The 72,089-nt window shown below is 40.4% G+C and overlaps 1 long non-coding RNA gene and 5 other non-coding genes across 6 annotated transcripts; 5 read left to right on the top strand and 1 right to left on the bottom strand.

Moving 5' to 3' along the window:
• Nucleotides 1-38,735: 38,735 nt before the first annotated feature.
• trnaa-agc (transfer RNA alanine (anticodon AGC)) lies at nt 38,736-38,807 on the top strand. Its single transcript has one exon. It is a non-coding gene; the product is annotated as a tRNA-Ala (tRNA).
• Nucleotides 38,808-40,491: 1,684 nt separating this feature from the next.
• On the top strand, nt 40,492-40,563 carry trnaa-ugc (transfer RNA alanine (anticodon UGC)). The gene has a single exon. It is a non-coding gene; the product is annotated as a tRNA-Ala (tRNA).
• A 737-nt stretch (nt 40,564-41,300) lies between these two features.
• trnaa-ugc (transfer RNA alanine (anticodon UGC)) lies at nt 41,301-41,372 on the top strand. Its single transcript has one exon. It is a non-coding gene; the product is annotated as a tRNA-Ala (tRNA).
• Nucleotides 41,373-41,705: 333 nt separating this feature from the next.
• trnaa-ugc (transfer RNA alanine (anticodon UGC)) lies at nt 41,706-41,777 on the top strand. The gene has a single exon. It is a non-coding gene; the product is annotated as a tRNA-Ala (tRNA).
• A 1,244-nt stretch (nt 41,778-43,021) lies between these two features.
• trnaa-ugc (transfer RNA alanine (anticodon UGC)) lies at nt 43,022-43,093 on the top strand. The gene has a single exon. It is a non-coding gene; the product is annotated as a tRNA-Ala (tRNA).
• Nucleotides 43,094-62,875: 19,782 nt separating this feature from the next.
• Nucleotides 62,876-70,690, bottom strand: LOC147147785 (uncharacterized). The gene is made up of 4 exons (XR_015086988.1): nt 70,544-70,690; nt 64,496-64,593; nt 64,272-64,371; nt 62,876-63,243 (listed from the first exon to the last, which is right to left on the bottom strand). It is a non-coding gene; the product is annotated as an uncharacterized LOC147147785 (long non-coding RNA).
• Between the last annotated feature and the right edge of the window lie 1,399 nt (nt 70,691-72,089).

The following is a 72,089-nucleotide window of genomic DNA, read 5'->3' as shown; positions in this document are numbered from 1 at the left end:
TGTCTGTCCTGATGCAGCAATCACAGAGACACTTATAGGATGAGTGGTGCTGTTAAAGATGAGAGAAAAATCGAGTTGTAGAATGACAGACTCACCATCTTATTAACTGATCGTAATCACTCCAGCCAGATTTGATTGCGGCAGCTTCTCATTGTCTGTGACTCAATCAGTGTGCTTGCTCCCCCCTTGCGCACATTACCCACTCATGTCATGGAATCAATTCGGCTGTCGTTGAAACATGTTGAGTCAGCGTGGACCAGCATCTCTTTGATAGTTCTGAGTGGAATTTAGCTGCTTGAGTGGGAAAATCACATCTGAAATCTCACACTGTCATTATCTGAGTGTTTCTGTCATGTTTCATTAAGTCACCCCAAGGAAATGAGCCCATGAAATATTTGAAACAGATTTACATTAAAGCCCATCTTCTCCTTTTTCTGAGTACAAAGATTCATAAGCCAATGTTGACCTTAATATTACCACCATATCTTCATGTTCTGTATGGACCGTTTGAATGCTCCAAAATGTTACTATTTTTTTGTCACATACACCTTCAATTAGTGGGCGTGGGTGAGGCGTGGGGGGCCTTGACACATATTTTTGTTTACCAATCGCAATATTGTGCAAAAATACAGTGATTTACATTACATGGAAATTTATTGATTTACAATACATCAGGAAAGTCCCCCCGCCTCGTTTGGAGTAAAGAGGCCGTGGAATGAAATGAAATGTGATTAAGATGCATTTAAGCATTTATCATCCTGGCAGTGACTTTAATTGCCTGAACTAATAATGACCTTCTCCTTCAGTGTGACCTTCAGTTCACCTTTTTTTTAGCTACTACCAGCCAATTAACATTTTTATGAGACACTGGTCTCAGTAGCCCCTCAGCCTCTGCCCACAACGCATCAAGCTAACCCATTCAAGCATAGGACGGTTGGGGTCGACTGCCAGTCCAATAAATCTGACCAGAGACGGCGACCTGCTCACCTCTGTTTACTTAAAAGAGCTCTCTCTGACTTCCAATCTCTTTTTCCTCCTTCAATTGATTCATAGCCAGGGGCGTGTAGGCAGATAGCGGTCTGCCTGCACAATGAGCACCTGTGTGTGAGTGTGTGCGCGTGCATGTGGCTAGCCAAGCAGGAAGAATGACCTTGCCAACCCCAACATCTCCAGTGACTGTTGAGAAAATACACTGACACTGGTTTTGAAGCTCAAAACATTTCTACGCATTTGTTTGGCTCCAGAGAGAAACCAAGCACGTAGCACATTTAAATTGATTTCTACCCAGAGTTTACATCAAAAACGAAGTAAAGAAGATCAATTCTTTAGCAGCAATTTTAAATGTATGAAGCACACGATGATTGGTTATTCAACTTGTGCACTATGCCTGCGGATGTATTATTGATGCATTTATGTTTAATTTAAAATGTGTCACAAAGCCAAAAAGTTGTGGTTTGGGTTCTTCAAATGCGGTCATTGCTGATTGGTTGAAGACTTTGGGAAACAGTTTTCAGTAAACACAATTTGCTGCTGCACGCATAAATGCCATGTGTTACACCACATAGCTGGGCGTTGCATCTATATGACCGACCGGTCCGTTTATCCGTCACTGATGGACGCCCGTTTTGCTGACGGTTAACAAACGACGGGAAACAATTAAAAATAGGTGGATTAAGCATAGACGGAAATCCCTTTGTTTCATTCGCCATCCGTCTGCATTCCGTCATTAGTGTATTTTTCGCGGCTAGGCTTTGACGGCCGCGGTGAGGAAAACAGTGAGTTGTTGTTCAAAGCGCAGTGAGTCACTATTCCTCTAATCAGAGGCGGACCCCACCAGAAAAAAGGCGAATGATGGACGACGGAAGCGTACCCATGCTGCAGATGATGCTTCTTACCTAAATTTACTTCATCTGAGTGGCAGAATAATGGATGCAACCCAAACTACTCACTTCAACTACATTTAATACCTGATGGTGTCAATCATAACTCAGTGTCATTGTTAAAGAGAATTGTGATACTTCTTGTATCTTGGTCTCTTGGATCTTGGTTTCATCTAAAACGGTACACACTATTTGGGTATTTCACCGTCTTTTTGGTCAAAGTTAAGAGAGGACTTGGTGTGGATTATTGTATGTATTGTATATGTATGTATGTATGTATGGATGTACAGAATAATATATGTTTGTTCCAATCAGAATTTGGCCTCCTTGAACTGCCATGTAAATCTAATCTGCCCAGGGCTTTCAGAATCAATCGTGGTGGCTCATGTAGCTTGAACTATATTAGCAATAGAAGACTTTCCATGATTAGTCAGATTTTTAAATTCACCTCATGGCTAACCAGCTGACCCACAAAAATGTCAACATTTTCCATTCTCTGATTGGTTGGTGAGAGCAAGCCAGGTTAGACAAGCAAAATACATCCGTATCAATCTGCACATACAGTAAGCAGCATCTCAGCGGTGAGTAATATATATTTTGTTTAAATTTGTATGTTTTGTCATGTTATTAAATACATACGGTATTTAATCTGACGTCCTCCAGATGATGCACACGACGCTACATGTCACATTTGTATGCTGTTATATTGATTCATTGTTTCTATAATTGTGATGTGATAATGGTGATATTAAAGCAGAAGTCAACCCAAAGATTTTTTTTCAAGAATATGTTCCCAGCAGGCCCACTAGTTGAAAGATGGCATTCTGATTAATTGTGCCTTTGTGGAATATAAATTAAGCAGCAAAATGCACTAGTTTATAGCCATTTCCGGCCATTTTGTCTTCTGTCGACTGAAAATGACATCACAACTGCTCACAATGACCAATCATGGCTGACCTCTTTTCTGAATCTGAGCCATGATTGGTCATTACCTAAGCCCTGAGTAGTTGTGATGTCATTTTCAGTCGACAGAAGACAAAATGGCCGTCCCCAGAGATGGCTAAAAACGAATGGATTAACATTTATTCCACAAACACAATATTTATCAGAATGCCCTGTTTTAACTAGTGGGCTTGCATAGAAAATATTCTTTAAAAAAATATGTTTGCGTTGACTTCCCTTTTAAGAGGTGGATTAGGTCAGGTATGTCCTCACTGAAGCCAAATCATTAGTCTATTCTTCAGCTCCTCATTTTTCTTCTTTGTATTTTCTGGCGGACTGGGTGACCTGTGGAAACACATTCACTCTCACAGGTAAGTCTTGACACGATGGTAGACCTACTAAGAAGAACAACTAACAGTTGTCAGTGCAAATACTGTAAATTATGGTTGTTACCTGCAGTCATTCATCTTTGCCTTTTATTTTCTGGCGTGTGTTCAGAGGTCTTGATGACCTTTCTAACTTTTACTGTCACCACCCTCTTTAATTTCAGAGCTTTGGTTGTGCTAAACAAGACCACTTTTCATCACAAGGGGGGCACCCACAGCACAGACACTAAGGCCCAACGCTTTCAACTTGGACACACCTGTGTGTCCCACAACATCACAGCCCATTTCCTCTGTTCTCTAGCAAACAAGACCACACACACCTAAGCACATGCAAACACACATTCACACACTTTCTCCTAGATAAATGGTGACTTTGATTTGACACTGATTGACTGACCTACCACAGATACTATTCCGACAGATTCCGTGTGCTCAAGGAAATTAGTCCATCGCGTTCATTTATTTTAATTGTAATAAACTCATATCCACCATCACAATGCAGTGACCCAGTCTGACGTTACACTCGTGCTACCTGGCTCTGCGAAAAAAAAAAAAAGTTGGACCACAAGAGGGCCCATGGATTTACAAAACCTACCAACCCTACGTCATCTATGTCAGTGTTTTTCAAACTCTGTGAGATAATGTCAGGTGTGCCGTGGGAATAATCTAATTTGTGTGCCTGTGCGGTCTAGCGCCTGGCAGCGTAATCATGTCTTTGCTACATTATAGTAGTCTTCCATACCAGTTGGTAGCAGCAGCAGCAGGTTGGTAATTGTCTTTGTTTTGAGACAAGCGAATTAGTGACGCATGTGTATCCAAACAGGCCCATGTTTCACACTGAGTACGTGTCAATATTAAACATTATAAAATACTTTTTTTGGGTGTTTATTTAATTCCTATTCAAGACGTTATAATATCACGTCATTCCTCAATGTTAAAAAATGCTCATATAAACAATATAACACTTATATTGTTAAAATAAGCTTTTTTTCACAATTTCAGCTGGTGATCTACGCCACTGCATTCGCTTATCACACTTATCTTTGGGCAGTTTTGCCACATTCCTCTTTGCATCACTTCTCAAGCTTCATCAAAATGGTGCAAGGCCATTTACAGATCCCTCCCAAGATGTTCAATCAGATGCAAGTCTGGGCTCTGGCTGGGCCACTCAAGGCCATTCACAGAGTTGCCCTGAAGTCACACCTGCGTTGTCTTGGCTGTGCTTTGGGGTCGTTGTCCCGTTGGAAGGTAAACCTTTGCCCCAGTCTGAGGTCCTCGCCCCTCCCTCCTTATTCATAAAAATAATCATCCTCTGACCCTGTCCGTCTTCGTCCTTTTAAAGCACTTCTGTCCTTACATTACGTCGGTCTTTTTCAGTTTCAGTATTACATATTAAGCAGTGTTAATTTTGACAAGATGTTTTAATTTAGTTTTAGTTATAGTCTTTTGACTACAATTTATTAAAGTTTTTGTGATAAATTAGTCATCTGGTTGTATTTTAGTTTTAGTCCAATTTTAGTTGACGAAAATAAAAGAGCAGCGCCCAGTTGATCAGACCAGGGCTATAAGTCTTTGTTCAAACAGCTGCTTTCTGTTTGCTTGATCGAGACGCTTGGTGCCCATAGCTGTTTACACATTTTCTGCAAAGAGCACTGCTAAAGCTCCAAGGCTGTTTGGGGATGTTAGTATCCCCCCTGGCTTAGCAGGGGCCTTGATCAGATATAACACGCACACGGACACAATAATGTAGACTACAGAAAGTCCATTATAATTAGATGTGTGGGCAAGCAAAACATTGCGTCCACCCCAAAGATAGTGACAATTATACACTAATGCACTAGTTATGACATTTGTGCATTGTCAACATAACATACAGTATACATTCAAAGTATACAAATCCAGACGAGGACCACCATAATCATTAGGCCTGTAAAGCAGGCCTAGTTTATGCAATGATTCATTAGGCCTCACGCTCCATCAGCTTTTAGATTAATCTGTCCATCCATTTACTGGTCAGTGGTAATGCTGAGATGCAGTCTACCAGAAGGCTGCCCAGAAGAAGAAATATCTTATTGTTTTGGAGCAACAAATTATGCTTGCAAATAATGTAAGGTTTTCAAAGCAACAATTTGAAAATGTTGTGAAAATCAGGCCAATAAATGAATAGGATTCATTTAAGTATTTACAAGTATGATGTATTTGTGGTCTCTTCCATGAATGCAATGAAATATCATATATTTTGCATCCTGTTGTTACCATCCCCGGCCAGGTGGTGGTGTAATAATACTATGTGTCATTTACTTATACCTCTGACCTGTCCTTCATATTGTGGAGTTTATGACTTGCTGTCTGCAGATTTGATACACATTCACCCAAGACTACATCATTATATGTATATATGGTTCCTTAAAAGTGTTCTTGGTATTTGACTGACACCAGCAGCCTCTCCTTCTTTTTGGGATATTATTCGACAGCTGTTAATTCAACTTCAAATTACTGCCTTACTCATCATTGGAGCCAACAGACAGATATGTGCTAATGAACCCACATGTTGCAGGGATATAAGCTGTCTCTGGGATTGGAAAGCGCCAAAGTTCCTTCTTATCCTGATGACTTGTGAAGTGGTGGGATGGGCATGGGGTGTACAGGGCAAAGGTCAAGGGCGGGGTTTCACGGTTTTAACCTTCTAAGGTCCAACAGACAGAGGTTATCTGAACCTAATGGACTGGTTAAAAGCAAATACATCTAACAAAGCCAAAAATCTGTCTTGCATTCAGCCATTCTTGAAGAGCCTATAGATAGCTGAGCTAATACTCCTTTTTGTTTATGTATTTATTCATTCTTTTACCTTAGGTAAAACTGACTCTTGTAATAATATCTCATTTAGTATGAATACATCTATTTTGGGGTGTGCCTTATTTCTTACTTCGATGCAATAGATTGATGCACCCCTGAAATAAGAGCCAGCGATAGCTCAAATACAACTACATTTCATTTTCAATGCATACAACACATATTCTTTAAGAAAATCTGTTTGTGTATGAGCAGTGTTTACCATTGCCAGGATAAATGAAAGTGCTGATAGATTTTGGAGCATGCAATTATACAACCCATCACAAACAAACTTCACCATGTAACGTGATCCTCAAAGTGAGTTCCTTGAATTCCACATTTGAACTGAAGCAACATGCTGGCTAATAGTAAGGTGTAATGTGCTGCATCCATTTCAGATGGAAATATTAGGTTAGTGTTGTAGGGGTTGACAACTATTACATTGCATAAACTGGTTATTAAAATAATGGACCATATATGCACGGCAACACATTAAAACACTTCCGGAGGAAAGGCAGTTACATGTTTCTGATATTTGCTTGTTTGAAGTTACACCGACATCTGGTGAAAAAATAACCTTAGGAGCAATGTGGTTTTCGTCCTGGCGTCGTCTCGATTTACCCGTCGATCTACGTTCCTACCCTCACTTATGGTCAGGAGCTGTGTGTCATGACTGAAAGAACTAGATCCCGGATACAAGAGGCTGAAATGGGTTTCCTCCGCAGGGTTTCCGGGCTCTCCCTTAGAGATAGGGTGAGAAGCTCGGTCATCCGGGAGGGACTCAGAGTCGAGCTACTGCTCCTTCACGTTGAGAGGAGCCAGATGAGGTGGCTTGGGCATCTGATTAGGATGCCTCCTGGACGTCTCCCCGGTGAGGTGTTTCGGGTATGTCCCACCGGTAGGAGGCCCCGAGGACAACCCAGCACACGCTGGAAGACTGTCTCTCGGCTGGCCTGGGAGCAGCTTGGGATCCCTCCCGGAAGAGCTGGAAGACGTGGCTGGGGAGAGGGAAGTCTGGCTTCCCTGCTGAAGCTGCTGCCTCCGCGACCCGACCTTGGATAAGCGGCAGATAATGAATGGATAGATGGACCGAACTTTTCATATATTAATTCATTTAAATCCTCTGAGTCAATATGATGCAATCACATGGAAAACTGACAAATATCTGATGAGCTTATTGAATGGCAGATGTTATGTATTTATTGTTGTTGTTAGAGGCCAAAATTAGATAGCTACTGCATGCCCATGGACAATTTTTTTGCACTGTGGCCTTTGTTGGCCGAACTGAGTGGCCTGGAGAGGCTGCTGTGAGAGAAATGGCCAGTTTGGCTTTGATTCTGAGGGAAAATGAGCCGCCTCTCTCTGAGGAGCCAGAATCATTCAACCAGGTGGATGCTGACAGGACTAGATAAGTATCTCACCCTGGGCCAAAATAACACAGTGTCCCATTGAGACCCAATAATTACATGGTCCTACTGCCACACTGGCCCTGATGTATGGCCCCAGATAGCCATCTCACACCCACTAAGCTAGTGCGTACACACACTCATGCGCGCACGCACACACACTTACACTTAACACATGCCTTGAATGTGCACATGCATAAAATCAGTGAGATGGCAAATGACTTCTGTCACGAATATGGAAATATATGTGAGGTTATCTTTGTGGGATACAGACTATTGTGCCTGAAGTAAGACACTTAATTTCCTCTCAGTATTCATTTTAGTCCCGCATAACAAACTGTTTTCTTACTCTTCTGAGATAACATGACACCTCTTTCTGTCACAAAACACACTTCTCACCTACAACCCTTAGCAAGAATTATGGGAGTGTTTTTCAAAATGTGTGTCGCGGCACACTGGTATTGTCAGGTGTGCCGTGGGAAATCATCTAATTCGTGTGCCTGTGCAGCAGCGTAATCATGGCTTTGCTACATTGTTGTACTCTCCATACCAGCAGGTGGCAGCAGCAGGTAGCCAATAGTCTTTGTTTGGAGACAAGCGAATTAGTGACGCATGTTTATCCAAACAGTTTCATACTGAGTAAGTATCAATATGAAACATTATAAAATACTTTTTTCTTTGTGTTTATTTGATTCCTATTCAAGACATTATAATATAACGTCATTCTTCAATGTTAAAGACATTTTTATACAAACAATATAACACTTATATTTTTAAAATAAGCTTCTTCTTTTTTTCACAATTTCAGCTGCTGGTGTGCCGCGGGATTTTTTCAATGAAATAAATGTGCCTTGACTCAAAAACGTTTGAAAAACACTGAATTATGGAATCACCGCTCCTGGAGCATGATCATTTAAATGTTTCATTTGGGAGAAAAAAAGCAACTCACTGATGTTTCACATAACAATTTTCAAGCACCAACCTTCTGCCTGTAAGAAACACAATAAAAAGCAAGAAAGAAAATTGTTGTTGGTAACAATTTCTTGTAGAGGAAATAAATATGGAATCATTCAATTCTGAAGAATAAAAACTTTTATGGAATCACCAAAAAAACAGATCAATTATTTTATATAACTTTACAAGACAATAAAAGGAAAACGATACTGCAACACAAACTTAAAACATCAGTAAAAACAAGTAAAAGGATAGCTGACAGCTACACGAATTTTTTTTTTATTTGTATTACTTCACCAAAATTCTATAGGGATACTGATTCATTTTTTTTTTATCACTTTAGAACAATTGAACGAATAACATCGAACTTTTTTCGTAAACTACTGATATGTTTATTTAATACGCATGACCTTGTAAAAGTATTTGGGCACCGTCATATTTGTTGTTTATTTTTTAGCTCTATAAATTATCATAGAATATTTAACGTTTGACATCCCAACCGCTAGAATGAAAGATGGAAGTATTGATTGTAATTAAGTAAAAAAGCTATGTGATTTCACCCCATAATTCTTCTTGATATGCACTTGATGCAACAGTTGTCTAAGGTGTGAGCACTTTTATGTATTATTCAACTGCTGACTAACTAGCAGATTGAGTCTGTTGCAGGTATTTGTTTTAGAACTGAAAATTACAAGCTAATTCCATATTCCCTCAGAACTAAGTGATTCCATACCCCCATAAACGCAATACTAATCAGAATGCTCTGTTTCAACTAGCGGGCCTGGATAAAACACATGCTTGAAAAAATATGTTTGGGTTGACTTACCTTTTAAATCTAGAAGGGTGGCATTTTGAATAAAAATTGTTTTGTGAAATATCTGGGTTTGGCTCCCCAAACATTTAAATGATCATTTTCTAGGAGCAGTGATTCCACTATTTTTTGTCAGGAGTTGTATGCTCTCAATTCAACAACTGGCTCCAAAATATCCTGCAAATCGCTCCATAGTGGCAGTCACATGTCATTTATAATGAATTTATTGATACTCCTCTTTGGGCTGAACCAAAGAAAGCAGTCCTGAATTAGAAAATATCTAACATGAAAATCAAAAATTTAAATAAAAAACTTTTATGGTAGTTTGCCCCCATGAATCAATCTCTGATAGGTGAGCTGAATGGGAAATCAACTGAATACTGACCAAAAACTTGCATTTATTCAATATTTGAATGGAAAGATGCTATGTATATATATATTTATATATATACATGGTACATGTGTATCTATTGTTATTATTAAAATCTATATCAGCCATCTGCTTTTACAAGATCTGGCTTGTGATTAACTCATTCAGTGCCAGATATTTTCAGACCATATTTTAATTATTAATTATTGAAATAAAATGAAAAAAAACTATGAATAAATTTCTGGGATTGAATGGCTGGACTGTGAAAAGACAAGTAAATTTGTCAATGGCAGTGAATGAGTTAAAATCGAAACTAAAACCAGGATGCTGATTTGTCTGACCGTCAGCTGCCAGCCTGCCACACATGGTTAATTGGCAATCCAAGCAGAAACAAAAAAGTGTTAGTGAGAGATCCATTAGAGGAAAGTGACTGGTGACCTTCTCAGGATTATAGTAATTCCAGTGCGTGTATAGGGTTGCCAGCTCCCTGAAAAATAAATAAGGGACACCTCATCGGCGGGGACGGCCGACCTGACTGCCTTCAACTAGGGATGGGCGCATCGATACCAAAATATCGATATTCCAATCCAAAGTGCTCAATTTTAAGTATCGCTCCTCAAGATAAAGTAGTGATATTTGCTATTAATTCATATATATATATAGATTTATTAACCTATAATTTAGAAGGCTGTATTGTCATCCAATCAGAATTTTCACTGTGTGTCGCCAAGGGCATAGAGCTTTCTGCCTTGACAGAAACATCTTTGTAAGAATAAAACACTGAGCAAGACCTGTCATAGTTGAGGCTCAAAATGAGCTCACCATTAATCAGTTCAGCACAACATTTTCACGTATTTGTCCACTTACTCATCTTAAAAGAGAAAAATAATTTTACATTTTTTTTACTAGTGTAGTATAGTGACTGTACAGTAAAAATTATGCATATATGTTTGAACTTAATAATAAATAAATGTAAGGCTGGATGTGTAGTCTTTATCGATTATTCATCAATTTATTGCGTTTATGTATTATCTATCTATTTAACGTACTTGTCAATCAATTGCACTTGTTTATTCAACCCCAAAATTATTATATGTTGTTTTTCCATACAATGCTGACATTCATTGCACATTCCCGTATTAACCTAAATCTGAGGGTTAAAAAAAACAAATCATTCTTTACATACCATATCTATCTCTGGCGTTGCCTGGTGGACAACAAATTTGTCATGCTGCTTTGTTAACTTCCGCTATCTACTTTGGCAAGCGACATTACCTCGACCAATAAGATAAGCGTATTCTGTATCCTGATATGCACGAATGTGCTGTCACCTCATTGGTCACAGAGCTGGCGAGGGCCTAGGACCGTTCCCGTAAATTGTCATATAAAGGGAACTGTTGCTCATTAATTCCATCAACATTTTACAGATTATTTTTTACTCTAACGAAATTACGGGACAAAGTGTGTCCCTTTACAACTCAATACAGGACGCGTACTGACGTACCGGTACCTAAATACGGGAGGATTCCGTTTTTCAAGGGACGGTTGGCAACCCTATGCGTGTATATGAAGGGCTTCCTCCCCTGCAGCATTTTACATAATCCCCAGAGTGAGTACAAGGCCAAGCTATTGTGTGAACTTGCAGGTGATATGTTCTTTTCTTAAGTTGCCACCCTTCATCTGATGAGCCGATATGCTGACAGCCGCACATAGGGCCAACAACATCTGATACGGCCGCCTCGGGGCAAGTTCACAGCAGGCTCGAGAGTTCACGACATGTCTAGCATTGTGCAATCGTCCCCTGGGTACAACACCTATGATTTATGTTGAGATACAATGATCCGATCATGTGTCAGGTCACTTCCACATCTACAGCCGGGGCAGTGACTTAAAAGTAAGAGTGATAAAACCCAACATGTGCGGGGAAAATAAATTACTGCAGCTCCATGTCACATTAGAAGAATCCACTTTGCAGTATGCATCACATCGTATGATGTTTTTGTCAATGCCACCGACCCAGAATTTCGCGTTGTGTTTCATACTGTTATTTTCTGAGGAAACAAGACCCAACAATTTGCAGTAAGATCACACTAAAAATGATAATCCACTACTTCACGTGAGCTATGGCCTGGCAGCGTGTTAAACAGGCTTAGGGAACATGTGCAGAAGGAAAGTGGAATCCCCAAAGCCTCGCAGCCCCAGAAACAGTCTTCATTAATCTCAGCCACCATGACAGGCCCATTGTAACCTCATAAATAGCCTCTGACCATACCTGATACCCCACACTAAAGGGTGGGGATATGGAACAGATATGTTCAATGGTACTGTTGTACACAGGTGACATTAATCTGCACAGCAATGTTAGTACACAAACAGACAAATTAATGTCACTCCTGCTCTTACCCAACAAATCACTTGCCACTTGCAGTCAAGCACAAATTACAAGATTGAAGAGGATGCGATTTCTTTGAGCTTTGATCCATAACAAGGTATTGGTGCAAACAAGGTAAAGGGGAAAATGAAAGTTGTAAGTATCAATAGGAGTCCTGGTAAGAATAAATGCTCCAGACCAAATGTCAGATTACAAACAACGTTTTATCAGTGTGAGTAAACATCTCCACGTAATCACATTTTCTTGTGGCAGTGATGTATGGAGTGATACTGAAATAGAAATACATTCAACACCAGATCTTTATGCTTTTACATTGATTCACAAATCAAAATGACAAAATAATTCTGATCCGAGTCATCCGAGCGGTTATGCTTAAAAAAGCATTTACCAACAAAAGAGTTAAAGACTTTTAAAAGCAAAGTAAAGAAATAAAAGTACTTTACAAATATTGCTAACAGAACATACGGTGCAAGAACATGATTTAGGAGAACATTCATTCATTCATTATCCCGACCGCTTATCCTCATAAGGGTCACGGGGCGTGCTGGAGCCTATCCCAGCTGTCTTCGGGCAGTAGACGGGGGACACCCTGAATTGGTTGCCAGCCAATCGCAGGGCACACAGAGACAAACATCCGCACTCACAATCACACCTAGGGGCAATTTAGACAGTCCAATCAACTTACCATGTATGTTTTTGGAATGTGGGAGGAAACCGGAGTACCCGGAGGAAACCCACGCAGGCACGGGGAGAACATGCAAACTCCACACAGGGAGGCCGGAGCCGGAACCGAACCCACGACCTCTGAACTGTGAGGCGGATGTGCTAACCAGTTGACCACCGTGCCGGCGATTTTGGAGAACATTATTTAAAAATTGCTTTGCTAGACATGAATCATAGAGCATAAAAGAGCATAGTTTTTAATGGATTTAAAAGCATTTACACTTAGGGCTGACTTCACTTCTGCTGGCAGTTTATTCCATTTATATGCGATATAAGATCGAAATACTGCTTCACCATGTATGCTTTGAACTCTGGGCTCCACTAATTCACCCAAATCTGCAGACCTCAGAGCTCTACTGGGTGTGTATCTATCCATCTATCCATAGTCTTATAAGCCTCCTTTTGATACTATGCAATTATAATAGTCATGGTCACTAATACTAACAGGGACAGCACATAGGGAGAATCAAATGACATGTACAATACTTAATGAGCTTTTTATGGAACATCAAAACATAAAATTCCGGCTCCAATTTGCAATGCATTGAAAATCTCAACTGGAACCTTTCTTGGCTTTAAGACAGCAGGCTCTGCTGCAACAGTTGTATTACCTCCCACCATTATTATCTTGCACTTTAATGGGCTGTTACAGCCCATTCCCCCACTGAAAGTCCCCCTCCTGCTGCTTCATCTCCCTCTGCTCAGCATCGCGTTCCTGGCTGTTACACTTCAGCACATGGCAGCCAGCAGGGAAGGACAACCATACCGCTGACCTGTGAATCTGCCACATCAACATTCTCTTCCTGTCAAAATCCTCTTGTTAGTTCTCTCCTCATTGTAACTCAACAACTTACAGTCGATGATTATAGTATATTGCACTGGTAGTTCTTTTCAAACATAATATTCATTATCCTCCTTCGATCTCGGGAGACCATCGAACCGCATGTGCAGAAAAGTCAATGAAGTTATCGGTGGCAACATCGGGCATGACTAAAAAGTCCAATGTGTCAGTGACACTTCATCTGGCACTGTGAATAGATGAAAAACTATGAGGAGGAGCTTCTTTGTACTTTGCTTCTTCCTCACTTGAATTCCAGTTAATGGGCACGAGATTCTTCGAAGCTGGAGAGACAGTTGTTGGCTATCTGTCTCCAAATTGTTCAATCTTTCGTCACGCCCTCCCATGAGAAAAGGAGATCACAGGTTGATCTAACTACTGTGATGTAATTTATTCTAAGACACCTATAGGATCTTGGCTTTAACTTGTCTGTAGTTATGTTCCTAATGAAATGGACCTGAACAACATCTGTGGTTACAGATACCACCTCATGCATCTAGTAGCAAAGGCAGTGGAGCACTACAAAATTAGTCAGGAATCATGGAGGAAGAGTGCTTTGAATGGAAGACTCTAAATCGCCCAAAGGTCTGAATGTGAATGTTTGTGTCAGTCCTGTGTCTGAAAGATGATCCGTGACTAACAGGGCCGATGTGCCCTTCCTCTCGGCCTAAATCAGGTGGGATTGGCTGCAGATTGCTCCAGAAGTTCCCATTGTTATTATAATAATAAATGATGCTGGAGCAGCATGCAACAACAGGTCGTCTGTCACGCAGAATTGGACTACCAGCACTTCCCGTCGCTCATGCCTCAGCCCTGCAACCCAGCCCGGGTGTCACGAGCTGTTGATGAACTTGTTTCCAGACAGCCGTACTACCTTGGCCGGCGGTTTAGAATAGCTGAATGCACCCAGTGGGACCTGAAAATGAAACACCTGCTGCTCTCACCCACTCCACTCCCTGACTCCCAGCCTTCTCCGTTTACCAAACATCACTTTCTCAGAAGTCGCCACCGCAACCATTTGCCATGCTACGGGTTTTTATCACAGCAATCGCAACGGCGGCTGTGCTTGTATTTGTGCATAGAACAAGTGTGTTGGTGTGGGCATGTGTGACTGTCCATCTGTCCAGGTTATGTGTGTAACAAGACAAGCAGCTGACGTCTAATGAGCTTTAATGAGTTCTAATAGTGGAAAAGCCATCTAGAAGCCATGACCTTGGCATTATGATCACTGCCAGTGGATATAAGACATCTAAAAACAGCCTGGGAACCAAGCTGAAGAACACTGTGAGACAGTGGCCATATTTCATGGGAGGCGTTGAATTACCCCACTTATGACTACAGATGTTGCAGTAATTTGACAAATTGGGCATTATGAAAATGAGAAAGGCAGTCATGGAAGGGAATCACTCTAACGCAAATGTAACATTGGTCTTCCTTGCTCATGTCGTTCGGTGAGTGTATTCCACCTAGGCAACTTACTGTAGATTGTACCTGTCTCTAATATCATGCATTCGATTTGGAAGATTGGACACAAACGATCCCTCAGTACATCTGCTCTCCTTTTTGGCTCCTGCTGCAGAAAACTACTGCATTCATTTGAGAATTCTCTCTCCATATGGCAATTCACTGCTACAACGCTCCCACCCCCAATCTCTACTAGCCCAACAAACACGCACAAGACCCCACAATCGTTCCCACACACACAGATACACATGCACATACATACTCAATTTATACGGTTCTTTTCCTTTGTAGTTCACACACTGCTGAAGTTGACAATGTAATCCCTTTTACTGGGCAGCTAACACAAACAGTTCACAGGCTATACGTCCTTGTCTCAACTTTTTTGTTTTGACCATAAATTACAGACTAGAACCCTCAAGGGACCTTATTCATTTAGCAAGGACAGCTGAGACCCGACCGCAGTACTGTTTGTAAAACAAAATAATAACAATAATTATAAAAATACTACATTTATGTAGAAAGGTCTGGGTGATGGTATACTAGTTGCTATTCATATGCTTGTGTATTAGATTTATACTTTTGAAACAGCATATGTCTATTTCTATTGTATAACTACACACAATTCCTACAAGATAGATAGGATTCCAACAGAATTGCTGAACTCCAAATAAATTGGACTATTGAGAAATACATGGACAAAAACTGACATTCCTGATCCTGTTTTAAAATATTTTAACATTTTGAGCATTTTGTTTACTTACTCTTTGAAATATCATATAAACCAGGGATCTGTGTGTGTGTGTGTGTGTGTGGGCGGTGTGGGCGGGTGTGTGTGTGTGGGTGTGTACGGGTGTGTGCGTGTTTAGGTAGGAATGCATTAGTGAGTGTTGCACTAAACCTGGCAGTGCACACTAAGGCCGACTGGCTAGTTAACAGAGGACCTGTCAGTGTGAAGCGGTTGTTGAAAAAATAACACAAGTGTTGCTGCTTTAATGGCATACAGGGACTTATTAAATTGGAAAAGTGTATATTTCATTTGTGGCAGACATAAAAAAGCGCACACCAAACACTCACACACACACACGCATTTCCATAAAAGTGGGGTGTATATGTAGTTTACAGTTGTCCCACGTCAGCCTGCAGACATTTTCTCTTTATTGCTGTCACTACTGGACAGGTATGCAAAACCTGGCAGCTCCACATTCTGAAGTACACTGGTCAAAAGCGATTTTTAATAAGAGATGGCTCGGGGTCCCTAAACATTTTTTTGACGCAGATTTAAAAAATGTCTACCTTTTTCCTAGCACATCAGGTTTTTTAGATATTTCATATTTTTTCGGTTACATATATACATATATATTTTACAGATTTGACCATGTGAAATATATTAGTACTACTGTATGAATATATAACTATATATCATATACCAGAGATCGTCTACCCGTCTATAACTTCTGGGCGGTATTTCCGGCCAACCCAAGTGATCCCAGTCTGTCCCTCTTCGGCCACTGCCAACCGGCGTTGAGAACATAATTTTCACGTCACACGCAAGCACCGCACAAGCAGAAACGCTGCCAAATAAAAAATATATATAAAATAAAAACAACAGACCCACACTCACACACGGCGTGGTGATTGGTGAAATCAAAACAATATGGGGCACATGTCATTGCGTCCGTCGGACCGCAAGGTACACAACACTGTTTTATTTTTGATTTTTTTTCTTTCTCGGCCACGTGTCAGGAATGCGGAACCTGCGTGTGTACCGGTAAAATATAGCTAAGATGTTTCAGAAATTATTATATTTATGTAATATCCATCCATCCATTATCTGTACCGCTTCTCCTCACAAAGGTCGCGGGGCGTGTTGGAGCCTATCCCAGCTGTCTTTGGGCAGTAGGCGGGTGACACCCTGAACTGGTTGCCAGCCAATCGCAGGGCACACAGAGACAAACATCCGCACTCACAATCACACCTAGGGGCAATTTAGAGTATCCAATCAACTTACCATGCATGTTTTTGGAATGTGGGAGGAAACCGGAGTGCCCGGAGAAAACCCACACAGGGACGGGGAGAACATGCAAACTCCACACAGGGAGGCCGGAGCCGGGATCGAACCCACAACACACAAATATATCAATATTATTATTATTATTATTATTAACACAGTGGAATGGTGGGAAACTAGTTAGCACGTCCGCCTCACAGGTCAGAGGTCATGGGTTTGATCCCGGCTCCGGCCTCCCTGTGTGGAGTTTGCATGTTCTCCCCGTCCCTGTGTGGGTTTTCGCCGGGTGCTCCAGTTTCCTCCAACATTCCAAAAACATGCAGGGTAAGTTGATTGGACTCTCTAAATTGCCCCTAGGTATGATTGTGAGTGCGGATGTTTGTCTCTCTGTGTGCCCTGCGATTGGCTGGCAACCAATTCAGGGTGTACCCTGCCTACAGCCTGATGACAGCTGGGATAGGCTCCAGCACGTCCCGCGACCCTTGTGAGGATAAGCGGTGTACATAATGGATGGCTGGATTATTAACACCTGGTGCTAGAGAAATAAATGAGGGTAGGTTCAGCATCAGTGCAAAAAAAAAAAGTTGTAATCATATCTGATTAAAATAAAATCATAAAACAATTGTGACCAGTGTTATGTTTGACTGCCAGTCTTTGGTCCATGAGTCTAAAACAGGAAGCACTTGACAACCAAACGGTTGACGTACAAGAGGTAAAGCTCCCTTATAATTTAATTATTTAATATCACTAAGCCTGTTTCACCAATGCTGGTGTCATTCACATTTATTTTTCCTCTCCCAGTCTTATTGCCGGCATGTTGGCATCAAAGTCTGTATACTGTTGAGTTATTCTTGAATTCCCCAAAACAAATTTCAGACACCACAGTAATATTATAAAAGTATTTAAGAATCATTCAGGAGCATACTGTTTGTCCCATCTCTCTCACAGACACCATGCACCAATTAGCCACCGGGTGCTGTCATTCAACTAGGAATGAACTCCATTTTCCAGTGAGGAAAATTAAACATTGGGTAACTGCAATCAACTTAGTTCATAGACACAATTGATATTGAGACAGAAACATTGTTTAATGCAGCCTGTTGCTAACCAAGACAGTGACACTGAAGCATGAAAGTAAACCAGTGGTCCCTAACCACCATACCTGTGCTATTTGGTACCAGGCCAAACAGATATACTGTACTGAGATTTTTTTTTCTCAGATAATGAGAAATATGAGAATGAAAGCTCTACAGTATATACATCTGACGCATTATTATTAGTAGCAGTAGTATTATTATTGTTATATGTTGTATAATTTATAATATAACACTCATTTTTATGTGTCCTTTATTTGTTTTGGGGAGTTATGCAACAAACCCAGTCTTTTTTCTTGCTGTTTTGCTGCATTTCCATCCACAATTATGCTTTTTAACCCTTAGATGCACGAGTGACTGGACCCTACACTCTTCCATACGTGGGTCAAAAATGACCCATATTCGAATCAATGTGTTTTTATGCCATTTTTGTCATTTTGGTTAAGAAAAATCACTTGCATAGTATTTAGTACTATATTTATGACCGCACAACAATGATTTCATGTTTGAAATATCTTCATTTTTTCCCTTTTAAACATTTTTGATTTTGCAACCTGCGTATCTAAATCTACTACACAACTGATGTTTTCCCCCAGATTCTTCTGAACTTCTTCCCCTGGTTCACTCCCCGTGTAAACTATACCATCTATTGCATCACAAACCCAGAGGATCTTTAGGCCGTACTTGGCAGGCTTGCTTGGCATGTACTGTAGAAACTTGCACCTACCCCTGAATGGCACAAGCTGGTCATCCACAGTGACACAATCACTGGGGATGAATCGCTTTTTGCAGTTGACCAGGAATAGGTCCCATACATTGTGGAATGCTGCCATATGGTCTGTTACCAGTCAGAAGGCTCTGGTCCTCTGATCATCCAAGCGCAAGGTATGGTGAATGTCTGCAAATCTTCCAAAAGTCATAGAGGCCTTATACATGGGAATATGTAGAGAGCTCCCAAATAGCTCACGGACTGATACATCCCAGTTCTTCTCAATTCCCGCAAGCAGGGTCAATCCAATGAAGGTCATAAATTCATCTTTTTTCCATTTTTTCCAAGATAATTTTTCCATTCTTTTCCTCTAGCTGTTGCTACTCTACATCCTTCCAGGTTTGGCCACTTCATAACCTCTTGTATTATATCATCAGTGATAAAGAACTCCCATGCATCTTCTGGTGAGGCAGTGGTGCTAAGCCCTTGTGCAGGCCCTGACTGACTTCTGAGGGTGTTGTGGCTCTGTGGTCCGCACTGGTTGGGAGGAAACTCGCTCCAGTAAAAGCCCTTCCGACTCATTCTGTTGGACATGATTTGGACACTTTCTTCTTCAGAGGACACATAAGAGAAATTTTCTGAATCAAATTGATTCTGTTTAGTTGTATTTCCACTTCCACTTCCACCTGGACAATAGTCTGGGTCCTCATCATCAGAAATTTCAGACTCAAGAGTCCAACCCCGTTACTGGCCTCCATCATCTAGCATCTGTAGGACTCAGCTCTGTATCTAGCAGCCATGACGCATTGGATGAGGAAACATAAAAGTAATGTGTCCAATAGATCAATATGTAGCTATATTAATAAATACTCACACACACTGCATATAGTAATATTGGCTAACTCTAGTTATGATACATCAGCACCACCTGCTTTTTCAGCACGGCCAGAAAACGTTTTTACATATACACTAGTTATGAAGTAGGCTAATATGTTGATAAACAATAATAACATACTCTTTCACACACCAATCATGAATGACACGCACATACACTAACGTTAACACAATACATATACTGTTAGTGATCTTAGTTATTTAATTTTAATTAATTCTTTTATAAATAATAATAACGACAATCATGACACACACAATATTATATGAAGATAATAATTTCACGTCAGCTCTTGCTGTGTGAAACGATCTTTCTGAAGGGTGAAACGTTTGATATAGTCTGTGTGGTTCACAGTTCATTTATTTCTGACAGCCAAAGTTGATAAAAATCAATGGTTCCCATTGGATTCCATAGAAAATGCATGCGGGTCATGTTTGACCCACTTATGGAAACTTGGGGTAGTAATACAAAAACTGTAATTTCTTAAAAGGTATAAAAGGTAAGTTAAAAATGTGAATGGCATTATATCAAAAACATTTTTTTGAGGAATACCTGGAACATGAAATCCTAACAATTTTTCATGACGAAGATATTTAAAGGAAACAACCTCACCGGGTCATTTTTGACCCACTTATGCATCTAAGGGTTAATTCCTTTTAAACTGTGGTTTTATTGGGTTCATCCCAAATTCCAGCGTTCATCATGTTCAGGGAAGCAGGAAGTTGAAGCTGAACTTGGGCAAAAGATAAACAAGACTGGCCGTCACTCACACAAATGTTCATACCTCAGTCATGGTGTGAAAGTTATGGTGAATGGTACAACATTATTTTGAATGGACTAAGGTGAGGGGACCACCATTAGTGATTAATCCATCTTAATTTGAAATTAAATAGAGTAGTAAATTGTTTTATATCATTGAAGAAATGCATTTGTACAAATAAAGCCCTCCATCCTAAGAGAAGCCTCCTCCATCTGCAGTAAAGTAAATACATTCATGCCACTTTTTGATGAAATATGGTATTTTAAAGAAACTAATTCAAAGTTGCTTCAATATTTGAAGCCACACATGTTCAGACCCTTAATCGTGAGTCACTGGGTTGTAAAAAAATGTGTTGGACTAGCAAAATAAACAGTTCAATCTCACACCCCATATACATGATATACTATTTAGTCCCCCGTCTTCCCATAATACCACCTCCCAGAGAACTCTCAATGGGCCTTTAAATATTTTTGCCTGCTTATCTAAGACCGTGGGCCCTATTTTCATTCCGGGCGCACGTCTAACTGTGCGCATGGGTGGATTTTTCTTTTTTGGGTATTTTGCTAGACTTTGCGCCAGTAAAAATGGGTGTAATGGGGCGTTTGCACATTTTTGCGCCATTGTGGGATGGAACGTAGTGTTTTCTCAGCCAATCCTCGCAGCATCCTCATTTGCATCAAACTCACGGCGAGTACACCTCGCTTGAACATTGTGGAAACAGGAATTAGACTCTTTGGAGTTTGTGCATGACATTGACACGTAAACTGCTCCGTAAATCTGCCCTTTCGGATGATGTTGTCGGCCATGTGTGTGACCGTCAATTGGAGACTGCTGTGCACCTCGCAATCATGTGTCCGTGTGTGACCAATGAATCAGGTGTGTTGCAGCAGGGAGAGATGGGGAAACAGGTAGGACAGCGGTCCTCAAGGAATAGGACTGAAGAACCCTGGTGTACGGACTCTAAAGGCCTTTTCGCACTGAGCGATAAAGGTTGACAAGTGTGTGGGGACAGTCTAAACCGCTTACTTAATGTGTGTGTTCTCTAAAGTGAATGACTATGGAGAGGAAAAAGCTTCATCCCCATAAAATCCAAAATACTGAAGCGATTGTTTTGATATTTTCATAGGTTAAAGTGGGCATAAGTAGATATGTACATCTGAATTTTGATAATGATTGGTTGCAGTTTTCTGACATTAAGCCACATTAAGCATTCTTAAATTAAGCATTTAGACTGTCATTTGTTTTTTTCCTTCCACGACCCCCCCTCTTCGGAGGGCAACTTTATTTTTATTCAGGTACAGGTACATAAGAAACAAAGGGTTCAAGAAGCTCCAAAGCCCATTCAATTATATTACTGATAGATAATAATAATAATAATAATAATAATAATAATAATAATAATAATAATAATAATAATAATAATAATAATAATAATGAATGAGAAGAAGAAGAAGAAAAAAAATATTTAAAAAAAAATTAAAAAGCGAATGTTTTTCATCAGGGTTACATTTTAATTATCTCAGTTTTTCTTGTCGCAAAGGAATTTTAAACATGTCCAAATTTCACTGAGCAGCAAAGGTTTGCAAGTTGAATGTTGTTGTTTTTTTTGTCAGGTTTCGCTCGAAGTTGAAAAGACATTCGCTTTTTGATAAAGCTCCTGTGTTGAGTCGTATGATCATGAAGGCATCTGAATTGTACTGCAAAGTCGTGATGACCAATTACTCAAACTTGATTTGAGTTTTTTGTTTGTTTTATTTTGTTTTATTTATTGTTCTAGTAGATTTCAGAAAATTATACAATTTTCTAACAAGCAGCTGGGAGTATGCAAATAAATTATATTTAATGATTTTATTATTACAAATTTAAGCGGCTGGGTGTATGCAAAGGAATTATATTTTATGATTTTATCATTACACATTTTAGAAAAAACAACAACCCAAGACCATTTAAAGTTTAGAAAGCTTGATTGCTCATGCAATGCACTTTGTGTTGTGCCAGAATACTTTTGAACAAGTAATAAGCATCAAATGATTTAGCACATCTGCCTCACAGTGGGGATGTCCTGGATTCAAATTTACCCTTGCGTGCAAAGATTTTCTTGGGGTCCTCCAGCTTCCTGCAAAAATCCAAAACAATGTAAGGTTAATTCAAGACAAAAAACAGCTATTTTGAAATTGTCCGTAGCTATGAATGAAGGAGTGAATTGTTGTTTGTTTGTATATGCCCAAAATTGGCTGGAGTACTGTGCCTCTCACCCAATAAGTGCTGACAAAGCATAGTGACGACAAGCATGATAAAAAAAATGGATGCATGTATGGTGAATAGATTTATTGATATTATGCTATACTCATCAATCTCCTAGATTTGTGTTCTGTCTTTATTACTTATCCTCCACCAATAACAGCTTCATGAGTGAAAATTTGCTGTATACTGTATTAAAGGAGGGATTCACTAACACAAACCTGACCACAAATCAATAAACTAAATGGATGGATTCATCCATCCATCCATAATCCATTTTCTGGTCTGAAGAAGAATCACACAGCATCCTGCCTGTATAATGACAGCCTACAGATGCAGAAATATACTTGTTCATCTGCTCTTCATTGAAATAGCAATGATGTGTGATAACTTCTTTGAACTTCTTCAAATCATGTTTTTTTTTGGAAACTTTCTGCTAAATACTCTGACAGAGACGCAGAATTCATATAAAGGAGGGGGAGACAAGGGACATCTCTGCTCCACCTTCCCAATTACTTGTCCATCTTCACTTCTGCCATCCTAACTATCCTAACCCTGCTGATATTCTCAGCATGAATTAGACCTTCAGTTCCTTTCCAGTAATGTGACTTACTTGGGTCAAGGATCAATGTCCCGTCACTCATTCAGTCCCTGCTGATAAGTAGGCCGGTCAAGGTCACAGAATAGTTATTTGCCTTAATGAATGGAGATGTGATAATATACTTCCTGTCTGTTAATTTCGCTGTTAGAAAACACCTGGAGTCACTGTCTTTAGAAACCAAAGACCAAGCCTTAAATCTTGGGGTGTTGACAGACTCAGACCTGACTTTCAGCAATCATATCAAATCAATCACTAAAACAGCCTTTTACCATCTGAAAAATCTATCCAGACTGAAGGGTTGCATGCTGCAAGCAGACCAGGAGTAACTTATCCATGCTTTCATCTCCAGTAGACTTGATTATGGGAAGGTCTCCCTCAAAGGAGAATCAAACAGCTGCAGCTCATTCAGAACACTGCAGCTCGATTTCTTGCCAGAACAAAGAGATCGGAACATAATACTCCAGTCCGAAAGTCTTTACACTGGCTCCCAATTAGCTGTCAAATCGATTTTAAAATGTTGCTACTGGTCTATAAATCACTGAATGGTTTGGGTCCTGAATACATGAATGAAATGCTGATTGAATAAAGACCCTGTAGGGCTCTCAGATCTGCAGACTTGGGTCAATTAGTGGAGCTCAGAGTTCAAAGTAAACATGGTGAAGCTGCTTTTAGCTGTTATGCTGCACACACATGGAATACGCTGCCAACAGAAGTGAAGTCAGCCCCGAGTGTTTAAATCCAGGTTAAACACTTTGCTTTTTTTCTCATACCTTTGATTAAGGTCCTCTAAACGGATTTAAATATTTTTTCCCTTTTATATATTTTATAAACTCACTTCTATTTCTTTACTTTTAAATGTTTTAAAGTGTTCTGCTAATATGTCTAAATGTACTTTTGTTACCTACTTTTGTTTTCTCTGATTTAGTTTTGAATGTTGTTAACTGTTGTGTTTGTAAATACTTGTAGCTGTTGCTTTTGCTTGTGTGAGGCACATTGAGTTGCCTTGTGTATGAAATGTGCTATATGAATAAAACTGCCTTGCCTATATAATTAGAAGAATGATTATAACATGGTCTCCATCTAGTTGTCCTCTACAGTTTATTCTTCAGTCAGTTATATAGTCATCATTTTTAAGTTACCATTTCTTCATTTATGTAACCGCTTATCCTCACTTGGGTCACGGGCGTGCTGGAGCCTCTCCCAGCCGACTTTGGGCTACACCCTGGACTGGTCGCCAGCCAATCACAGTTTTCCAGTCAGTACAACTTTAATTGTTCATTTCCTGCAGTGCCTCAAAACACTTATCACAATTTTATGCCATGTTTATTGTCCAAAAAAGACTTTGCATCCATTCTCTGGACTGCTTACTTCCTCATGGGTGCCCTTACTTAAATTTTCTCACATGGACTTTCATGTGAACTGCAGCCTGCTTAGATCGTGGCAATGTTTGTTCACAATTTGAAAGGCTCTCGATGACACATTTGTGTCAGGAAGTAGTCCCGCTCATTGACGACCATACAGAAGCACAAAAGCAAAGCAGATGGCCGTATTTACATCAGCAGCAACATTTTAAGCTGAAACAATGTGGCCCTCGCAGCAGCGTGTGCAACAAAGCGATGCCACAACAAGACCGGGTTAATTCGCCCCCATAGAATGCGATACGGGAAGAATGAGCTACCAATTGTGTTTTGTTTTTGCCTCCAGCTTCACAAACAGCGGCACTGACAAAGTATCCTTTCTCTGCTGTTTCCTTCCACTCTGATTGGACTAATTGGGACTTGTTGACAGCAAATCCCATCCGTACGGGAACAGGCCAATCGCGTCTCTGCATCTGTCATCCCTGGCACACAGGGCTTCCACTCTCCTTATAAAGGCCTTTGTCTCTGTGACCTGAGTGACCTCTGTCTTTTTTAAATATAGTAAGGCTTATTATGGTTCCCTAAATACAACATGAAACTTTTTCGAAATGAATATGATGCATTTTGGATTTGGGTTGAGTTTTAACATTTTTTCTGAGGTAGCAAGTCAGTCCATAATTGTTGGAATGCTCTCGTCTTATTCATTGGTGTATGTTCAGTAAATGTGCTAATTTTCGTTGGTTTTGATGCTGCACTTACAGCTTTGAATTTTCAAAAAGCTGTGGACACTTTAAATAATGTCGAAAAAGGAAATAAAGCTCAGGGATTGCACATGAATTCAATGAGATGCAGCAGTCATGCAGATGTTTCTTCTTCTTTGCTTTTATTTTAATTTAATTTGTATTATTAATGTATTATAGCCATTCTAATCCTTTAGATAAATCCACAGTGGGCTTCAATTAGTATTGGGAGGACATCAGCACAATCTGATTGGAGATTTAGTAGCATTGCGGTGGTGTTACTGTTGAATCTTAGGGGAAAAATGAGAAGAAAAAAAACCTACAAGAATTGGGTGTTAAATTATGTGCAAGTTTTCCGAAACACAGAATAACGATTGTTTTGGCACATCAACACTGTTGTCCGTCTGAGAGCATTTTAATCTGATAACATTTGTTTTTGCTGAGAAGAACTGAACTAACTTACTTCCACATTAAAGACATTGATATAGATTGTATTAATGGCACTATTAAAGTTAATTGGTTAAGAACTTTATTGAAGAATGAAAACAGTTTGTGGTTTCATGTCCCAAATTATATTTTTGACCAATTAGGAGGTATTAACCTCCTCCTGAGATGTGACTTCATGTGACATAAACTCCCTATCAAACTGCCCATCTTCCATCAACAGGTTCTACTTTACTGGAGAATGATTTACAAACACAATTTTAGTCTCCACAACACCCCATTATGGAATTGTAGATACATTTTGTTTAGAAAGAAATCATTGTTTTAAATATAACCTGAATGACAAAAGCCAATATAATAATATTATCAAAGCAATTCCTCAATCTGTTGTTGTGATGTCTCATAATTTTCAAAAGTTTCAAAGTAAGGTGAACCCCTCACTACCTTTTCTTTTGGTGGATGGACACAATATCACGGATCCTAATATACCCAATGTCATAATCCGACATTGACCTGTATCCATTCTCATCAAACCGAATTTCAATTTCTCAATTTTTCTCAAAAAAAGAAGTTTGAAATTTGAGGTCTAAATTCTTTAAATTCCCCATTCCCCCCAAAGCAAAGGAAATTCATTATAAAATTCTCAATAGGGTATACCCATCGACTGAATTTCTAAGAAATCGCTTTAATTTGGACCACTGTTTATTCTGTGATGAAGACATTGAAACTGAACACCTATTTGATGACTGTAAATTTGTTAATGCCTTCTGGGAAGATTTGTATGACTGGTTGTTCCCTAAACTGCCCAATCTTCATACTCTGTCAAAAGAAAATGTTCTGTATGGTATTTCTGTCAAAGAGCCAGCTAATAATTAACACACTTATCATTCTCGGAAAATATTCTATACATTAAAATAGATATATCAAATCTCAACCTAAATTTTTTGTTTTTCATAAAGAACTGTGTCATTACTTTTCATAATTGAAATATATGATAAAGAAAAATGCTGTGACATTGTGTAGACTAGTAGAAGAGCTGAACCTTGCTGAAAACCCCTAGCGTGCCCCTTCCTTCTTTTATTTCTTTATATTTATAATTATTTTTTTGTGGTGTTTTGTGACTCTTCTTGAGGCTTGTCTGTTACCTTTTCTGTTTTATGTTAACAATGTACTATGCCAATACGTTTTGGACATTTGAAATTCAATAATTGAAAAAAAAAAAAGGTTCACAGTTCACCGACTCACCCGAGGAATGACTGTACTTTTTAATTTTACATTTTTACCTTCCTTTTTTTGAGGTCACCACGTTTTTATTTCTACTCCGTTTTTACTATTCTATTTTTACATTTTTAATTTTTGTATGCTTTTTGGATGCCAACCTACGGACTCACTCCTACCCGTGTGCCGAACAGCTAGCATACCGCCAGCATACATCGGCAATAGCCTAGCCTGGGGCTAGTGCATAATGCCTCCCCATCAAAGCGACAACTCGGACAGCTTGCTGGAAAAGGCAAACAAAACAATTGCTGACCTAAGAGAGGATGTTCGCCGCCTGTCAGAAGAACTCCAGAGAAGAGAGTCAATCGCCTTTTCGTTCACGACCCGCTTCCCCCAACTCTCCGCCGTCGTCATGAACAGCGTCATCTCTAGCGGGGCCCTGACAGCAATGGCGACGGTGACGACCGAGGCTACCCTAATGGACACGGTGAGTTGGGATCCAGCTGCCTGCCCGGGGCAATCCTGCTCAACACGACTGCACGGTGCCACCTGGGTCAAGGTGGTGTCCCGTGGCAAGAGGAGCAGAGAAACACCTCCCCGACCCCAACTGGTGCTGAAAAACCGATTTGCCCCTCTGGCAAATGATTCTCCTGCTCCAACTACTGCGCTCCCACGGTCAGAGTGGTCTGCTGTTGCTTCCAACCCAGGTACTCATTCGGATTCCCCACCACCCACAGCGATGATCTCTGTCAGGAGTTCCGGAGTGGATAAGTCCACACGTGGTCCGGTCGCCCGATCTCGCGTCAGGCTACTGAAGGACACAGTGTCCCGATACACGAGTGGGCCGCCTCACCGTCGACACTCAACGGTGTCCGCGGCTACCACCCGGCCTCGACAGCATCCTTTTGGACGGCGGGGTCAGGGTTTTCTCCCCGGAGGCCGCCGGTCCTCTGGTGCTCCTTCTCGACATCACCCACCAACCACCGTTATAGTCGGGGACAGCATCATTAGCGCTCATTATTTCGGCACTGTCACCCGCTGTTGTCCCGGAGCCAAAGTTATGGACTAGTCAATATCTTGCCCAGTATTCTTGACTCTCTTCCATCATCCATATCCCGGCTCATTATCCACGTGGGTACGAGCGAGACAGTACTTCGACAATCAGAGCAGACAAAAAAAGACTTTCATGCCCTCTTTGCCTTGCTGAGAACGTGCATTTGTCAGTTTGGATTAGCGGCATTTTACCAACGCTCTCTCGCGGCATCGAACGCTTTAGTCGTCTTCTGGGCCTGAATACATAGCTCCAGCGCACTTGTGGCTATCTTGACGTAGATTTTATTGACAACTAAACAATGAACCTATTCTGGAACCGCCATTCGTTTTACCAGCCTGACGGGGTTCATCCGAACTCTCTGGGCAGCTCGATTTTAGCTGCTAATATCCACCATGCCGTCATCAACTCTACCCCCAACTGACTCCTATTTAGTAATCCCCCTGCGCATGTTCTCCCTTCCTCTTCTTCTACCTTTAACCACAGCAATAATGATTTCACTACCCTCACTAGCTCTCCCTGCAAGCCCCAGTTATCTTCACCATCCCCATCAGACAGCTTTTTCATTCAGACAATAAGAGGCAGACGCTTCCTACGCACTCACAAACAATGTGGTTTTAACAGTGACAATCTTGTATATGTCAACACTCATCACCCGTGCGACCACGCGCGCACCTCCGGCACAAACATTAACCTGGCTGTGCTGAACGTGCACCCCCTTCTAATCAAAACTTTTATTATAAATGACTTGATTTTAGACAACAACCTACAAGATATTCTTTTACCTGAGACATGGCTTGGTACAGATGTTACAGTTGTTCTCACCGAGGCTTGCCCACCGAATTTTAAGTTTTTATTTTCTCCCAGGGCTGGAATAAAAGGAGGTGGGACTGCGTCAATTTTTAAAAATAGTCTTATCTCAAAGGAGATAATTTTTAACATATTGTCAGGTCCACACCAAGTGAGACATTAGTAAACAATGCGCACAATGAGGAGAGAAGACACTCGACAACAATATTGTCTTTTTACTTGCAAGGAGAGCTCAGGGAAGCGTACGATTGCAGTTCATAAAACCCTCTGCCCGGCTCCCGCGCCTCCTCTCTTTTTATTTTCTTCGGAGTCCCTGATTACAAAGGTGTTCCAGCTCTAAGGGAAAGGGGAGCGAAAGCAGCTGGAACACTATGAACTTGTTTTGTCTATGTGTGTGGGTGTGTGTGTGTGGGGGGGGGGTGTTTGTGACCCATTAGCATACATATGTGGAAGCAAAGCATATCAAGCAAGTTGGGCGTGGATTTGGAAAAAGCTAAAGCTAAACCCACAAGTTAATAAAGCTAACAGGCCTTGTCCACAAGAATCCAACACATGAATAATAAAATACATGATTATTCTTACATTCCCCCCGTTTTTGTATAATATAAAGCTAAACCTACAAAGCTAACAAGCTTAATTATGAAAAATCCAACACATGAATAATAAAATACATTATTATTATTCTTCCACATATATTTATCATTTGAACACCATGCCTTTATTTTAGTAGTCCTCCTATAATCTGTGTCACTATTTACAGACATCCTCATCATTCCAATTCTTTTATTAGTGAGTTTTCAGTTTTTATCAATTTTATATTTCACATACAAACTAATTTTAATAACAAACGATTTTGATGTACATGTTGACGACATCTCGGATTCACTGTCCAGAGAATTTTCAAATCTTTTAAACTTTATGGATTTTAAACAGCATGTTTCACAGCCAACTCACAACAGAGGTCACACCCTCGATCTGGTCGCAACCTAATGTCTTTTGGTGTGTCCTCTGTTGTTGATCTGGGTGTGTCAGACCATTTTTGTGTGTATTGTAACATCGCCTGTTTTAATCATCAGGCAGCCCCGATGAGAACAGTGAGGAAACGCTACCTATCTTCTGAGGTGGCTGCAAATTTTATTGAAATTTTAAAGAGCACTCCTGCTGACATTTTACCTGCACCATGTGATTTTATTGTTGACAATTTTAACAGGAATCTCAAGTCATCATTAGATTTAGCAGATCTACTTTTAACCAAAACTAAAAATAAAGACTGTACCCCCGTGGAGAGATGATGCAGTCAAGACAGCAAAAAGAAAATGCAGGAGTGCAGAGAGGAGGTAGAGAAAAAGTGAATTTACAGTGCACTATGAAATATTACATGAACAACTCAAATCGTACAATAAAATAGTCAAACAGGCAAGAACTTCTTATTTCTCAAACCTCATCACAGTTAATAAAAGCAACCCCAGATTATTTTTCTCCACCTTCGATCTCTTAACCAACTCCAATTTTAATAAATCTCCACAGAGATCAACAGATGCTCTCTGTGAAGACTTTGCAGACCACTTCAGAAGTAAAATTGATGACATAAGGTCCAGTCTTTTAGCCTGTCAAAACGTAAATTTGAGTACACCTGGACAGTCATTTTTACCAGAGGAAACACTGGAAAGCTTTGCCCTGGTTGATGCAAGGACACTTAGTCGAGTTTTCTCCCATGTAAATCCAACAACCTGCCTTCTAGAACCAATGACCACATCTCTTTTATAGATATTTTATGGATTTTTTGAGGAACGGATTTTAAATATAGCCAATTGGTCCCTTCAGACACGGGCGTCTTCCCCGCCGCCTTTAAAATGGCTGTGTTGAAGCCCCTTCTGAAGAAGAGCAATTTGGACCCCAGCGTTTTTAACAGCTACAGACCAGTATCCAACTTACCATTTTTAAGTAAGATTTTAGAAAAACTGGTCTTTCTCCAGTTAAATTATTTTTAATTTAGTAGTCTTGGTGCTACTGGACCTAAGCGCCGCTTTTGATACAGTAGATCACCAAATTTTATTAAACAGACTTAAAAACTTGGTTGGCATCTCCAGTACTGCTTTTAATTGGTTTTATTCCTATCTCACAGACAGAAGTTTCTTCGTAAGCATGGATACTTGTTCCTCCGAAACCCATTAAATTATATGTGAGCTTCCCCAAGGTTCAATTTTAGGTCCAATACTTTTTAATCTTTATATGCTTCCCCTTGGGGACGTCATCAGAAGACACAACATCAGCTTCCACAGTTACGCTGATGACACACAGCTTGATACCCTTTTAAATTGTATTTTAGATATTAAGTCATGGATGGCAGAGAATTCCCTACAGCTCATTCAGGACAAAACCGAGGTTTCAGTTATCGGCCCTGAAGGTCAGAGAGAGAAACTTTTACCCAAGAACCTGGGCGTCATTTTTGACTTGCAGCTCAGTTTTATTCCTCACATTAAAAATGTAACCAAGATCGTTTTTTATCATCTTAAGAATATTGCCAGAGTCCGGCCGTTTCTCTCTCAGGCTAACACGGAGGCGCTGATGCATGCTTTTATGCATCAACGACATGCATGTCGTTTAGATTATTGTAACGCCCTGCTCTCTGGTCTCCCCAAAACGAGTATTTCTTCCCTACAACTTCTGCAGAACTCAGCCGCTCGGGTGCTGATGAGAACCAGAGGGCGGGAGCACATTACACGAGTTTTAAAATCGCTGCATTGGCTCCCCGTGTATTTCAGGATCGATTTTAAGGTACTTTCATTAGCTTATAAATGTCTTAATGGTCTTGGCCCATCTTATCGATCCGACTTGCTTTTGTCATACCAACCCTCGCGGATCCTGAGGTCCTCTAGCGTCGGCCTTTTAATTATTCCTAGGGTGAGGACCAAAACGCATGGCGAGGCTGCATTCAGCCATTTTGGTCCTCAACTTTGGAATAGCCTGCCAGAGAACGTCAGGTCCGCAGAGACTGTTGATATTTTTCAGGGGAAGCTCAAGACATACCTTTTTAGTTTGGCTTTTAAATAATCATTCTTAGTCTCTTTTTATTTTCATCCAATCTCATTGTTTTTTAATTATTAGCTTCTTTTATTGCTTTGTCTTTTTAGCTTCATTGTCATACTCTTTTAGCTTCATCCAGGTTTTACCTCCAGTGTTTCCTCAAGGGGGGCCTCCGCACTGGGAGGTGTTGCCGGCCTCCATGCGCTATGTTTAGGGTCTGCCCCGGTTGACGTGGCCCGGGGTCTCTGTGATGGTGGTGCTACCCGTGGCCATGGGCTATCATTCCTCTCAGCGTGGACAAGCTCCCCTTGGCTACTCTTTCCTCATATGGTTTCTCTGTGTCTTGCCATGTCGAGGGAGGGAGGGAACACGGGAGCAGGTTCTCTTTTTATGTTGTATTTTGACATTTTTAATGTACAGCACTTTGAGTTGCGTCCTATGTTTGAAAAGTGCTATATAAATAAAATTTGATTGATTGATCTGAAATTGTGTCTTTTGTAAAGATCGTCTAACTAGAATTTTTATGATGCCTTATTGATGTTGTTTATTACTGAAGGTGTTATGAACACGGTTTTCCTAAAGAGCTGGGTTAGGGTTTGGAGAATGCATTTTGTGAAAACAGATACATCCTTTCTGTGTGAGTATTTTATTTCATTTGCTTTGAACATGTGCAAACTGACAAGGCACAACAGCACCTTTGCTCCAGCAGTTAGGCTGTGACAAATGACCATGAGCATTAAAGTGTAGCTGGAGCGTTTAAAGGAAGCCCGAGACCTCCATCCAGAGACTCTGAGAGCAACTTGTCTGTCAGCACCATTATGAGACGCTCATATCTTGGCCTGCACCTGTCTTTAGTGGTTCATGGGTGGACTGAGCCCGTCGCTGGACTACCGCAGTACTTGCCGCTGTGGACAAGTCGGGGTTCTCCATTCATTGAGGTTGATTGACAGCGCAGCATCCAAAAGAAGGAGCAGCTGGGATGAGACAGAGCAAAGCGTGTACCTATGTCCTATTTGTGCTTGAACTAGCTCCTCTCTTGTCTTCTATGGCCATGTCCACACAATGGAGTCCTAACAGGAGCTGTCAGCAGACCACACTTGTGTGACCACAGTGGGCACCGGGGTCAGCCTGGATCACATCAGCCCTGTGTTTGCATGGCACTGAAAGGCATGTAGCTACAGTTAAAGCTTGTTTTGTTGTGTTTTCAAAAGAAGTCCGCGGCAGCTTTCAGCCTCGTGTTTACCCACTCTGAGCTCTAAAGAGGCAAAGATCGTCATGTTGTTGAAGCAACGGTGTCTCGTTTAGAAAAATTGCCTTAAAAAAAAGTGTTAGGTAAGGTGTTCAGCGGGTGTCTCCACTTTGCACCTGAGGTTCGATCAATACAGCACAGTAAGTGCTGACATGTCCATTTGCTCAGGCAGAAAAAAGATGGCGAGGCTGTGAATGGTGGCGCTGAATGATGGCGGCAGGTGAATTGTTGTGACAGCGGATACAGTGTATCAACCTGTTGCTTTTAAGTGCGTGATTATTCCCCAGCCGCCAGTCAATCCGTGTTTTCTTACATTTTGGCACTGCATGTGGCCAGCACTTTTGAAACAGATACTCTTCGCCTAACCCATTGTGCTTTTTGCGTCTGTGATAATGCAATGTTTGAGTTATTGCGCTGTTCCACACAGCCATGCACCAGCTGCAACCATTATTTTGATACCTGTAATTAAGCCGTAAGTAAGGCGCTCAAGAGCTGTAAACTGCAGATACAAAAGAGGTAGGGTGACATGGTCAGATAAAGTTGAATTAGCCTGTGATTTTAGCTGTAACCAAACAACCAGTGGGCAGGTGTTTTCCCATACAAGGGATCAAAAAGGTACATGTGATGGGAAATGACCTCAGTAGGAAACCTTCAAATTACTTAAAACGTATTCAGTGTTATTTGTTAGCAGGATTATGCACAGTAAATTGTGCAGGGGTCAAGCAAGGGCCTGTTGCAGACATGTGTATTCAAAATAATTATATGAATGCCACAAATAATCAAAAATAATACTCATTTGACAAAAAAAAAAAAAATTAAATGATCATTAAAAGTGCAGTTATGACTTCAAATGTTTAGCACTGTCATTTTCCTTTTAATAAATTCATTTATGTTTTGATGTTTGCTGTATGCATGAAAAATTGGGATAATGTGAGTAAGTGGGTTTTATTTCTCAAACGCTTCTAAGACCTGTGTGCTTGATTAGTATTTTCAATGTACAATGTATACAAATATTCTTGCTGAAGGAGCAAAGTTAATGAAACAACAAACGCAGCAAAACGTTTGCCACACTGGAAACCGCACAATGATTCCAGAGGTGGAAAAACCGTCACTGGTTGTTGTTTAATCTTCTCACCAGTAGATGGCAGTAATGCATAACTGAGTTATAATACCTCACAGCAACGGTTGAACCTGGAAAGTGACATGCTTTTGAATTGTCTCATACATGTACTGGGTGTTATGCACTGAGTCAGCAGTGCTGCATATAAAGTTTTTATTAATTCAGTCTTAAACACAGAAACGGCAAGTATTTATAGCTTTAGTATGCAGTAGAAAATAGTTGCTGTTTCTTTAGCTAGTACATACATGAACAAAATAAAGAAATGAACTGTTACATAAGGTGCTGGTCTTCATTCATCCTCTCATAAAGTGTCTATGTAGTATACAGGTGAGGTGTGGGAATGGGGGGTGAGCAATTCGCAAATTCCAAAAAAAGGCACCGACAAACAAGCAGATCCACAGAGACAAGTTTCAGCTCTGTGGTGCTGTTCCATTTATTTGTAAGGAATCAGAGGAACAGGAGCAGGAGGTCTTTCTCTACAATTCTCCATTACTCAAGAAAAATTGCATGTACACATATTGTAAGTACATTTTATCTTACACAATAAACACAATGACAGCTGTGACTGATATTTTTGATAAGACTAAAATAAAATTGTTGTGCATTTGTTAATACCATTGACATTAAAATAAATGCAATAAAAAGGAAAGGAGAACAAACATTATGCTAAACTAATTGTTGTATGCTTACTTTTTTCCACATGGCACATTTAAGCCTTTTATCGATGACATAGAAGTATTAAACTGAAAACAAAGGTAACATCAACATATGAGCCAAAACTAAGAAATTTAGTCAAACTTTATGCTGACGTACGCATTTAACTTGGTAAAATGCAAAGTGTATGTAATAAGTAACAAATATCAATGAGTATTCTATCAGTTACAATAAAGATGGGATGACTGGTTGCAGTTTTTACTGACTAAGTAAAAACACCTTTCTTTTTGGCTCAAATTAAATTCATCTCAGTATCAACAGAAATATGAAATGAAATATCCGGTATGAACTGCCAACTCATCTTAGTTATGCTGCTTAATAATCAGTCACTCTTGTAATTATGCATATTTAACCACCAGTAGCCACAAATAACACTTTTCAGGAGCAAAATAAGAAAACAGGATAGATTAGGAATCACAGAGAAAGCCAAACAGACTGTGTCACAAAGACAAACAGACAGCTGTGGCGTTAGAGGGTGGCGATGGGTAATAAGCTGCAATGTGTGAGCCTCATGCGGTAGTCATTCCCTCTCAGCCAGGCAGAAAATCTTCACTCCTGTCTCGGCAGGACGTGAGCTGCCAAACACAGCACACACAGCACTTCTACCTCCCCATGAGCATGGCTCTGAACTCAAACCCTTGGGCCAATGGCAAATAAGGTATTTGGGCCTGTGTCAAAACAGCTTATTAGCTGACAGTGTGGTCTGAAAAGGCAGGGGCTCTTCACGGACTCACTGAAAGTGACAAGACCCCCTGCCTCTCTCACCTGGTGTTTTGGAGTGTGCAGGTACTTGGCTGGTGTCATGGGTTTCTCTGAGGACTGCTTTTTCAAAAAGACGTTACCTAAAAGCATCTTTGTACATGGCGGCAGCTACTAACCAAACTGTGGTTAATAATGCCTCACTGTTTTTATGCTCTTCTGAGAGTTATACTGCAATTGAGTTTTCAACCATCAATTACACTTCGCCTATTATTCTGCGGTCAGACCGAATGCGAGTTGAGCGTTTGTGGCGGTGCGGTCCCATATATAGTCAATGCCGCTCGAGTAGTCAGGCGGGAAGGCGTGCTGGGCGGTGTGGATGAATTGTTTGAAGTGTAAAATTCCAATTCTTTACCCATTCTGCTGTGGCTTGCAAATGTGAGCTTGAAGCACCATTGCGTCACTGACAGCCAATCAGTGTCAATAATGTAGTTGCAGGCAGCAGTCTATAGGCACCGAAAGGTAGCCTAGAAAACACAATTGGTTCCCGATTCCGGTCGGGATCAAGCCAAAAAAGAGCGAGCTTAAAGAATGCGGAGTGAAGAAGTTGACATATCTGGTGAGTGGATTGACTTCCTTGTTTTTTGTCAACAGTTGAACTGTCAACAAAGATAGCATTTAGCAGGAAAAGTAATGACACAACCACCAGTCACCAGATCGACTAGTGACGTTCACATTTTGTGAACCCCTTCTCTTCTCCACTCCAAGCAACCCCCGTTCTTCCCTCGCAAACAAACGCAGGCAAGACACTCGGGGCGATGCGATTTTCATGTTCGGTCTGAAGCTAAAAATGTAAAACAACAAGAAAGCTTCAATTTTGGCAGCTCTCTTCCATGGCTCGGATCTTGTAGCTTTTGTTTAAGGAAGCATTCCATTATTGAGTTTTATGGTGGATGCCTTGAACTCAAACAGTTTAGCAGTCAAACAATTTAGAATTATGGTACAGCTAAAACTAGAAACAAGACACATTTCTAATTTATAGTAATCCAAAATCTTAGCACATTCTGGAAGCCATTCATTTGTTTGTATCCTTCCTTTGAGAAACAAAGTAGGCTATTTGAAATCTGATCAACATCAATCATAAATGAATTATGATTGAGTTCCAAACTGATAGGGCCAGGCTCACAATCTCCTCTCTAATTCATCCCATCCCACAATGCCAACCGGAGCACAGTCGTGCTGCAACAACAAAAGGCCAGGGGGAGGGAACCACAGCAACACATCCAATGCCTGATTGAACAATTTATTGATGTGCTTCCACACAATTGCCAATATTATCTATTTGGCTACTTGTTCTGCTGCAGAACAAAGTGTCAAAGCTTATTCTTTTCTCACAGCCTCCACAAGTCTGTTGAGTGAATGGAATTGGACACAAAAATCCCGATAAATATATTACATTACTTACACGTACAGCAAAAATTGATCCCAGTATTTCTGTCTCCTGAGCGAGATGGATAGTTCTGGCAAGACCCAAAACAAACATAAGATGAATCTGTCTACTTCTCTTCTACTGCTGGCTGACAAATTCACTCATAGAGGAAACCAAGGCTTCTGACAGGTGTAGTCTTTAAAAGATAAATTACTGAGGAGAACCTGAGGAGGGAAGTGTAACATGACACTTCTATCTGGCAGATGAGAACAAATGGTGGGATTGAGGCTGTAGCTCACAGCGTTGTTACTGCTCCAGTCTGGCGTGTTGTTTCTGTCTACATGAAAATACCGTGTTTCATCTCTGCAATGACATCATCCATACTTCCAGAAGCAGGAAGCTCATGCGGGTTCATGTCATGCTAGATGTCAGAGTTGAAAGCAAAATGATGTTGCTCACAAGTCATTCAAGAAAATCTTTTGCCATCATGCTGAAAAGACAGTCAGCATTCGATCTAAAGTGAGCTTTACTCTGTCTGGGGCACCGTGACTGCTGAGCTTGATCGTTGTTGACGCTGCTGTTGTACAAACTCACAAATCCCAAGAGGTAAGATAGAGTAGATGCTGATGGTGTACAGTATGTGTTCACACAATGTCTGCTCCATGATTACATGTGCTGGTTGAGGCTGACAAACTTTAATTAAACTGAGTCCCACCTCACTTGTCTTTAACTGTGCTTTTAAATGAAGATCAGCAATGAGGCGAGGGGAAAATTAGACTAACCAGTTTCTCCACATACTCCAGTTTTTCAACTATGATTATGAAGAATACAACTTATCTGTTTTTCATTTAGCCTTTCCTATCTGCCTTTGGGCGAGAAGCACGTACACCTTGGAGTGGTAGACACCAAAAGAATGATTGAACTCCTTATACAGGAGTACAAGTAAATTTGGTGATGTAGCTCAGTGGTAGAGCGCATTCTTAGCATGTATGAGGTTGGGTTTAATCCCCAGCATCTCCACATATTCCAGTTTGTAGACAATGATTATGAAGAATACAACTTTTTACCTGCCTTTCATGTAGCCTTTCCCATCTGCCTTTGCGCGAGAAGCATGTACACCCTGGAATGGTAGACCCAGCGATACATTAACCAATGAGCTGCCGTTTTGTAAGAATGTGGGGCTTTTACCTTCATGTGGGGATGTAGCTCAGTTGTAGAGTGCATGCTTCGCATGTATGAGATGAGTTGGGTTCAATCCCCAGTATTGGGGATAGAAACAAAAAGCCTTACTTATACATTAACTGACCTCTTTTTTTTTTTTTCATATTTGTTCTTGGGTTGACTCCCCAGCATCTCCACATATTTCAGTTGTTAGACAATGATGATGAAGAATACAACTTAATATCTGTCTTTCATTTAGCCTCTCCCATCTGCAATTGGGCGAGAGGCATGTATACCCTGGAATGGTAGACACCAAAAGTTTGATTGACCTTCTTATACATTAACCTACTAGTTGCATTTATTTTCAGATTTGGTATTTGGTTTGCGAGCATGTCTGATTTCAGCTCCATGTGGGGATGTAGCTCAGTGGTAGAGCGCATGCTTAGCATGTATGAGGTCTTGGGTTCAATTCCCAGCATCTCCACATACTCCAGTTTTTCAATTGTGATTATGAAGAATACACCTTATAATGTGTCTTTCATTTTGCCTTTCCCATCTGCCCTTGGGTGAGAGCATGTACACCCTGAAATCGTATACGCCAAATGATTGCGCTCCTTATACGTTGACCTACTGGCTGTGGTTTTTATCTAAAAATGTTTGTCTCAAGTAGTAGCTCAGTGGTGGAGCACATGCTTATTATGTATGATGTCTTGGGTTCAGTCCCCAACATCACCACATAATCCAATTGTTAGACAATCATTATGAAGAATACAACTTATTATCTGTCTTTGATTTAGCCTTTCCTATCTACCTTTGGCTGAGAGGCATGGCCACCCTCGAATGGTAGACACCAAAAAGAATGATTGACCTCCTTATACATTAACTCGTGTTTTTTTTTTTCATATTTGGTATTTGGTTGGCGGCACGGTGGGCGACTGTTTAGCACGTCCGCCTCACAGTTCAGAGGTCGTGGGTTCGATCCCGGCTCCGGCCTCCCTGTGTGGAGTTTGCATGTTCTCCCCGTGCCTGCGTGGGTTTTCTCCGGGTACTCCGGTTTCCGCCCACATTCCAAAAACATGCATGGTAAGTTGATTGGATACTCTAAATTGCCCCTAGGTGTGATTGTGAGTGCGGATGTTTGTCTCTGTGTGCCCTGCGATTGGCTGGCAACCAGTTCAGGGTGTCCCCCGCCTACTGCCCAAAAACTTCTGGGATAGGCTCCAGCACGCCCCGCGACCCTTGTGAGGATGAGCGTTACAGATAATGGATGGATGGATGGTATTTGGTTTGTGAGCGTTTGAGGGTTCAAAAGAACAATTGAACTACTGATACACTAACCCAGCTGCGGTTTTTTTCATATTTGGTATTTGGTTTGCGAGCATCTGCAGGTTTGTCTCCATCTGGGGGTGTAGATCAGTTGCAGAGCACATGCTTAGCATGTAGGAGGTCTCGAGTTCAATCCCCAGCATCTCCATGTATTCAAGTTATTAGGCAGTGGTTATGAAAAATTCAACTTATTATCTGTCTTTCGTTTAGTCTTTCCCTTATGCCTTTGGGCAGGAGGCATGTACACCCTAGAATGGTAGACACTAAAAGTGATTGAGCTCCTTATACATTAACCTGGTGTTTTTTTTCATATTGGGTATTTGGTTTGGTAGCATCTGGCTATATGAGTCATTATGGGGTGTAACTCAGTGGTAGAGCACATGTTTAACACGTATGTGGTCTTAGGTTCAATCCCCAGTATTTCCTCATATTTTAGGTGTTCGGCAATAATTATGAAGAATTCAATTTATGTGTGATTGACCTTCTTATACTTCTTATACATAAACCTACTAGTTGCTTATTTTTCTGATTTGAAATTTGTTTTGCTAGCATGTGGAACTATGAGTCAAAGTGGGCTTGTAGCTCAGTAGTATAGTGCGTGCTTTGCATGTACGAGGTCATGTGTTCAATCTGTAGCATCTCCACCGTTTTCAGTTGTGAAACAATAATGATGAAGGATACAACATATTACCTGTCTTTCATTTAGCCTTTACAATTTGAATTTTGGCAAGAGGCATGGACACCCTGGAATGGTCGACACCAAACGAATCAACTTCCATAGCTCGTTTTTTTTTTTTTTTTTTATATTTGGTTTGTGGGCATGTTGGCACTTACCTCGATGTGGGGATGTAGCTCAGTGGTAGAGCGCATGCTTTGCATGTATGAGGTCTTGGGTTCAATCCCCAGCATCTCCACATATTACAGTCAGAAGACAGTAATTATGAAGAAAACAATTTATCTGTATTTCATTTAACCTTTCCCATCTGCCTTTGGGCAAGAGGCATGTACACCCTGCAATGGTCGATGCAAAGTGAAACTTTTTTTTTTCAGGTTTCGTATTTGGTTTGGTAGCATGTGGGTATATGAGCCAATGTGGGGATGTTGATCAGTGGTAGAGCACATGCTTTGCATGTATGAGGTCTTGGGTTCAATTCCCAGCATCTGTACATATTCCAGTTGTTAGGGCAATCATTATGACGAATACAACGTATCTGTCTTTTATTTAGCCTTACCCATCTTTCTTTGGGCGAGAGGAATGTATACCCTGTAATGGTAGACACCAAAAATGTGATTGAGCTCCTTATACATTAACCTACTGGTTGCTTTTTTGGGAGATTTGGAATTTGGTTTTCTAGTATCTGGAAATATAAGTCAACGTGGCGATGTAGCTCAGTAGTATAGTGTATGCTTTCCATGTACGAGGTCCTGTGTTCAATCCATAGCATCTTCACCCTTTTCAGTTGTAAAACAATGATGATGAAGACTACAACTTATTACCTATCTTTCATTTAGCCTTTACCATCTGAATTTTGGCAAGAGGCATGGACACCCTGGAATGGTAGACACCAAACGAATGAACTCCTTTCCAGTAACTTAGCTTTTTTTTTTTTTCATATTTGGTTTGTCAGCATGTGGGCATTTACCTGAATGTGGGGATGTAGCTCAGTGGTAGAGCGCATGCTTTGCATGTATGAGGTCTTGGGTTCAATCCCCAGCATCTCCACATATTACAGTCAGAAGACAGTTATTAGGAAGAATACAATTTATCTGTATTTCATTTAACCTTTCCCATCTGCCTTTGGGCAAGAGGCATGTACACCCTGCAATGGTCGATGCAAAAAGTGAATCTTCACTCTTTTCAGTTGTAAAACAATGATGATGAAGGCTACAGCTTATTACCTGTCTTTCATTTAGCCTTTACCATCTGAATTTTGGCAAGAGGCATGTACACTCTGGAATGATCGACACCAAACGAATGAACTCCTTTCCGGTAACTAAGCTCGTTTTGTTTTTTTTCATATTTGGTTTGCAAGCATGTGGGTGCTGAGTTCAATGTGGGGATGTAGCTCAGTGGTAGAGCGCATGCTTTGCATGTATGAGGTCTTGGGTTCAATCCCCAGCATCTCCACATATTACATTTGCTCGACAATAATTGTGAAGAATGCAGCTTATTATCTGTATTTCATCTGCCATTGGGCAAGAGGCATGTAAACCTATACATTGAAATTTTTTTTCAGAGTTGGTTTTTGGTTTGGTAGCATGTGGGTATTTGAGTCATCTTGGGGATGTAGCTCATTGGTAGAGCACATGCTTTGAATGAATGAGGTCTTGTGTTCAATCCCCAGCGTCTCCACATTTTCCAGTTGTTAGACAATGATTATGTAGAATACAACTTATTATCTGTCTTTCATTTAGCCTTTTCCATCTGCCTTTAGACGAGAGGAATGTACACCCTGGAATGGTAGACACCAAAAGAACAATTACTTCTTTCAGATTTGGTATGTGGTTTGCTTGTGATTGTGGTGCCTTACCTCTATGTGTGGGTGTAGCTCAGTGGTAAAATGCATGCCTCACATTTATAAGGTCTTGGTTTCAATCCCTAGCATCTGCAAATACTCCAGTTGGCAGGTAATCATTATGAAGAATACAACTTATTTGTCTTTTATTTAGCCTTACCCATCTTCCTTTGGGCGAGAGGAATGTACACCCTGGAATGGTAGACACCAAAAATGTGATTCAGCTCCTTATACATTAGCCTAGTTTTTTTTCTAGATTTGGAATTTTGTTTGCTAGTGTCTGGAAACATGAGTCAATGTTGCGATTTAGCTCAGTGGTAGAGCACGTGCTTTGCAAGTATGAGGTCCTGTGTTCTATCCGCAGCATCTCCGTGTTTTCCGGTTGTGAAACAGGGCTAATGAAGAATGCATTTTATTACATGTCTTTTATTGAGCCTTTCCCATCTGCCTTTTGGGCAAGAGGCACGTACACCCTGGTAGGCACCAAAAAAACGACTGAACTCCTTACATTAACCGACCTGCAGGGTTTTTTTAAGATTTGGTATTCGGTTTGCGAGCGTCTGCAGGTTTATCTCCATCTGGGGATGTAGATCAGTGGCAGAGCATGTGGTTAGCATGTAGGAGGTCTTGAGTTCAATCCCCAGCATCTCCACATAATCCCGTTGTTCGAGAATGGTTATGAAGGCTACAACTTATTACCTGTCTTTCATTCAGCCTTTACCATCTGAAGTATGGCAAGCGGCATGGACACACTGGACTGGTCGACACCAAACGAATGAACTCCTTTCAGTTGAGCAAGTTTTTTTTTTTTTTTTTAATATTTGGTTTGCGAGCATGTGGGTCTTTACCTCAATGTGGGGATGTAGCTCAGTGGTAGAGCGCATGCTTTGCATGTATGAGGTCTTGGGTTCAATCCCCAGCATCTCCACATATTACAGTTGCTAGACAATAATTATGAATACAACTTATTATCTGTATTTCATTTAGCCTTTCCCATCTGCCTTTGGGCAAGAGTCATGTACACCCTGCAATGGTCGATGCAGTGTAACTTTTTTTTTTTCAGATTTGGTATTTGGTTTGGTAGCATGTGGGTAGATGAGCCAATGTGGGGATGTAGCTCAGTGGTAAAATGCATGCCTCACATTTATGAGGTCTTGGTTTCAATCCCTACCATCTGCACATATTCCAGTTGGCAGGCAATAGTTATGAAGAATACAACTTACTTGTCTTTCATTTAGCCTATTCCATCTGCCTTTGGACGAGAGGCATGTACATCCTGGAATGGTAGACACCAAAAGAACAATTAAACTACTTATACACTAACATTTTTCAGATTTGGTATATGGTTTGCTTGTGATTGTGGTGCCTTACCTCTATAAGTGGATGTAGCTCAGTGGTAGAAAGCATGCTTTGCATGTATGAGGTCTTGGGTTCAATCCCCAGCATCTCCACATTTTCCAGTTGTTAGACAATGGTGATGAAGAATACAACTTATTATCTGTCCTTCATTTAGCCTTTCCCATCTGACTTTGGGCAAGAGGCATGTACACCCTGGAATGCCATCCATCCATTATCTATACCGCTTATCCTCACAAGGGTCACGGGCATGCTGGAGCCTATCCCAGCTTTCTGCGGGCAGTAGGCGTGGGACACCCTTAATTGGTTGCACCCTGGAATGGTAGACACCAAAAGAACGATTGAACTCTTATTAAATGCTTTTTTTCATATTTAGTATATGGTTTGCGCGTATGTGAGGTTTACCTTGATGTGAGCTTGTAGCTCAGTGGTTGAGCGCATCCTTATCATGTATGAAAAATACATGTCTTATGTAAATATGTCTTCCATTTAGTCTTTACCATCTGCCTTTGGGCGAGAGGCATGTACACCCTGGAATGGTAGACACCAAAATAATTATTGTGCTCCTTATACATTAACCTACTGGCTGCGTTTTTATTTTCAGATTTGTTATTTGGTCTGCAAACATGTGGTGCTTTATCTCTATGTGTGGATGTTGCTCAGTGGTTCGCATGTATGAGGTCTTGGTTTCAATCCCCAGCATCTCCACTATTTCGAAATCAGTCCTGTAGTACGCTTTAGACAAAAAATATTATATGTAAATATGCAAAGCCTCCGCTGTCTGTGGCAGCAGCTGACTTTAGGACATCATGAAAGGGGTGTGGCTGCCACACATTGAGAGGCGGGGTATGAGTGAGCCAGTCATTTTACTTCCGGGTTAGAAAAATAGCCACCAAAATAACTCATATTTCATAAGAAATTAGATCTTCATTGTCCCACAGGTAATATACAGTATGACAAAGGTAATATATAATCATGTAAAGCAAGGGCGGTAAATTTTAATCCGGCCCACTAATCGGCCCTCATGCGTGTGACGTGGTCATGAAGCGGCCAAAGTTCATCTCAACCTACTTAGCCAGCGAAATGGGCAAACAACAAAATTTGCCTCCGAACACTTCAAACGCGCAACTAGTTATCCAACTGCGCAGGAGTTTTTCAACAGGAGATACAGCGTCACTGCATGTTCTCTTCTACGGAGTTACCTTCATTAATTGCGTGCCTAACGCTTTTCATGTGCTTACCAGTAGTCACATTGCACATGCATATTCTGCTCTCTAGTGGTTGAACACATGTAAAACCATGCATAATGCCACAAGAGTCAGCCATTTCATCTCACTGACGGAAACACGACCAGCCTGCCTTGTGTGTGTGTATTGTTAACTAACTGTTCACATTTAGCACCTTATCCCTTTGCCTGCGTAGTATGTCCTTGTGTGGGACTTCTTTAGACCGTAAAAATCTCTACCAGAGTATACATTTAACACTAGATATTTAAAGGCCTAGATAGACCAAAACGACGTTGGCCAACAGGGACAGACGCTTACCCCCTGTGGCGTCCGGCTGGCTATCGGCACATCACACTGGAAAAATACACCACAACGACAGACAGCTACGCTGCACCTTCTGCGCATGTATAAGATGTAATACCCGTCCATACCATTTGTCACTGGTAGAAAGCTAATTATAAAAATGTAAACAATGCATTCAGATATATTCTTCACTCACGATGAACTCCACACAGTCGGGAACGTTGTCAAGTAGCCATTTCTCAGTGAAAACCATCACACAGCAATTACTCAACTTTCGATTCGCTGATCCCAGCAGTCGTATGTGTTCCATTTTGTTGTCCAGCGACTGCACATTAGCCAAGAGGATAGATGGTAAGGCTGGGACAGTTGGATTAGCCTCCGATAACTCCGTGCTTGTCCCTCTTCTGCCTCCTACCAGACCACTTTCGGCTCCTCTTTTTCGGGGAGGAGTAGTGGTAGCAGGCGAGACCAGTGTTGTGGCAGGCTGGTGGAATAATCCAAGTCCCTTTAGCGTCCCTGCTTTTGATTGTACAAGAACATTGCAAATCTTGTTTTTGCAAATGTCCAACAAATGCTGTCGACTGTATTTGTATTTCCTCGTAGCTTGAAGAGAAAACGTTTGCTTTTCTGACAAACAAACAAAACACAGAACGATGGGGAGAGCGAGAGATCTCTGCGTCTACACACGCCGCTATTTTGTACTGGAAGTAGCAACTATTTTGGACTGTATTGCTAAGATTCACAACTATTTGCCACTGTTTGGGAACGTCCTTTTGTCAACTCATCAAGTAGCAGGCTAATCATGGGAACCGACCCAATAAAAAGGTGTGCAAACATCCCCCCGTATTCAATATTCTATTGTGCACTGTCACGTCGAAGATGGATTTCAACAATATGGAAATGAATTTCTGCCAGGAAGGGGCCAACGTGCTGCTGCCGTTGAAGAACAGAAGTGTCTCTGCAAGGCACACTACGGCAGTCATTTGCTTCCTAAAACAAGTGTACAAGTGTGTCGCCTGTGAAAGCAAATTCTCAGGGTTGCCATGGATGTTCGAGGCATCATGGCTGGGGAAACAAATCAGCTCTTGCAAATACAGAAAACTGCAATCTACCATTCCTGTAATATAAGATGCTTTTAGTAAAGCTTTGGATGGCGTTCGATTGTCAATAACGACGGACACAGACAGGTTAGTAGCTCAATGTCTTTTACTTGTATACTTGCTCGAACATACATTGCTGGTTCTTAAACAGTGATAGCACATTACAGCGCTCCTAATGGAGACTCTCGGTACTACACATGACAGATCCTAGATCAGTTATAGTGTCAATCTCAGAACGAGCGGCAATCACTCCACCTGTCATGTAAAGACTTCTCTCTGGCTGCGCAAAATGACTGAAGACTACTTAAGTCAGTCAAAAGCAGCCAGAAATATGTCATGTCATGTCATCTTCCAAACCGCTTATCCTATATAGGGTCGCGGGGAGTTGCCGGAGCCTATCCCAGCCGTCAATGGGCGAAGGCAGACTACACCCCGAACTGGTCGCCAGCCAGTCGCAGGGCACAAGCCAGAAATATCCATGGAAAAAATTAATTTGGTGAGTCACACTACTCTTTTACATTTCAGATTTCTTACACCCGTTTTTTGATGAAAAGAGCCAAATTGTGGTTTCATATGAGGTTACATATCGTCGCTGTCCTGTGAAAAATACTGTCCATTTTTTCATTTTTTCTTATTTTTTTCACGTGAATGTGGTTTCAGCATTAACGTGAAAATTAGAAAAAATATCCAAAATTCATACGTCATGCTCACACCACCATGCACCTGTCCCTTATTTAGGCGTGAGAAAGTTGGCAACCCTACTATGATTAATTCCACCCAGAACCAATGTTTGGCCACTTCCGTGTTTACTGCACAGACATTTGTTTCTGATGGATGGAGCAATACTCAAAAATGTGTGTTAAATGACCTGGTGGAAGTGGAAGTGGAAGTCTTTGTTTCCTCTTAAAGTAACCTTGCGTTATTTTGCAATAATTATTTCATAAAAAATTAAAACGTCGTAAGATAAAATGCAAAGGTTTTGCAATAAAACACAATAGATATTTCGTTATTACTCAATCTTAAATATTCTCTTGATGTCCCCTGGTTTGCTCCAGTAGGCAAACAGCGGCAAGTGCCCAGTTTTGTGCACTACCATGCCCAACTGGCTGTTAAGTTATTATCAACAACTTTTACCTGCATTTGGCAGGTTGGCTGGTGTTAATTTAATAATTGCATATTCTGGACCAAAACATGCATCGATCTTTCATATTACTCTCATTTACTTTGTAAAACCACAATGAGGTTTTATAAAAAGGATATATATTTGCATTTTGTTATATGCAAACAGACTTGAATTACGCCGCTCTAAACCAATATTTGACTTGAACCAATATACCTAATGCATGACATTCACTGGTGTCATCCGTATAATGAGCAGGAGCAATATTTACTATGTGCGCCGACTAAAGACTGTGAACTTGGTGTGTAATGTTTTTGATGTAACATGAGAGTGGGGAAATATTAGGAGGACCTTTCAATCAGATGCAGTGCATTTCTACATAACTACAAAAAAAGACCACAATAATAAAAACAATATTAGATGAATACCTGTTTTCTGACAGTGTTCAAACTGAGAATCTTTAGCTCTCTTTTGAATATAGATCTTTCACTACAAACTGCAGGTGTGCCCAACAAAATTACCCGTGAGTGTGTATACCTGTAAAAAGCACGGGCTTGTTAAAGCAAACGTACACACACACACAAGACAGAGCACTTCACCAGTGAATTACAAATCTCACTCATGTAATTATTTCTAACATACCAACAGAGCACACATACCATCAGTGTTGTTAAGTAATGCTAGTCATTTGGAGGTTTAACGGAAGCAAGAAGCACATGTTACGCTTGAACTACATTCCACAAATGAGTGTGGGAAAAAACCATGTAGTCATTTTTGAATTGTAAAATAAAATCAAATTATATTTATATAGGACTTTTCACACATTAGATGCAACTCAAAGTGATGTACATTAAAAATGTCAAAATACAACATAAAAAGAGAACGCGCTCCCGCCTTCCCTCCCTCCCTCGCAATATACACAAGACAGACATCCACAAGCACACCCCCACTCATGCACACACGCACACGCACACACACACACCCACACACGCATATAACATTATAAAGAGACATGGCAAGGCACAGAGAAACCATATGAGGAAAGAGTACCCAAGGGAAGCTCGTCCACGCTGAGAGGAATGACAGCCCATGGCCATGGGTAGCACCACCACCTCAGAGACACCCGCACCACGTCAACCGGGGCAGACCCTAAACATAGCGGAGGCCAGCCACACCTCCCAGTGCGGAGGCCCCGCTTGAGGAAACACTGGAGGTAAAACCTGGATGAAGCTAAAAGACAATGACAATGAAGCTGAAAAAACAAAGCAATAAAAGAAGCTAAGAACTATAAAATAGTAAAATTGGATAAAAATAGCAAGAGACTAAGAACGATTATTCAAAAGCCAAACTAAAAAGGTATGTCTTGAGCTTCCCCTTAAAAATATCAATAGTCTCTGCGGACCTGACGTCCTCTGGCAGGCTATTCCAAAGTTGAGGACCAAAATGACTGAATGCAGCCTCGCCATGCGTTTTGGTCCTCACCCTTGGAATAATTAAAAGGCCAGTGCCAGAGGACCTCAGGATCCACGAGGATTGGTATGACGAAAGCAAGTCAGATACATAAGATGGGCCAAGACCATTAAGACATTTATAAACTGATAAAAGTACCTTAAAATCGATCCTGAAACACACGGGGAGCCAATGCAGCGATGTTAAGACTGGTGTAATGTGCTCCCGCCCTCTGGTTCTCGTTAGCACCCGAGCGGCTGAGTTCTGCAGTAGTTGTAGGGAAGAAATACTCTTTTTGGGGAGACCAGAGAGTAGGGCGTTACAATAATCTAAATGACTTGAAATAAAAGCATGCATCAGCACCTCCGTGTTAACCTGAGAGCGAAACAGGCGGACTCTGGCAATATTTCTAAGATGATGAAAAACAATCTTAGTTACATTTTTAATGTGAGGAATAAAACTGAGCTCAGAGTCAAAAATAATGGCCAGGTTCTTTTCACATTGTGAGGGTTTAAAATTTAGTAATTTTGGTAAAGATTTCTCTCTCTGACCTTCAGGGCCGATAACTAAAACCTCGGTTTTGTCCTGATTGATCTATAGGAAATTTTCTGCCATCCATGACTTAATATCTAAAATACAATTTAAAAGGGTATCAATAGGTCCTGTGTCATAAGGACACACGCTAATGTACAGCTGTGTGTCATCAGCTAACTTTGGAAGTTGATGCCGTGTCTTTATTTTTTATATTATTATATTTGATGCAGGTATATTCCAATGGCATTCCAATGGCAGACCACGGTCTCTATTCGGACCGAGTTAAGGTCTCATGTGGGCCCACCGTCAAGTGCCATTGGATAAGTTCTGTGCATAATCAAGTGGCATTTTTCATGCAGTGTTGTCCCTGTTGTGATCATGTGACCATAATGAGCCAATCAAATTGTTTGTTTACTAAAAGAGATTTGTAGGATTTGTTGGGGAACACAGCATGACTTGTTTCAAAGTTCTGAAGTTGACTCCAAAAATAGTATTTAAAAAAGTATGTACTTTTCCATTCTTCAAAACTGTTATGTCTCAAATGTTACGACGACGTGGCTTCAATAAAAAGATAAATGAATGATGAATAATTCTTCCATATACTGAACCCGATGGCCATAACTTGCAGAATAACTAAACTGAGAGTCCAGAACAGCAGAGTCTACATCCATGACACGTTTCTCAACAAAGCAAATGAATGTCCATCCATCCATTATCTATACCGCTTATCATCATAAGGGTCGCAGGCGTGCTGGAGCCTATCCCAGCTGCCTTCGGGCAGTAGGCGGGGTACACCCTGAATTGGTTGCCAGCCAATCGCAGGGCAAATGAATGTTTGATCTGAAAAGCTTGGATTTTGAGGCAACGTAAAACCAACACATAGCGATGTTTCAGTCGTAAAGGAATGTGTCAATGCAGCTACCGATGTCACTCGAAGGTGAACAAAATCCCCCTTTCACTTGAAATGTGCAAACTCTTCTTGTTCTGATTTACTTGAATGTTATATGCTTATTTTTTTTGTTCAGAGTGACTTGAAATTCAGGCCTGATATGCTTGACTACAAATTGTTTGTTAGTGTTTATTTTTTTAGGTGTAGGCATCAAAATATAATTTGTACTGAAATATAGGTCTGATGTGTTTGTGCCTGTAGATTTCAGTGATCTGTCTTTTGTGGAACATGATTAGATTGAGGCATAAAATTATTTTAAGATGATACATTCATGTTTGTATATTATTATTAGTCAATAGTATAATAGTAATTAGTCACATATTTTTTCAGTTTTTTCTTCATGTCTTGCTGATTCTTAGTCGTGATCGGTCAATCTGGTGTCATTGTTATGTTGTTGTACACGTTTACTGTATCAGGTACAGTGCAAGTATGTTTGGCAATGGCTCCATGTGAGAGACAAAAAAAATACATTCAGTGCTGCAGGATTAGAGAGGATGAACTGTCAAAATGAACAGAAGGTACTTTGCGCCTCAAATATGTTTTCTGCAGGCCCATTTCTGCTCATCTGCTTGCATCTTACTGGCTTTGACAAATTGGCCAGAATCTGACTGATAGATGTTGCTTTGTGCGTCATTTGAGCCCACGCAGGCATGCGCTCACTTACACCTGCATGCACAAGCCATGCTGTCTTACCACTATTTTGTCTTCACCTACTTTCACTCAGCAGAGCAGATATGTGACAAGTAATTGTAAAACAATCATATCATTAGCCTGATAGCATAATTGCGTAAGTCATTCTTAACTTACTGTCACAATATAAATAAAAATATATTTTATCTATAATATATATACGTGCTTGCTAGAAGTTTTGCTTGTTCTTCATGCCCGTGAAGATTCCAGGTCATGGTAATCTGCAAAAGTTGAATAGAGCCAAATGGACTCTTTCATTAAATTGTTGTTTCCCCCAACCCCCCCCCCCCCCCCCCCAAAAAAAAACATGTTTGACAATTATGCTGTTAGTCTAACGATATTTAGATCTTTCTGTGTCAGTGGCTATACCCCAAAAGTATTGAGATATCTTTGAACCTGAGCCCAGTCTGAGGGGTCTTTTGATATGCCAGTGTTGGGGCCCCAAGAGACCTACAGTCTGTTGCAGTCAGTGTCTTTGTTCACTAGCCCTGACAAATCCGGACAGGTGGAGACATTTCTCTGTCCACAACACCCCACCCACAACTCCCGCCACACACCACCACCACAAGCCCAAACACCAAATCTGAGAAATAGTGTAATGGACCCCCACTCTTCATAACTCAGTACTGCTGTTGCTTGAAGCCCTGTTGCTTGGCAACCAAATGTTTTGCTGCTCGTACTGTTATTTTGGCTTTTTTTTCCTGTCTGCTCCATATCCCGCTCCTTCTGCTGTGACATTCATGCGTGTACGAGCATTTCCCAGTGTGCATCACTGATATTGATGTATCTCTTAAATCATCAGACCCACATTACATAAATGGTTCTTTTTTTTTGCTTTTGTCCATCTGCAAAGGACATTCACTCAATCTCTGCTTCACTCTTGCCTTTCATTTAGGCCTTTCTAAACCTTTTAATTTTCTTTGTCTGCTAAAATAGAGTACAAATTGATCCCTAGTTTTTATGGATTCAGAAGTCTCAGAGAATACATAAAAAGTAAAAACTTGGGGTATACAAAGAAAAGACGATGAGATGGGAAGAGACGAGCTCACAGCCAAAGTCTTGCATCCCATATGTAGTCGTTATTTATTTTCTCCAGAAAGAATGTGACTATGTTGAAAACCTATAGATCTATAGATATAATATTGATTCAACTGAGCACATACTTGGGAGACGCTGCGCTATTGATGACTTACACGCCTTCTGTGGTAAGATCTAAAGAGCCAAGAACTTGAAATTCAATTCCAAAGAGCAAACCGCAAGCTGTCTTCACGTAACAGCAGCCTCTGTTGACTCAGCGGTAAACACAGGTGGGCAGATCTGAGGAGACTCCTTTTCATGGCTTCATTCTATTTGACATTTTAATGGGTAACGCACAAGTCAAAGGTGTCAACTGTGCATTGTCGAGACAATTTTATTGAACTATATTATAAGCTACCAACATGGAATGACTACATTGTGCCCACTATGTAAGATGTAAGATTAAACACAAAATAATTTTGTCAGGAGATTGCTGAAGTCAGTGAAATAGTTAAATAAATGCATGGAGGTATTTAAGAACGTGCTGTATGTATGAGTATTATAACCAAACAAAATTCGGGCATCTGTCCTCCATATAAAGAATTACCTGAAGGGGTTACCTTTATGATCCTCTTAGTTGCACAACATTTCTCTGCGTAATTGTTTGACTTTATTCTATACCATCCATGCGGTGTATGCCCAATGCCTCACTGGTGGAAGGAATATGGGAGGGGTGAGTGGTGGGGTTATAAGGAGGAAGGATGAGGTCAGAGGGAAACAGATCCATCCATTAGGGGTATAATGAGAGGGAGCAGCTGCCTGTCACTGGGTCAGACAGTACACAGATGTGAAGGAGCCCGAGGGCTCGACTGAGCTGAGATGGGACCTTCTCGCACCCATGGTTCCTTTCCAATATGTATTGCTGCGCACTAGGTTGCCCTACAGTGGAAGGGATCCTGTCTAGCCAACGCTTACTTGACACAAAAGTGTCACTGTGCAGAACATCTGGCTGTTCTGACCCATATTGCATTTAGTAGGAAACTCTGGTTGATCATACCAAATCCTGATGCCAGCATCATCGCTACTCCACTCCACTAGCTACAGAAGTGTTAAATACAGTGTAGAGATCATTAAATACTCTTTTATGATTATATTCAAACATGTAATGTGTTACTTCTGTAAACGTGAATTTTGTATATTTTCAATATGTAGTAAGACGTTTTATGGGTACACAAACTTACACACTGCAATAGAAATAATTTTCTTTTGTGGTAAAACTGAGGCAGTTACATTTGTACTGAATATGAATACAAGTACACAATATATCAAAAATTTAAATAAAAAAATCATACTAATAATTTAAAAAAAAACTTGATGTAAGGCATACCCAGTATACTCAGTAGAAAGTTTAACTGTATTAACGTTTTTTTTTCCATTGGTTTGGCTAATTCCTTGAAACAGAAATGACACGGCGAAAGAAGCCAACAGTTAGCACAATGAGCCCACATTTAGAACATCTTCACATTTCGCTGATCAAAACGTATTACCTGATTATCAATCTAATGGTTCTTCTCTTCAAAACATCCAAGCATGATTTCAGTGTGTAAGTTATCATGTGCACAATAGTCTGTCCAATTGTCAAAATTAGTCAAGACTATAATACCATGAAAACCATATATGAATTCCTTGGAACCTTTTTTTGATAAATGTTCATAGAATGGAGCTACTACCACTGTTCTCTCCTTTCATTGATCCGATTGAGGATTTTTATTTTTCCGTTTGAAGGTGGAGCGTGTATGAACATCAGGCTCAGGACCAGAGGTCCTTGCTCCATGTAATGCATTAGTGTAGGGGATGGACTGATACATTTCTTTCCTTGCTGCGTCGTAATAGAATGTATCCGCTGTGATGTGGATGAAAATCATGGCCAAATTGAGAGCAGCAAACACAGTATTCCTGTAGTTGTGGAGCTTTTTTTTTTTTTTTACAGCACTGTAGATATGTTTTGTTTTTTTGTTTGTGTTTATATTTCTTAATTGTACAGTATACATGTCATCATGCCATGTCATCTTCCAAACCGCTTATCCTATACAGGGTCGCGGGGAGGTGCTGGAGCCTATCCCAGCCGACAACGGGCGAAGGCAGACTACACCCCGAACTGGTCGCCAGTCAGTCGCAGGGCACACACAGACACCATCACTGAGCGGGAATCGATCCCACGCTGCCCGCACACAACTCAGGCGTGTGTACCACTACACTATCAGTGACCGTACAGTATACATTTTCTTTTCATTTAATCTAAATTAATGTAAAGGTTACTGTGTGTGAATAAAAATGGTTACAATTTCTTCGGTACAATGAGTGCAGCGTGTGGGACGTCAAAATTTGAGACCGGTTTTACAGTGAACCGTGCTAAAAAAAAAAACAGCCACCCAGCAAGACCAGCCGGTCATCAGCCAACACCAGAGTCTGGCTAGGCCAGCCATCCTGCTGGGCAGCTGAGGCTCAGTTCATAGAGCGGGTTGCCCATTTATGGAATGTTTGGCTGGTCAAATATTGACTACTTTGTTTTTCTGAATCTCTCTCTCTCTCTCTCTCTCTCTCTCTCTCTCTCTCTCTCTCTATATATATATATATATATATATATATATATATATATATATATATATATATATATATATATATATATACATGACAAAACATCTAAGCATTTTGTCTTGCAGTGCTTACACCACACCAAAGTGCCAAAGTGGTGATGCGTTTTGGGGGGACTGACTATTTATTGTATATGAGAAAGGAATTTAGTTTTGACACATGTTTTGGGAGAGATATGAGCTACTGCAGGTGATCCATGGTGCTGTGCTGAACCATCCAGGTTATTCTTGGCAAAACTACTGAGTGAATGTAAATGAGCCAAAGCAATAGAGAAGTATCTTTGCAATTTTGGTGCTACTGACTCCTTATATGAGAAAGGAAGCTAGTGTGAAATGTGTGAATGGTTTTGGGAGGGATATGAGAAGACTGTTTGGACAAATGACCTTTTAGTTTTAATAATGTCATCTATGTTTCAAGAAATAAGCCAAACCAATGGAGGAAAACTATATTAGGCTTAGGGGTATAACAAATTTGAATTGGAAAATTGGTTTTCATTTAAAAGATGTGAGTGATTTGAATCAAACCGAATCGTTCCACTAAAAATTATATTGAGGTAGATATAGAATTGTCTTTTAACGGATAGACGCATGTATGCATGCTATGTATTAAGCATTAAACATACACAGTGAAGAATGTTATGCATGCATTTATAGTATGCTTTCAACACATCACCATGCAAGATGCTTTACAGCACTGCTATACGCATTACTATGTCTGTCTGTGTTTCTATTTATCTATCTACTGTATCTCTAAAAATATGATGAGGCAACTATACATTTTTATGGTATCAGAGTCAAAACAGCTCTCTGAGGGAAACTATGACTAGGCTTCATGGTGTAATAAAATGTAAATCCCCTTCCCTTTCTTCCATTTTAACATGCCATCTTTCACTTCATAACTACACAGCCTTGCTTACATTCATCATGGATACATCTAGCCCAAAATAGCTGACTCATCACAAAATGCAATACGGTTCCCAAAGCATTCAGTACTTGATGTGAAAAGGCTAAAAGGTTGCACAGTGATTTGCTAGCAAACACACCCTCTTATTTCTTCATCATAATATGTGTCTCACTCATTTCTACATTCTAGTGTATTTATTTTTGAATGCATGTTAATAAAAACAAGGTAAACATAATTTTGTTGTGGGTCTGGAACAAGATTAACTGCATTTTGATATGAAACATAACCTCAGTTTTCAAGCGTTAAGGTTTGCAAATGCAATCACGGAATGGATTAAATTCTTGAACCTAGGTTGGATGGTATAGTATAGCCTTGCTTCTGGTCAGATGACATCCCATTGCAATTTTCTTACTTTATTGATCACATTTCAAAAATGTAAATTTCATTTTACTGTGCCATTTATCTTTCGCCGAACATGTTCATACTGAGCAAAGGACTTGTTTTTAACAGAATAAACCAAATGGATTGATTGTGTTTTGCAAAAGAGCTCTTTAATTATAGATCATGTCTTTTTTCAATGTATACAGTCAGACTATCCTAAAATAAGATCAAACTTTTTGCAAAAGCTCTATGCTCTCTTACCCATATGTCAAAACATACTGTACATTGATTGTACAACAATCTAAATGTGTGCATTAACAACAATATTAAACGTGTACAATTCTGAAGGAAAAATGGTCGCCATTGCTGTGTTTATTCTATTCAATGACAAATAAAAGGGAAATACAAGCAGGTCAAAACACCCACACGCACACACACACAACAATCTTTTGGGCCATGGATTCCTTATGTTCACCCTGAGCTAAGGCTAATGTAGGATTGACACTTCGATCACCATCTCCTCTTGGGGGTTTTCCACCATGAAATGTGCAGTTAGGAAACTTAAGCCTCAGCAGATCTCCAAAACAGGAATCTTCACTTCTCCTTTCCATAATCCTGTAATCCCAGTGCCTTGAAGTGTGTGCGAGTGCCTGTACATGCTTGTGTGTGCTTGTGTGAGAGAGACAGTAACAGAGAGACAGAGAGAGAGAAATACACAGAGAGAGAAAGACTGAGAGCAAAAGAAAGGACATGTATGATCCCACTTCTGATCTCCCTGGCCAACTCTACTTAGGCCTGTGCTTGGGCTAAGCATTCAACAATGAAGAGTGGGCAGCAGGCCAATCAGCACCAAGCTCTTACATTTCTCGTGGATTGTCCGTAGACCCGAATACTTCAGTAAAAGCACTTCCACCGCTTCTCTTGGAGAACCCGGATGTACTCCCCGGGCATCCCAAAAACCTCTGGCTTCAGTTAATAAACATGCAGTAGGTCGACTATATTATATTATATTATATTATATTATATTATATTATATTATATTATATTATATTATATTATATTATATTATATTATATTATATTATATTATATTATATTATATTATATTATGGACATACCATGTGTCAGGTGGTTCCTCAGTGTTATTGTCATTTAAATGACTGTATTGTAAAATTAAGGGTGTAACCCGACAAGCAGACAAGACTACAAATGTTGAATCAACCCGTTTACCTGGTGATTGAGTAGAAGTGGTGAAAGCCAAACTGTGGCAAGGTTGTTACTTTCTGAACCTGGATTTCCCATTTCAGTTTGAAATGCTTTTCTAGGCTCTTACTGCAGCCTCTATCAGTTATTGTTTGTTTCTAGGGGTTCGCTTTTCAGTGTCCTCTTCAGGAGGTGAAATGTATGCTCTATCGGGTTAAGGTCATGTGATAGACTTGACCAGTATCAGACTTCCACTTTTTCCCCTGATGTAGTCCTTTCATGCGTTGCCAGTGTGTTTTGGGCCATTGCCTTGTTGCGTGATGAAGCTTCTCCCAATTAGTTTGGATGCATTTTTCTGTGAATCATCAGGCAAAATGTTTTTGTAGACTTCAGAATTCATTCTGCTGCTACCATCATGAGTTTCATCATCAATGAAGACGAGTGAGCCCGTCCAAAAGTAATCATGCAAACCCAAGCTATGGCATTAATTCTAACAAGCTTCATAAATGAGCTTGTGTTTTGGAACACATGTAGATCCTTTCTTTTGCCATAATTTGGCCTTTCGTCACTTTGATAGAGATTCATCTTGGTCTCATCAGTCTATTAAATTTTGTTACCAAACTTTTGTGGCTCATCTCTGTACTTCTTTGTAAAATGCAATCTAGGCCTTTTGACTCTTTTTGCCGATGAGTGGTTGGTGGCTTGTGGTCTGGCCTGCCTCTCTGTCAGTTTGAATCCAAACTGGTTTGAAGGCATACATATTAAACTAAACTGGCACAGGTTCCTAACGCCACTACTCAAACATTCAGCAACTGGCACCACTTCACTGTCAAAGGGGTAACACCAGAGCTGGGGATCGTCTATAACTTCTGGGCGGTAGTTCCGGCCGATTTACGTGGTCCCAGTGCATCCCTCATCGGCGACAGCCAACCGGCGTCGAGAACATAATTTTCACGTCACACGCAGGTGTCACAAGCAGACACGTCGCGGAATAAAGAAGAAGATAGTGATTGGTGAAATAAAAACAAAATGGGGCACATCATTGCATCTGTGGGACTGATAGGTAGACAGCACTGTTTTAATTTGTATTTTTTCTTTGTTTGGCTGTGTGTCAGGAGTAGGACACCTGTATGAGACGTGCTCCCCTTAAAGTCTGTTTTCGATGCCGTTTGGATGACGGATCTGAAATATAGATGGGAACTCATAGCCGAACTAAAGCATAGACGAATGCCCAGCCCTGGATAACACAATAGACAACCTGCCAGCCAATCCCTCAGGGGAACACACATTTTCTGAATACTGATTGATTTTGTGAAAATGAAAGCACTTTTTACCTTTTACAGATTAGATAATCTTTTCAGGAAGATTTTTGCTATCGTTTTGTATTTGGGTTTGAGTTAAAGAAGAAATCAAGCAAAAATGTATCTTTCCAGTAACATGTTCAGTGCAGTCCCAATTGTCTAAACACGACATTTTAATTAATATTGCATATTGAGTTGAGCAGTAAATTCGATCTGTTTTTGTCTATCTCAGGGGGGCGACTATTTTGCCACTTGCTGTTGACTGAAAATGGTCGCAGTTACTCAGGGCTAAGGTAACAATCAATCATGGCTCAGCTTCAGAAAACAGGTGACAAAATGGCCGCCCCTGAGATGGTGGATTTTGCTGCTTAACTCAATATTCCACAAATGCAATATTAATTAGAATGCGGTGTTTAGACTAGTGGGGGTGGATAGAACATATTATTGTAATGAAAACTTGGGGGTTGACTTCCACTTTAAATCACAGTGGAGAGAGGGTGAGAGAGGCAGAGCGTGAGAGATCATAAAAAAAATCTGTTTGAAATGTCATTTTATATCTTAGTGACCATTGACAAGCCCAAGCACATACTTGCTTTTAAAAAAAAAAGTAAAAGTACACGTTATTCAGAAAAGCTCTCCTTTACCTTGACCTTGTTAAGGTAGTAGAGGTCAGAGGTGGTTGCTGTGCTCAAATGCCAACCTGTCATTACTGTGAGATTACCTGTAATCTCTTATTACTTAAAACGGGGTGGAGAGGCTTTTACGCGGGCCATCTTAAAAAGTCAAATTGTTCTGTCAGCTGGGCTTAGCTGAGTTAGTTTATACACAGTCTTGTGTTTGTGGAGAAACATGCCCGCATTTGTACCTGAGCTACTTAGTGGGACAGAGCTTCAATCAAGTGCACAGACGCAGTCTTCAGATCAGACTTGAGTGTCAACTAAACTCAATGTGACCTCTTGTTGTCTTGTGTGAAAATAGAAGCCTCCTTCCAAGGGATCAGTGCTTTAAAATGCGTGTGCCCATCAAATGTGAGACACTATTCATGCAAACACAACACTTGGTAGAGACACGTAGAGACATTTACAGGCCATATCTGTGTGCTTTTATCGGTCTGAGAAACCGTCCCCTTTTGTGTGCCATAAAACCAGAAACATGACATGTAAAAACAGAGCATCACTAAACATTGACATATTGTAATGCTGTGTGTGCTGCATTGGCTCACTCTCTTCCTCTCTATCACTCTAGGATAATTACTATTTTATCTTTACTGTGTGTGCTATTATTTATTTGTGCGGGAACTGAGAGAGTTTTCCCCGAGGGAGAAAAGTTTTTATTTCAAAGCCATTCAAAGCTTGAAAAAAAAAAGAAAAAAAGACACGCCACAAAGAATGCCTTCCAAAAGCCCCAAGCACAGAATATATAGATCAATCAAGGTAATTAATGTCTTTTACATCCTACTGGAAGTTTCATATTTTGATGTCCTTCAGCAATCATTCAACATTTTGGTATGTATTTCTAAGCATCAAAACGTGAGTTAGGTGAAATTTGAGTATTTTGAATGTGCACTCAACATTGGCAGTGAAATAGAAATCTAAAAATGTGACATCAGAAGTGAAGTCATTTTGGAAAAGACTCCACTTGAATATCTGTCCATATGAGAACATATTTGTTGGCAGGATCATGCACTCCATAGCGACATGGAAGTCATTTTGAAAAAGAGGCAAACATTACTGTGAAACGCACATGGATTGGAGAGAAATTCATAACTGTCGTTGCAGTAGTCAAGGTGTGGTGGAGAGTCATGATAATTATGAGATGTTTGTGGTGAGGGAAAAGCTTGACAACAGAAAAGTAATTAGCTCAGAAGCCAGTGTGCCAGATAATAAGCATGAACTGACCGAAAAAAGTGGGGTGTACACATACCAATATTTAACATCTTAACCAATTTTTCAAATGTGACATACCCCACACATGACAAAAAAAAAAAAAGCATTGTGTGTGTGTGATGTACTTGAGATGACCACATACAGTACAGATTGTCTCTGACAGTAGTACCAAGACTGAGTTGTTAGAGGCCACATGGTAGACACAGGGCATTCCAGGCTGGTATTAACATGTGTCCACGTGTCACAAATGTTACGGATGCACGGTAACTATCGGACCGATACTGGGAAAAAAATAACGTCACATTCATCAGTTCCATACGAACAAAACTGGACCGATAACAAAGGACACTTCAAATACACTAACATTGCAGTCACTTTAAGAGGGAAACACTTACAAGAGTAGTAATAGCAGGATCCAAGATATGTTTTCAGAGAAAGAGGGTGGCTATGGTTTGAGGGGAATATACAACTTTAAGATAAAGTACTCAAGGACAACGATGAAAAGCTTTTGCATATGTGTATTGGGAGTAAAAATCTGGAACAGACTTAATAATGACCTACAACAATGTCCAAACATACACCAGTTCAAAAATAAATATAAAATCAACGTTTTTGAGAAGTATAGGAAAGAGGAAGAGTTTAATGAGTTGTAACAACGACTATGTTATATTATTATTATCATCCATATTGTAATATTATTAATGTTGTATAATTATATAATATAGAACTATTGTTGTGTGTTGACAAATGATTGATATATTGATCATGTAAGGGAGATTAAAGGGGTTGGACTAGATAAATTCATACTTCTTCCTACTCCTTTTCGAACATGCATATTTAATGGATATTTCATTTATAGTGACTGCTGACTACTGTGTAACTTTCTCGTGTGTTGCTTTTGTTGATGCTTTGTTTCTGTAGTATGTTTGTAATTTTTGTTTTGTCTTTACAAGTGAATTACATCTATTTTGTCCTTTTTTTTTCAAACCCAATTCTTATATGTTCAAAATATTTTATTTTTTTTAAAAACAGAGCATCTCATAGACCAAGCCTCTGCCGCATATGACAGCACGTGAACATTGCACGGCCAACAATTGTGTGGGATTTTTTTTTTTTTTTTGGAAGACTCAGAAATGTTGTTGTGATTACATCTGTATAGGGGTGTTAAACAGGGTATTTAATCGGGTACCTTAATTAAGAAAAAGGACAGGGGACCTTTTTTCTTCCTCGGGTCACCATTTATTTGGTTTGTACCAACAGAAAGGCAAGTCAAACCAGCCGCAACAACACTTGTTCATATAGTAACATGCCATCAACATGATCCTAAGGCTGACAGAAATAAAATGTTTCCAAATAATACATGGACATCAATGCAAAAGATTTTGTGGGCTGTTTGAAGTTAGCCTTCGTTGCAGGTGTAATCTGTAATCATTGTTGCGGTTGACTTGTCTTGTCTTTGCAACTGCATTAGCAGCTAATGGCTAGCAACAAGTGCCGTCTGACAATTTCTCAAAGGCTTAATCTACACACTTACCCTTGATGCTGACAGCCCGGCAAAGTTCCTACTGATCCCTTTTAAACAAATCAGGCTCACTCAAAGCGTGCCCCAAATTTAATTTAATGTTTCTAGACAACAAAACAGTTTGTTGCTATGCCCACTTTAAATTTAAGAACAAAAAAAACTGTTGATTATCTATAACAGAAAATTAGTTGGTCATTTATTGTGTATAGTATGTAGTATTAGTAGTTTGGAGAAGCAGAAAATTATGGGTAAACGGTGTCAGTGAAAAAACACAGTTAGCGTGCATCCCTAATAAAAATCACATCACATCTTTATTTATATAGCGCTTACACAACAGCTGCAGCTGTAACAAAGCACTTTATGCTTTACTGTCTTGGGCAATCGCTTGTTTTTTTACTCTCTGGGCTCTGCTGCCACTGGTAGAATGCTCACAGCCTACCAATGCGGAGAGGAGACAGCCCACTAGTTGTCAATCTAACAAAAGCTGACTGGCTGATCATGACATGTAATACCGTATGTTGTAAAAACATGTCTACAATTCTGGATCTTTGGGGTATTTTGACGAAAGCATGCAACAGACATGTTATTACGACACGTGGAACTGTTTTAAACTGTGAACAAAAAGTGTGTAATATGTCCCCTTTAACACGTCACACACACCACAGGATAATCGTTCAATGTAATCTTTCAGAGACATCCGAGAATTGGGCCTTTGTTGACTTTGAACAGGAGGGTGGGAAAATGTTCAAATTTGGCCCAATTGTCAGTATGTGTGTACCCCCTTTGGAGAATGCAACAAAGCTGTTCTGTGAATAAAATTGGGTACACATATAACAACAGTTTCATGATGTGTGTGGTGTGCTGTGTTGGTCATCTCAAGTACACCACACACTACAGAGCGGTAAGCACACAGCAGTTTTCTTGTCATGGGGTCTCTCACGTGTTAACATTTTTCATGGATCAAGTGTCGATACAGTGGAAAGAAAGTTCACATCACGTTCATTTAAATCGGCTCCTTTTAAATCAGAGGTCAAAGTGATGGGAAGAATGAGAAGAAAACTGAGGACAAAGAAAACTACAGAACAAGCTGTTGGGATCTGGCCTGTCAATAATTATAGTAGCAAGCATGTTGAATCTGTATCCACATGGAATAAAACAATAACTACTTGCAACACAGCCATTGTTTTCTAGTTGCATCTTTCATCATTCTATCCGCTGTCAACACATGAAGATCATTTCAAAGAACTACGTTCACTTCATTGGGTGCTTGCTGAGAAATGAACCACATTACCCATCTTGTGGGAGAACTTCACCATGTTTAACCTTCGTGGTCCAGATGTCATTCTGAGTCACTACAAAGTCTTGTCTGTAAGGCAGACATCGCAGAGCTACTCTGGACAGCAGGTGTTCCTGACGTGCAGGACAAGGGGATGGCAGGCCAAACGAGGATGAACAGGACTGCAGCTGCTATGGATCAACAGGGTCTGTAAATGAAACACACCATAGTGGTCCAATGTTTTGTGGTCTCTGAAAGAACACATTTTGTACATTGCATGTCTTTGCATAAGGAACACATTTTAATATCCATGTTGTGTGCATATGTGTGCACGGTCATATACTTGTTCTTATATATTACTACACTCTAAAAACAGTTGGGTCAAAAATAACTATTTTGGGGGTAAATTTGAAAAGGCGCCCAACTTTACATGCATGCAACAATAGTATCATTTTTTTTTTCATTTTCAAAAATTGGTCATCATTAGAAGACGATGGACTAGTTGCAAAGTGGTTGAATACAATAATGCCTTTGCATTGTTCTGACAACTGAAAAAAAATCTCCTGGTCTTAAGTTTGGTGTCTGGGTGTCAAATATACATGCCTACCCTGCCATTCACTTCTCGCTTATTGTATTGAAAATAAGGACCGTATGGTTCTGCAACAAACAGAAAATATACAGCATATGAGTGCATTGCCCAGCTGCACACAATAATAATGTAGCCGGCTGTGCATGTGAAGTGGGCAATTGAACCCCCATCATGCGTCTGTGTGTTAACACACCCCACCACCACACACACACACGCAATAGAGACCGTGGTGAATATTTTAAAGAGGATGATGATTATAACTAGTTCTATGAATTGATTTCTACAATGAGGGAATGTCCCACGCCGGTGTCATATTTATGAATGAAATTTGGTGATGTGCATCTGCGAAGCGCCGAATCTGTCATCCTGCGCCTCGCAGAGTACTTTTTCGTTAAGAAAGTTAATTACTTAAATCACAGTGTGAAGAACACTGTGACTTATTGAGCTGATGAAAAGAAAACAGTTATGTTATTTTGTATTTGTTATTTTGTGTGTAATAAGTTTCTCTTAAATAATCTGTCTTTGTCAGACCTGTAACAAGTATAATAATAGTTTATTAGGTAGACAAGTGAAAACAGATTTTTTTTTTTTTACATCGCCTGAAGCTCAAAGTCTGACCTTCTCCCCTCTCACTCACTCCCACTCACCTCCCCCTGTGCCGCTGGGCACCGATGGGTGGGCCAGGAAAAGTCATCATTGAAGCCCCTGGCATTGCCCATACCTCTGCTAGGTGTGGGTGGGGAGGTACTTGTGGGTTGGGGGTGGGGAGGGCAGCGGAGAAAGAAACACAACACGGTTACTAGCCTTGACATTGTTGAGACACCGTTCGGGTGAGGAGGAATGAGGTAAATATCAATGGCGGTGGTCTCACATAGCACATTAGTCAACGTCTCTTGCTCGCCGTGTGAGCATCAACGCAGAGCAGCCCCAGGGTTCACACCACTAGCGCCACTGTCCTCCTGCAAAAGCCTACCCATGCAGGCAAAAACAAAGCAACTTGAGCTGTGCATAAATCATTAGGAACATTTGTTACTTCGAGTAATTGTGCTACATTAATCTTCAGAACTTTTTTTCCATTTGTCAAGTCCCAGAGGCTTCTGGGTGTCAACTATACATGCCTACCCTGCCATTGACTTCTCGCTTATTGTATTGCAAAGTAATGTTCTGCGGTGAACACTGATAATTTAAGCACGTGCCAGTGGTATAGTATACAGGCACTGCATACACCTCTACAACTAAATGACAGTTTTCCATCCAAGAGTTTTGGAGCAGAGAGAAGAATTCCTTCTTTTGTGAAGTTGACCAAAAAAAACAGGCTTAAAAAAAAAAGACTTCAAAAGATTATACAGCATCTGTGATTTAAAGGCAAAAGTCAACCCAAACATATTTTTTTCAAGAATATGTTCTTTGCAGGCCCCCTTCTTGAAACAAGGCATTCTGATTAATATTGTGTTTGTGGGACATGAATTAAGCAGCAAAATCCAGCCATTTTAGCCATCTCAGGATGCGGTCGACTGAAAATGACATCACAGTTGCTCAGGGCTCAGGTAACGACCAATCACGGCTCACCTGTTTTCGCAAACTGAGCCATGATGTTTAGGTTGACTTCCCCTTTAAGACATAACTTTTGCTTGAACCCACCCATTTTCCATGACCGAAAGTATTGTGGAGTATTTGGCTGCAGGTGTGCCTTTGGACTGAAAGTCACTTTATATATTACGTTATCTGTCCAGTTTTACATGATCAGTTTTGAACAAAAAAAAAAAGGACCCACCTGAAAATGTAATAAATCCCCAATAAAAGTAATAAGGTATTAAAATATTATTACAATAACAGTCAGAATTTGTAATTATATTATTGGTGAAATTATTATATTATTGGGTTTTATTACATTTTTTTCGATCGAGTTAAGTGCAAATTTTATTACATTTTCAGGAAATTGTTAGATAATAGGGTGCTACAGTCCTATTAAATTGTAACTCAAGAGCGCTCAGTTTAAAATGCCTCTTTCCTGTTGAAAATGATCTATCTATCTATCTATCCATCTATCTATCTATCTATCTATCTATCTATCTATCCATCTATCTATCTATCTATCTATCTATCTATCTATCTATCTATCTATCTATCTATCTATCTATCTATCTATCTATCTATCTATCTATCTATCTACCTATCTATCTATCTATCTATCTATCTATCTATCTATCTATATATCTATCTATCTATCTATCTATCTATCTATCTATCTATCTATCTATATATCTGTACAATATTGCACCTAAAAGCAGCAGCATTTGAAACATGACTTTATAATTGAAAACCAAACAAAACAAAACAAAACGTTTCATGAATAAAAAAAAATCAAATTATACAAGGATTTGAATATCATTTTTATGGCTTAAAAGTTTTGGTTCATGTATCTTAGCTTTTACATGATGGACTGTTTAACATCCTGAGAGTCATGCTGCTGAACGCTCAAAATTGAATGTACTGCCCTTAGAGTAAATGCTGATAAAATCTAAATGGACTAATTTGTAGCTGATGGTGGCAAACACAACATGACAAGCAGGGAAAAGGCTTGCTGGGTGTTTCAATGTGAGCCACACTTTAGGAAGGCATCTATTAACACCAATTGTAACCTCACTGCTTTACAACTTGTCTCCAGCTGTTCGCACCCTGCCACCTCCATTCAGTGGTGTGACGGACACGTCTTTAACACATTGTTGTCTGGAGAAGACACAGGTTCTACGTATACTCACAGCACCAATAGCTCTCTATTTATCAAAGGATGATCAAGTGACATATCTCATGACACCCAGCACCCCTCGAATGCTTTTTTTTTCCCCAGGAAATAGTGCCGTAAAAGAGTGTTATGTCATCCAAACAAGGAGAGAAGAGTGGAGGAAAGAGGCAACACACATGACAAAGGCTAAAGCGGCAATCAGGCTTCTGTCCATTCCACACCGATTTTGGTCTACATACGGTTCAGTTCATAAGGATTTTGAAACATAGGCTTACATATGTTAACGTTTGGCCTACATTTTGTTTAACAGCTAAACAATCTTGGTTATATATCAGATGGACTATAGGAACTTAACAAAGACTCAAATGTAGGCAATGAATAAGGTCTGAATGTTTTCTTACAAGTTGTAAATATAATGTACCATTAAAAGTTCACTATTACGTGCAGGCTGTTAAAAAAAAAACACTACGTAGGATAGAATAGATTAAGAGTGTGAGGAGTATAAAAATGAGCAGTTTCCATTATGTGTCATTTATATTGCATGTCTGCTTGTGAGAAGTTGTTCTTTTTATATAATAATTGAAAATAATTTTGTAAGGACAAAATGTAATTTTACAAGTATGTACTGTAACTTGTTAGTGGTAAAACAAAAACAACAAAAAATGTGAAGTGAAACTGGCCTTTGATAGCAAAACTGCTGCTTGTGATGAGATGAAGTGACGTGAAACCACAGGACAACAACAACAAAAAAGCCATATCAAGTGCAAAAATCACTGCACTAAGAACAACACCACAAACACTGATAATTTCCACAAACATAACATGACACATCTAATCCCTATTATATGTTCATTCTGTTTTTATATCAGTGTATTTGAGTGACTGAGCAAAAGAAACAGCTGCAGACAGAGAGCGAAACAGTCATTGTGGTTTCCTCTCCTCCACAAATGGCTGGGTGGCTGCTGCTGACAGGTGAGGATGTCTTTTATCAACAGGTGTGAGGAAGCCAATGAAGATATGAGGCTAGATAGCGCAGGCAGGTGTGGGCGGGAGAGTAAGAAGGAGAATAGGAGGGAACTGCATACAAGTGCCCGACCACATTCTCAACCTGAAAACATCCTTTCAACACACACTTCTACCCCCCACACGCAGACACACAAGTTGCAGGGCGGCGGCTGCAGCTCCAGCTCTCGTGTAATTAGTGGAAGATGTGCTCTTTAATACATGTATGACTCCAAAACAAAGCAGCTAACTAGAACAAATAACGATGATGCCCAAGAATAAACACAACCTATCATTAAAGGTTGCAGAATGCATTATGTCCTCATAACAGCAAACTCACAGTGTGTCATTTGTTTGGTATGATCGAGCAATTCCTAACACTGCATTTTTTTTGCAGTTAGTGCAGCAGTGTATGCCGTTATCAGAAAGGGTAAGAAGCAAAGTGGTGCCTTGAGATACAACGTGACCATACTCCTAAGACAGAAAACTCTTGTATCACAAATCGTCTTTCCCCATTGAAATTGAGTGGAAGTCATTCCAGCCTTCCCCCAAAAACTATGAACATTTTGTGATTTACTGTGGCGGAATATTGTGCTTTATAAAAACATACTGTAATGACATAATTAAATACGACTTTAAGAATCAACTGTATTTGTCATGTTTTTTTCTTCAATTCAATGGTCATTATGCTGCTTTGTCTGGTGTGCACAGACATAGGAGAATGCTGTATATAGAGTCAGAGGAGACGTCACATGGCCTCAGCAGTAATATTAGTTGTTCTTCGCATAAGATAAAACGATATATGCCTGCGAGTACTGTTATATCGTCTGTCTGAATGTGTTGCTCCACCATTTGTCTTCAAATATCCATTCCTCAAAGGGTTATAACATCACCACAGACTTTGTAGATGCTCTGCGTTAGCATTCATTATAGCTTACTTCCCATTATGTGTTAGCATTAGGTGGACTTTAAAGCTAAGTTACTGTATGTGTTCAAAGGGCTCCAGAGTAGTTATGCTTATTAAATACTAGAAATGTACAGTTAATGTTTAGACTGGCAATATAAGGAAGCAAATTTCCCACTTTGCGCATGTTTGTGGGTATTGACAAGAGAGTTTGCAGTTCAACTAGATTTGTTCGCCTGACTTTGGTGCACGCAGCATCTGTTTACAGTGAACGGTTGACTGTCTGAGCGCCAACACCAGGGCCATTCTCAGGAAGGTTCATCAGAGACCCATCCATCCATCCATTATCTGTACCGCTTCTCCTCACAAGGGTCGCGGGGCGTGCTGGAGCCTATCCCAGCTGTCTTTGGGCAGTAGGCGGGGGACACCCTGAACTGGTTGCCAGCCAATCGCAGGGCACACAGAGACAAACATCCGCACTCACAATCACACCTAGGGGCAATTTAGAGTTTCCAATCAACTTACCATGTATGTTTTTTGGAATGTGGGAGGAAACCGGAGTGCCCGGAGAAAACCCACGCAGGCACGGGGAGAACATGCAAACTCCACACAGGGAGGCCGGAGCCGGGATCGAACCCACGACCTCTGAACTGTGAGGCGGACGTGCTAACCAGTCGACCACCGTGCCGCCTGTTCATCAGAGACTTTATTCTTTATTTCCAGAGATTGCTCAAGAAAAATCTGATTGCACAGACACTGCTGGTGTCGTTCTACCAGTGCTCAATTCAGAGCATACTCATATATTGCAATGGTGTTTGGTTTTCCTGTAGTACAATAAAAGTCAGGAAAGCAATTCAAACGGTTGTCACCAAAGTCCAGAAGATCATCGGCTGTTCCCTTCCTTCCCTGGAAGATCTCTATCACCAGCACTGTCTTAAGAGGGCCAAACAAATCCTCAGGGATTCTTCCCAACAAGCACATGCACTTTTTGAGCGTCTACCTTCTGGCAGACGCTTTAGGACATTCAAAGGAAGAACATGCAAACTCAGGAATAGCTTTTATGCGAATGCCATTATGACACAAAATAACGATTCAGGGTGTTCTGTATAAAATCTGCAACAAATACATGGTGCATTTTAATGTTGTATTTAAGTCCTGTGTTCATTGTACTATATTTATCTCTATTATTTTGGGAAGTTTTATTCTTTTCAATTGTCTGATTTATTGGTTTTATATTTGTAATTGCTGGCACCTTGCATACCTCAATTTTGTTGTACTTGTGCAATGATAATAAAGTCATTCTATTCTATTCTATTCTATTCTATTCTATTAATTTATGTTAGCATATTGCCCAACTCTAGGCTGAACACACGTTATTCACATACACATTTTATATATCTAAGTTTCCAGAGCTGATCATTCCACCTAGCCGATGGACCGATCCGTCTATCTGCCTCTGACGGATGCCCATTTTGCCGGCGATAAACAACATTTTTTTTAAAAGATGGATTAAGCATAAGTCGAAGTGGATTTCCGCCATCTATGTAATCGTCTATAAACTGACACTGATGATTATTGTTTCGTTTGATGCAGGTATGTTTGCTGCTTGATTCGTGTACTTTATCAGGCATGTTTTTGGTCAGCTAATAGGTCCTAGCATGCCGCGTGACATCAGGGTCACACCACAGATTCTTGACAGTAATAGATGCGTGCTCGCAGACGACTCCTGTTAGTGCTCCTTGTATTCTGCCCATTTAAATCAGAAAGAAACATGCCGAGGAAACACTGCTGCTATGGAATTTGCAGAAACAACTGCAGACAGTACGACCATCCACATATGAAGGATGTATTCTTGAATTTATTTTAACGACAAGATCACATCATTAATGATACACTGAAGCAGACTTAGTGACGAGGAAATCCAGTGTTCCGATGCCTTGCTCAGGCACAGCTGTTAGGGTAAGATGGGCCATTACTGCTCCAACTCTGTTCATGCTAACAAAGCAGACTTTTTAGCCCACATTCCACTGCTGGTCAGCACCCACTGTTACCGCATTGTGCCTAAAAAAGAGTACTGAACTTAACAAGTCCATCCATTATCCATACCGCTTGTCCTCACAAGGGTCGCGGGTGTGCTGGAAGCTGTCTTCGGGCAGTAGGCGGGGGACACCCTGAATTGGTTGCCAGCCAATCGCAGGGCACACAGAGACAAACATCCGCACTCACAATCACACCTAGGGGCAATTTAGAGAGTCCAATCAACTTACCATGCATGTTTTTGGAATGTGGGAGGAAACCGGAGTTCCCGGAGAAAACCCACGCAAGCACGGGGAGAACATGCAAACTGCACACAAGGAGGCCGGAGCCGGGATCAAACCCACAACCTCTGAACTGTGAGGCGGACGTGCTAACCAGTCAACCACCGTGCCGCCCCTTAACGACTTCACTGAATGGAAATTGTATTTTCATTGAGGGAAAACATGAGCCTCTGGTTGCTGTGCCAGTCTTCTCTGGTGACACTCGACGCACGCTTTGTTGACTTAATGCTAATATTGACAAGGATGAAAGTGACCTTTGCAGCACAAAGTGAACGTTGAATCTCAGATGAACTGACTTGTTTTTCCACTCAACGTCGTCAATGTTTGGACCACCATGTGTGTAGTCACCCATACTACAACAAGTGTAATCTAAAGATGCCTCTGTTGTCACGGGTACACGTGATTAATACTAGTACTTCATTGTCAAAAATACATGCCTGAAACTTACTGTTGAAAACATTTTCTACCTTTTATTCATCCCCAAACAAGCCTGTTTTGTGTGTGTAATCTGGGATAAGATTTGTATGGAGCGTAGGAAAAAGGTGGATAGCAATTATGTTTTGTTAACTGTTAACATTTCGTGCATACCTTATCCCTTTGCATGTGAAGTATGTCCTTGTCCGGGCCATCTCTCAAGTGTAAAAATCTCTCCAAACTGTCGACACATGGCTACTCACAGCATCTTAAAAAAAGACCTGCTTGAAATCTTTACGTGATGCAACTCTTTTCAGATGGATATGACAACCAAATCTACACTGATACAAGACCATCTTGACAACTACTGTAAAATCATCAAAAACAACAACATGATGAACATATTTCATTTCAAGTGGCAGGATGGATAAGTCAAGACCTAAAGTCAAGCTTCCTGTTAGCTCTACCAGATGGACACCTATGCTGTTGTGATGAGTCCAAGCTGGCTTCAGTCCAGAAAACAACAGCAATGCCCGTCCCCAAGGAAAGGTCTATCGCTCAGAGTTCAGGTAGTGGAGGGGGGGCACATGTTGGGGTCAGCTCCTAAACCTGGAAAAGGAAGCTAATCCAGGGTTAAAGAGGGCCATGGTGTTGACTGAGATTTCACATGGGGACTTGGGTTTTTATATCCAGCATCTTCATTAATAGGCTGCACCTGGGCCCGAGACCAATCCTTGGGGAACCCTCTCAAGGTCACCGCTAACATGCACTGCCAGCCGGGCCCTTAAATCTGTCGCCAACCCCTTACCCTCCACGTATGCATCCTTCCCCCTTGCTCTATGCTTTCTTTCATTTAGGGTCAACCTTAGAGCCACAATACTGAGCCAGTAAAGACAGGAAAGAGATGAGATAGGATTAGAGAAAAAAAACAGGAGACCAAGTTTTGCAGCTTGAAAAAAAAAGAACAAACTCAACCTATTTCCTATTAAGTGTCCTTGGGATATATATATATATATATAAATATATATATATATATGTGTGTGTGTGTGTGTCAAGGAGGATTAATTAAAATTAAAAACTA

This window comes from Filicampus tigris, chromosome 5 (genome assembly GCF_054856515.1).
Source record: "Filicampus tigris isolate MCC_2025a chromosome 5, RoL_Ftig_1.0, whole genome shotgun sequence".
NCBI classification, from domain to species: domain Eukaryota; kingdom Metazoa; phylum Chordata; class Actinopteri; order Syngnathiformes; family Syngnathidae; genus Filicampus; species Filicampus tigris.
The sequence above is the reverse complement of the archived record's forward strand: the minus strand, read 5'-3'. Positions and strand labels throughout refer to the sequence as shown.